Genomic DNA, 72,089 nt, shown 5'->3' on the forward strand with positions numbered 1-72,089 from the left:
GGAGAGGCTGTAGTTATAGACCATACTGAACTGAGGTCCTCTGGAGGTAATAAAACACTAAGAAGATGCTATCTCATGGATTTGGAGCATGTCATTCCCTTGAAAGTCAAGGAGACAGCTGATTTAAAGTTTCCAGCTAGGTCACAGAAAAGTCAGTCGCGGCTGCTTCCAGCTGAGTTCAGAGTTTGAATATTTATGGTGTCAATCTGAAATCCAGATAACCACAAATAATATAAATCCATTAACTCCCCTGCACAAGAAAAGCTTTTTGGCTGCTAATGCCTTGATTGCTAGGCTACCACAGGATTGGTGTGTAGATTTCTTGCTTTTGGGCTTTCTTTTTTTTTTCTGTCTGTCTCTCCTTCTGTCTCTCTCTGTATCTATCCGTCTGTTTGTTTGTCTATCTCCACATCAACCCCCGCCTTTACTGACTGTGTTAAGTTATACCAAGATACTTTAAACTGATTGAGACAACTTTCCAGGAAAAATAAGCAGGAACAGCAATGCTGGGATTGTCTGGCCTCCTCTGTGCATAGCATTTATTGTTGAAATGTTATAGTTTTGATCATCTGAGAACCACAGTGCTGGTTTATTTCTACTACTTACACCAAGTGAAGTGAAAGTCATGTCTGACTCTTTGTGACGCCTTGGACTATATAGTCCATGGAACTCTCCAGGCCAGAATACTGGAGTAGGTAGCCTTTCCCTTCTCTAGGAGATCTTCCCAATCCAGGGATCGAAACTATGTCTCCTGCAATGCAGGTGGGTTCTTTACCAGCTGAGCCACAAGGGAAGCCCAAGAAGACTAGAGTGGGTAGACTATCCCTTTTCCAGCGGATCTTCCTGACCCAGAAATTGAACTGGGGTCTCCTGCATTGCAGGAGGATTCTTTACCAACTGACTTATGAGGGAAGCCCATTTACATAGAAAGCGGATATTATTCACCAGATTATTGAACCTGAAGTCCTCTAGCATATTTGCTTCTCTGTAAGCAAAATTTTGCCCATGAAATAAAAACCATATCTTCTCTGTTCTCAACTACCCTAGAAGGCAGTAAGTGGGAGTGCCCAGATAAAGAATAGTAGCATGGACTTGTATTAAATGACACTTGCATATATGGTATTATTGGAGTTTTATAAGAGTCAGTGTGATACAGATTACTGTGCTCCTGTTTTGGATGAGGAAATTGAAGTTCAGCATCCAGCTGAAGATCATGCAGGCATATTAAAAAGCATCTGAAGCTCTTACCCTGAGAGGCTTTTGTCAGACTATTCACCAAATCTTTGACTGTGCTGGTTCACTTACAAAATGTTTCAGAGTGACCTGGTTTGGAGACCCCTTGACAGAGATAGCAAGACAATGAACAAAATCTCACAAAAAAGCCAAAACTGGGATGGCATGATTTGGGTCAACGGCAAGCCCTGTGTTGAATTCATCCAAACCGTAGCATACCTGAGTGGCCTTCTTTACTTTAAAAATACTGTTTAAAATTTTTTTTTGATGTGGATCATTTTTAAGTCATTATTGAATTTGTTACACTATCAATTCTGTTTTATGTTTTGGATTCTGTTTTTGGCCACAGGCATGTGAGATATTAGCTACCCAACCAGGGATCAAACTGGTATCCTATGCACTGCAAGGTAAGTCCTAACCATTAGATTGCCAGAGAAGCCCCTAAAAATACTATTGTGATCTTAAAGACAGTTGGTAAAATTCAACAATTATTCCTCCACTCCTGCCTCCCTCACCATCACCATATGTTGGTCCTGTGTTAGATACTTGAGTGTGAATGGCAACAGAGGGACACCCTAGCTTTGAGAAAATTACAGCCTTCAACAAAATAATATAGGCCTACTCACACCTTTGGAATAATGAATGAATCATGAAAATGTTATAAGATCAAACAATTAAACAAACACCATCTTGACATATGACGCGCAAAGCCCCTCTAAAGCACTGATTCTCAATCTCCAGCATAGAGAAGGTGTTCTCAATACTCTGCATTGGAATCACACACCAGAAATTTTTTTAAAGTACACATTTCAGGACTCCAACCTCAGACATCCTGATTTAACTTTCCTTGTGTAAAGCCTGGGCATGTGAATTTTTAAAGAGTATCCCAGGTGATTCTGATATACATTGGGGATTGAGAATCACTAGTTTAGAGATTCCCATTTAATGGTTTGAGAGCTCTTGCATGCCTGCTAAGTTGCTTCAGTTGTGTCCAACTCTTTGCAACCCCAAGGACTACAGCCCACCAGCCTCCTCTGTCCTAGAGATTCTCCAGGCTAGAATACTGGAGTGGGTTGCCATGTCCTCCTCAAGTGGATCTTCCCAACCCATGGATCGAACCTGTGTCTCCTTTGCCTCCTACAATGCAGGTGAAATCTTTACCACTGAGCCACCAGGGAAGTCCTTGAAAGCTCAGGCACTTCAAAAGATTTGTTGTATTTTTATATTGTACTATATTTTTATACTATATTAGTAAGTAATGCTTCCATGGCACGTATTGTCCAGGCACTGCTTGAAATACTTTATATATATTAACTCATTTTTTCCTTATAACAATCTTATGAGAAAAATACTTCTGTTATCCTCATTTTACAGACAAGGAAACTGAAACAGAAAAGCATTAAGTCACTTGCTTAATGCTCAAGAAGAGCTGAAGAAGAACAAAACTGGAACTTGAACTCCAGGTATCTGAGACTTGCTATAAATCACTGCATCATAATGCTTCATGAGGTCACTCATTTAGAAATTTTAGTTTAAGGACATGTTAAAGAGCGTGAGGGAATCTGGTCCTTAAATCTGTGTATTTCCATTCAGAGGGCATTTCTACTGACTTACAAGCAAAAAGGATCAGTGAAAATTATTTAGAAAACTCCCCTTAGTCTCTCTAAGTCTCAAGGAAGAGATTTGTAAAGTTTAGATCCACTTATACTCATTTGAAAAGACCCTGATGCTGGGAAAGATTGAGGGCAAGAGGAGAAGAGGACAACAGTGGATGAGATGGTTGGATGGCATCACTGACTCAATGGACATGAGTTTGGGTGGACTCCGGGAGTCGGTGATGGACAGGGAGGCCTGGCGTGCTGTGGTTCATGGGGTCCCAAAGAGTCGGACACGACTGAGCGACTGAACTGAACTGATACACCGCCAGTGCTTTTTTTGTTTGTTTGTTTTTACAAAAAGCAAACTTGTGGACTTAAAGCAGGTTTGTTTTCAGTGATAAGTCACTTCCTGTTCTTAAGGCCAGGAGACCTTCTAAAAGCTTATTTTAAATCTCAAGTTGCTTCTCAAGCGTCAGCATTGTTTTACAAAGCCACATTTAGATGAGTGCAGGCCAAATAAATCACTAAAGTGTCAACTGTGTAACCTTCCAAAGAATGCCCCCTTCCTTAAGCATGGGGAAAAAAAGCATAGTCTCTGGAATTTGCCTTGTTTTACAAGGCTTGCACGTCTAAAAAAACATCTAAAATATTTTTCAAACCCTATATGGTTTTGTATTCTTTCTTAACTAATGACAATAATGAATGATTATAAAAATCTAAGTCAGCTCTTCATTTTTTCCCACAAGAAAATGTCAAATAAGGAAATGTAAACCATTCCCACCTCTATATGTGAGAGTCAGAGCATGAAGAAACAGGTTTAAATAGAATCAAGGTTTTGGACAATTTCTAAAGATGTATTCAGTGGCTACAAGGTACCCAACCTGGGCCAAATACTGTGGGGTTACCCATAAGACATGGTTCCTACTGATATGACCTGCTGGAATAACTCACTTTCCACTTCTAGGGGGAGTTCTAATTTGGCCTCAGAAACAATTCCATTTCGAGGCAATTCAGTCAGTGAGACTTGTTACTTGCTAACTCAAATTCAATTCATTGAAAAAATTAGTGATATCTTCACTCCAGTCAGGAATCATGCGACTCTTCACTCCATCCTTCAGTCCTTCTAAGTCCTCACCTCCAAATAATGTGGTCAGCTTTTCCCACTTTGCCGTAGGACTGTCCAGGTTTTAGCACTGGGAATACTATGTCCCTTGGGACTGTCTAGATTTTAGTACTAAAAGCTGATGTCCTGAGAAACCCCTCAATTCTGGACAAACCAGAATGATTGGTCACACTACTTTTAATATAGCCCCAAGTCTCACTTTTGAACCTCACTTTATTCAGGGTGCCATACAAGTGAAGTATTATTGTAGCTCAGATGGTTTATAAGGATGCTCAGTCTCTAAGCCACCAATCAGGAACTGAGGGGAAAAGTGGGTATCTTGAAAGTAGAAGCCACTCAACATAGCATTACCTAGAGCTATTTTATCTAAATTATGGCACAGTTTCATGCCAGTCTCAATATCAGTTCTTTTTCAGATAAGATATTTACTTGCAGCACCTACTGATAAGCTAGGATAAATGAAAATGACTCAGCTGTTAGCTTAGACTAACACAGCACATGCAATCATTCCAATGGCCCATCTACTGGCCAGGCCTTCATACACACAAAATTGGCTAGAACAAGCACCTTTTCGTTTTTATGGTGGGGGAAGGAAGCTATGCTCTTCCTGGGCAGCATTATCTTGCAAAGAAAGCATGGGTTGGGGGTTATACAGGCAGTCTTTCCTTGTCAAAAGGAGTGGAAGGCCATTTATGCTTTTCTGTGTCTCATAAATCACTTGCTTCCATACTTGAAAACCTGAAGTCAAAATGCTCAGCCAGAACGGAGAGATGGTCACTTTGCCTTTGGCCGCGTGCTACCAGAGTCATTTACAGAGCAGGTACCAACAGCCCTGCTGACTGTGTGTCATGTCATCCATCATGCGAAACTAAACCAACAAGGCGTGAAGAGACGGTTGTGGGAACTCTTGTCAGAGAGGTCAGACCACTTCATCAAGGAGGCAGGGCAACGTTTAGGATAGCTGGCCAATGGGAAGGGTTGCGCAGGGCACATTTTTAACGAGGGGCTTTCCCATACTCTATAAAGAAAATCTCAGGAGGCAGAAGTTCACCTTTACTTTTGGGCACCAAACTGTATTTGAGAAAGGACTATCACTCCTAAAATATGCTACAGTCTCATTCCTCTTCCTTCCTGCTGGCCCTTTTCAATTTTTCTCTTGTTGTGAACAGCTGAAGTGACTGCCTTGTCAAGTTGAGAAATGGCACTACTTTTGAATATTATTCATATTTTACGAAAGATATACTTTGTGAAGTAGACTTGCCCACTGAGCCAGGTTCTGATACTGTAGCCCCACTGCCATAACTATCTGTGTCTTATCCTCAAGACAAGCACAAAAAAACATATGTTAAGAGACAAAGTTCCGAGCCTCACCCCACCCCACCCCGCCCTGCCGACTGGCCCAGCGAACCCACCGCAGACCTGCCGACAGCCCGCGGATCTGCCCTCCTTTGAGTGCGCCGTGTCTGGTTCATCCGTGCGACCCCATAGACGGCAGCCCACCAGGCTCCCCCGTCCTTGGGATTCTCCAGGCAAGAACACTGGAGTGGGTTGCCATTTCCTTCTCCAATGCGTGGAAGTGAAAAGTGAAAGTGAAGTCACTCAGTTGTGTCCGACTCTTCGCGACCCCATGGACTGCAGCCTACCAGGCTCCTCCACCCATGGGATTCTCCAGGCAAGAACACTGGAGTGGGTTGCCATTTCCTTCTCCAATGCATGAAAGTGAAAAGTGAAAGTGAAGTCGCTCAGTCGTGTCCGACTCTTAGCGACCTCATGGACTGCAGCCCACTAGGCTCCTCCATCCATGGGATTTTCCAGGCAAGAGTACTGCAGTGGGGTGCCATTGCCTTCTCCGTCCAGTGTTGCAGCTATGTAAAAAAGTGGTTCAACAGCTCTGGCTGGAGGCCGGGCTCAATCAGGTGACGGTTTCCCAGGCAGCTGCAGATATCAAACAGTTCTGTCTGCAGAATGCTCAACATGACCCTCTGATGACTGGAGTATCTTCAAGTACAAATCCCTTCAGGCCCCAAAAAGTCTGTTCCTTTTTGTAGTAAAACAAATCTTTACAAGGTTTTCCAAACCATTTTTTATAAACCAGTGATTATTCAAAGGAAAGCTAAATTTGAAGCCTGTACAAAAGCCTCTTTGTAAAGTGCCATACTGTACAAACTTCTACTTTTGTTAATCCTTAATGTCTACCTCTCTGAATATTCATAATTTTCTGTTTCACAAGGATAATTATTTTATATACACTGATGGCAGCATACAATAAAATATTTAGTCTAAAAAAAAAGAAACAAATACAGTCATTGCTCATATAACACTCAAATTTATGTAGAATCCTTTGCCTGGCACATATTTAGGCTCTCAAAAGTTATTTGTTAAATAAGACGATAAAGATGGATATTGGAAGAACATAAAACTACTGCAATTACCACATGTGAGGAAATTGAATGATAAAATAGTGAAGTAATATTCTTAAGCCATGCATTTAATGGGTATTTGGTCACAAGTACCCTAGGTTCAGAGCCTAAGAAATTAACCATTTAGCTAAATCACATCCACTATAAGGTATTCTTGCCTGTAATGCTAATATATTATTACCTTGCCCTCTTTTAACAGATACCCTGAGTCTTATACAAATCCAACCAAGAAAACAGTAGAAATGTAATACATAAAGCAAACTGTAACTCGCTAACAGCTTCTAACTCCTTTTTTATTTGTAACCTGTTTTAGATAAAGTTATCGTATCTCCAGATTGGTTAGCAGAGGGTCTGGAAAAAAAAGTTTTTAATAGACATTTAACCAGAGTTATCGCTGATACTGTGGGAGATAAAATGAGTTCTCATTCAGATGATTTAATATCCATAAAGAGTTAAAATGAAATAGTTAAAATGAAAAAGAATACTCAGTTTGGTGAAAATGACCCCGAAGAATTACATTCTCCAGTCTTAAACCTCAATCACCAAAAACTTATTGACCTCTATTTAGATCTACTTTGGTGATTTCTTTTACTACCTGAGGATTCCAAAAGAAAATGATCGATTCAATTATTCCAGTAGATGTAATTTACTGTAAATCAATGATCGTAGAGGGAGACTGATGAGATATGTAAGTATAAAGGTAATTGGAATTGAGTTTCTGAGTGAGAAAGGACTTCCAAATATTGGAAGGGAAAGAACTAGAATTAACGCCTTTGTTGAATTGGAATTGGAAGTTCCATGTGAATTCATGGTGTTTATAAACTTCCCTGGTGGCTCTGCTGGTAAAGAATCCACCTGCAATACAGGAGACATGGATTCGATACTTGAGTTGGGAAGATGCCCTGGAGAAGGAGACAGCTACCCACTCCAGTATTCTGGCTTGGAGAATTACATGGACTGTATAGTCTGTGGCGTCACAATGAGTCAGACATGACTGAGCAACTTTCCCTTTCACCTTCACCCTTCATAAATATATAAACATATATAAATATATATCTCACCATGTATACGTATATCACACTATATTAAATGCCATTATGTATCAATTATCTATTGGTACCTACACAAAATGCACATTTAAATATGCATAAAAATGTATACATAACATACATAATGTATTAGTTTCCTAGAGCTGCTAAGCAAATTAATGATTACTAGAAAGTTGGTGCCTTAAAGTAACAGAAACCTATTTTCTCATAGTTCTGGAGGCCAGAAGTTTAAAATTAAGTTATTGGCAGGGTTGGTTCCTTCTTCATTCTCTGAAAGAGATTCTATTCTGTCATCTTCTTCTACCTCCGGTTAGCTGTCCTTAGTCATTGTCTTCAGTCCATGACATTGACATTGGCTTGTAGCCATATCACTATAATCTGTCTCCATCCTCACATGACCTTCTTCTCTCTATGTGTCTGTGGCTCTGTACTTTCTTCTCCCTTGTCTTATAAAGACACCAGTGATTGCATGTAAGACCCACCCAATCCAATATGATCTCATTTTAACTTAACAAGTTCCATCTGTAAATATTCTGTCTAAAAAAGTCACAGTCTGAGGTTCTGGGTGGACATGAGTTTTGGGAGGAGACTAACAAATTATGCACATTCCCAGCATTGTCTGGTGAGAGAGCTTGGTAATAGTGACACATCGAAAGTAATGAGCACACCTAGTTTCCAGATCTTGGTTTCTAAATGCCCTTGTTAACTACAAAGAACCAGGGATAACTGTTGAATTAAGTGATGGATAATTCAAGGTCATTATACAATTCTTTCTATTCTGGAGTCAGAAGCCGTTGATCAATGAAGGGTCAGGAAAGAAGAGGTCAAGAGTTAGAGTGCAGAGCTCTCTACTGGAAGTGCTATACTTTGTCACTCTATCATTTTTTTTGTCAACCTATCATCAGTTATTTGTATGAATAGGGACAAAACACATAAGTGTGAAGGCTTTTATTTCTACAGTGAGATTAGAATTAGCTGTCTTCCAGAAGATCATAATCTCTTGAGTTCCCTTTCAGCTTTAGGAGATATGGATTATGAAACACCTCTGAAATGGAGGGGATACTGCTACCTGAAAACTGGGTTTGCTTCTTAGTGTGTCAAGCCAATAGATACAACCAAGTCAAAGATTAGGAGAAGGAAGTATTGAGTATTATTTGCAGCAAGTAAGGAGAATATCAGGGATCTTTCTCAAAGCAGTATCTCCTCAAATTGAAAAATTGGGAAAGCTTTAAGCTGCTGCTAAGTCACTTCAGTCATGTCCAACTCTGTGAGACCCCATAGACGGCAGCCCACCAGGCTCCCCCATCCCTGGGATTCTTCAGGCAAGAACACTGGAGTAGGTTGCCATTTCCTTCTCCAGTGCATGAAAGTGAAAGTGAAAGTGATGTCGCTCAGTCATGTCCGACTCTTAGCGACCCCATGGACTGCAACCCACCAGGCTCCTCCATCCATGGGATTTTCCAGGCAAGAGTACTGGAGTGGGGTGCCATTCCCTTCTCCGAAGCTTTAAGCTAAGGGTGCATATTTATGAAAGGATTTGAACAGAGGAGAATTCAGCATAGAATTGGGGCAAAGACTGACAGAGTCCAAACTTGGGCTAATTGAAGTCAGGAGGATCAATATCACCATCCCATTCTCCACCTTAGTGGGGACTTTAGTGTGTGGGGAACTCTCAGTAGAGCAGAATACTTCTGATAATAGTTATTTGGGTGGTCTTTGAGAAAGTCCCTTCACCTTTCTGTGTTTCAGCTTCTTATTTTTCATAGGAAAAAGGTATTGTAAATCAATGATTTTCTAGCCAAAAACTTTATCATAACAAAATCTTATACAAAGTTCAAATACTTAAAAATTTTAACTAGAGCTGGTGTAGGGAAAGTGGGGATTAAAAGCTTGAAGTTGAGGGTTGAGTCAACCCTCCTAGATGAAGCTGTTAATCCCAGGGAATGACTCAGATTAACCAGTTATATTATAATTCCACTACCATCAAATTGATTTGTATGCAGTTTGGAATCGCTATAATTTTTTTTATATAAAAATGAAACGCACCTGAATTAGCTCTGTATTTCAAGTCTCATAATTTTTTTCCCACAAATCAAAACATGGTACACTTCCAAAGTCAACTCTCAGAGGTTTCAAGAAAAAAAATTGCATGTTAAATTCCCAGGACACTTTTATCCTATACCTAGGGTGTGCCTTAAGGGCAGGCTGAGACCTCTCCATGACCCAGCTCTGTCTGTCTCAGGGAAGAGAGGTATCTCTCTCTACTAGATAAACTTTTCCTCACAGGATTTATGGCCACCCGCTTTCTGGCCTGCAGGTCAAGGCATAAATGAAAAAGAAGGTCCCATAGGGGAATTGCTAACAATTTAATGAGACAATCAGGGTTTTGGCCCTGAGGTCAAACACCTTTGAAGATTTCAGGTTATTTCTCAGGGAAAATGTTTCTGGCTGTGGCTCCTTCAGCCACCTACATTCTAATCTCATTGTCCCTAATGGATGACATAACCATTCTTGGCAAGTCTGTTTCCCCTTTCTGAAGCCTCACCTTTCTCACATTTGAAGGAGATTGGCTCCCAATAGACTGCACTGAGGGGCTCCAGTGATTAAGAAGATAAACTTAAGCAAAGTGCAAGCTCCTTAATGAAAGGGTGTTACTGGAATATCAAGTCCTATCATGACTCACAGAGGAATGTGCCCCCAAATACAGGTCTCTGGGGAGTCATTAAGGCTCAGTCGTGTGTACCAAAGGAGGAGTGAGTGCTGAGCCTTCTTTCTAATGTATATGGTTTCACTGTTATCAAGTCAACGTGGCACATAATGAAGGGGCAGGGTCACCTTCACTGAATTGATGACTAGCTGTTCATCTAATACTTACGTGGTGAGAGTGGAATGTTAAGTGCTTTTTAACAGTCGCTAAGTAAACATTAAAGCATTTACATCATGGTCGTTTGTTTCTTACCCAAGTTCCTAGTAAATAAGTATGGCATTGAAGTTTAAATGGAGAATAATACTAAATTCAAACTTCTCCACCTAGGAGTTCTAGGACTAAACTGCAAGAGAAGTGATCCTTTAAGGAAGAGCAATGAATTGGAAATAAACAGAGCCTAGTTCAACTGATCCTGTGCCTGGCTTTTTCAGAGACGCTTTGCTGGGACCAGATTCCGTAAAGTAAGTGGAATTCCACAGCACCTCTGAAGCAGTGCTGTCTGTAATAACTGATCATTGAGATGGCCACGACTAAAGCAGACTAATCACATGGTGGCTTTTGCTGGCGTGGGGGGTTGGGGGGAAGGAATTTGGCAAGAAAGAATCACACACTTGCTCACTAAGAATTACATATTTATGATAAATGATTCATATATCATGTAAATAAGCTTGCAGATAGGTTCAACTTGAGCCAGACCCCTGGAGATTTTACCAGCCTTTCACATTTTCCCCAGTCTTTTCACATCTTGTAGTGTGATAGAATCAATATATTTGATAGAGACACACTTCAGTTCCCTAAATGATATAATTGAGTAAACATTTAATTAGCCTGCATTTTATTGGCTTAAACTCCTTTAACCTACATTTCCACACACTGACAAAACAGTAATAACAGATGGCCATAGCTCTGCATATGATATACAGCAATATCTCAAAGAGTCTTCTATATTTTTAAAGAAAGATTATCGTGCTGAATTCATTTTTGTTTTGTTTTACTTGTGTTTTGTGGTCTATATAGGGTGAACAAACTATGGCCCCTTGGTCAAATCTGACCTGCTGTTTTTATTAAAAAAATTGTATTGGAGCACATCTATACCTACTTATTCATGTATTGTCTAGAGCTATTTTTGCACTACAATGGCAGAGCTGAGTGATTGTGACAGAAATCATGTGCAATGCAAAGCCTAAAATATTGACGATCTGGGCCTTTTCTGAAAAAGTTTGCCAATCCCTGGCCAATACTAATTTGAAAATTAGCGTTCTTGGCGTGACCCATGTAGTAAGCAATGGTGTGCCAGAGCCTGCTCACTTCATGAGAGCTGACTGTGTACACCTCTTCTCACCTATGTATTTCATGATGTCCTGTTGGCAGCAGGAAATTAGCCAGGAAATTAGGAATGGAGAATTTACACCAATATACATCACAAATCAGATTTTCTTTTTCCACAAAGAGTTGGTTGCTAAGTCTTTTCTAGCACATCACTGGTAGTAACCCTTTATTAGTCAGAACCCTTTCTTATGATGAGTAGTAGATTTGCAGCCATAGGACAGAGATCTTATTAGCAATGTGGAACCAATCAATGTTAAAAAACCTTATTGGATTTTGAAGTATCTAATTTTGCTAATTATAAAAATCCAGCTTAAGTCTTAGGAAACACAAAGAATAACATACTTGTAAATTCACCATTGTACATACTGTAATAGTATTACAATTTTATTCACTATGACACAAAGTTCATTGAGTACCTACTATGTGCCAGACACTCTTAAGAAACTAAAACATCATGTTTACTTTCACTGACAGTTAACTGACAGCTTAGTTAGAAAAATAAAATAATCATATATTACTTATAAATCCTCATTTCAATCAAATCCAGAGTAAAACAGCTTAAGCCAAAATGGTATATATTGTATTATGAGGATAAAAGTGTATATCTCAGGGAAAAACCAACTATAGAAATTTAACTAAGTATTAAAGAAGATAATTCAACCAGGAACTCCAGCTCTGCCAGCATACTCTCTTTCCCTTCTTCCTTTTCCCTTCTTTGAAGTGTTTACTTCAATCTTCCTTCATGAGCAAACTTCTGTTTCTCCTTACATTCATGGTAAACCCAACTTCTGATAGATATATTTACATTTTATATTTTAGCATCCAAGAAAGATTGTGACTTCCAAATATAGAAACCCCAGCTCCAATGATTGTGGCAATCGAGTGCCCATATACAGTGATGTGGAAGGGTGAGAAATTCACAGGAGTGCCAAGTAGGACATAGATAACTTGCTTTTCCCTCTCCATACCCTCTGGCACTCTGGATAACTTAGTTTGGCATTATTAGTACGTAGATTATTACCCCACTCCTACCTGACTGAGGGGAAATCTCCCTCTGTGGAATTCTAGCATGTACTCTTTCACTGCCACATACCTGTAGCAAAAGGACAGAAACAGTATGCAGACTGACAAAGCAGAAAGTTCTTATAGGTTGTAAGCTCAGAAGCTTTCAGTTCAAGTCCTTACTCCAAAACTTCTTAATCAGCAACTAGAGCAAGTTGTTTAACCTCTATAGCTATTTATTTTCTAACTTGTCAAAAAGAAGAGGGTAGGTTTTCAATACAACTAGGTATACTTCTATTCAACCCTAATTTCACATAGAAAACAACTCTAAAATATAAGAAATATATATATTATACATATTGTATATGAAACAATAATATGAAAATAGTGGGGAGGGAACAAAAGCAAACAGATTCTTAGGAGAAGCCATATTTTTTAAGAAGTGGCCTATTTGGGATAATTTTCCTGTTTTTACAGGCTACAGCCTGATAGCTGGCCAGAGTCTGCTATGCTGAGCAACTAGAACACTAACAGAAACCCAGCAGTCTTCTGAGCTGAAGAATTAGAGATCAGTTTAAGGTAACCACTAGAAAGTAAGAAAGAAATTCTGAGAGAAAGAGCCAGGGAGGGAAACTCCCAAATTCTGTGTACAGATTCTTCCCAAATCACCAGCTATACTCTGAACTATGTATGCGGGAAATGGATTCAAAACATCTTAGCCAAAGTCAATGTATCTGAACTCAGATTGGAATGGCTATCTATGTCATAAAATTTGAATCTGAGCCCAACCAATTTAATTGCCCACTACAATGAAAACATAGATGAGTTTTTAATGAATATAACAGAAACTAGAATCTACAACAGAAACCAGCATTTATACAGCATAATATTCACAATGATTTGGGATTCAATTCAAATCACTTGTCATACACAGACGTAGGAAAATGTGACTTAGTCTCAAGTAAAAACACAAAAACTTGAGCTCACTTATAAGATCACAACATATTTGAGTTAGGATGTAAGAATTTTTAAAGTAGCTACTGCAACTATGTTCCATACTTTAAATAAAAATATACATTAACAATAAATTATATGATAGGAAATTATAGGAAAGAAATAGAAACTATAAAAAAGGAACTGAATGGAAATTCCAGAATTAAAAAGTAGAATATCTAAAATGAAAAATAAATAAGTTCAGATGGATTTGGAAGAAAAGCAAGTGTCTAGTAGCTCTAAAGAAAGTAATAATTCAAAGATGTCCAAGAAAGAGTCATTTCAAAGATGCTTTTAATAAAGCTACTTTGGTGAAAATAAAAGCTGATGAGTACACTTGAAGAAAAAAATCACTGAATGGTGTTGTATGTATGATGGAGAGGAAAGAAAAATAAATTGGTTAAAATAAAGAGAGAACAATAGAAATTATTGAAATCTGAAAAAGAAAGTGGAGATTATTGTGGGGAATAGAAAGAAGAGTTTTAGAGACTTGTGGGACAATATTAAAAAGCGTACAATGTTTTTATCTCTCATTCCAGAAAGCAAGGAGGCAGAGAATATGGCAGAACATATTTTAGGAATTATATGTAGAAAATTTCTCATTTTAATGAAAGACATATTCACAGATTCAAGATACAACACCAAACAAAATATACATGAGAACTTTGCCTAGTAACATAAGAGTCAGACTGATCAAAGCATAGATTTAAAGAAAAACTGAAAAGCAGCCAAGGAAAAAGAGCACATTTCACATGGAAAGCACTATGAGTCACTTTTTGGTTGACTTCTCATTGGAAATTATGAAGGTCAGAAAACAATGGAAGATAGTGAACTAAAAACTTCAACATGGTGAAATTAGAAATGTAAAAAAAAAAGAAAACTGTTTACCCAAAGTTCTATACATGGCAAAAATACGGTTTAAGAAGGAAAAATTGTTGTGAGCATATCTACTTTACAAGGAAAGCAAAAGGGCATTCATCAAACTGAGGGAAACAATAAGAACAATAAAAAAAGAAATTTGTGTAAATGTAAAAGACTACTTTTCCTTAAACTTTTATTAAACTATTAAATATATTAATGTCTATGCTTTCTTACTAAATAAATTGCTTTATAGGATAAAGTGTAGATTTAATATGAAAGACAAGTAAAGAATTAGGGATTTGGTGCATAGTACACAGACCATATATGCAGAGTACATCATAAGAAACGCTGGGTTGGAAGAAGCACAAGCTGGAATCAATATTGCCAGGAGAAATATCAATAACCTCAGATATGCAGATGACACCACCCTTATGGCAGAAAGTGAAGAGGAACTAAAAAGCCTCTTGATGAAAGTGAAAGAGGAGAGTGAAAAAGTTGGCTTAAAGCTCAACATTCAGAAAATAAAGATCATGGCATCTGGTCCCATCACTTCATGGGAAATAGATGGGGAAACAGTGGAAACAGTGTCAGACTTTATTTTTTCGGGCTCCAAAATCACTGCAGATGGTGATTGCAGCCATGAAATTAAAGGACACTTACTCCTTGGAAGAAAAGCTATGACCAACCTTGATAGCATATTCAAAAGCAGAGACATTATTTTGCCAACAAAGATCCATCTAGTCAAGGCTATGGTTTTTCCAGTGGTCATGTATGGATGTGAGAGTTGGACTGAGTGCTGAAGAATTGATGCTTTTAAGCTGTGGAGTTGGAAAAGACTCTTGAGAGTCCCTTGGACTGCAAGGAGTTCCAATCTGTCCATCCTAAAGGAGATCAGTCCTGGGTGTTCATTGGAAGGACTGATGCTAAAGCTGAAACTCCAGTACTGAGGCCACCTCATGTGAAGAGTTGACTCATTGGAAAAGATTCTGATGCTGGGAAGGATTGGGTGCAGGAGGAAAAAGGGATGACAGAGGATGAGATGGCTGATGGCATCACTGACTCGATGAACAGGAGTTTGAGTGAACTCTGGGAGTTGGTGATATACAGGGAGGCCTGGCGTGCTGCAATTCATGGGGTCTCAAAGAGTCGGACATGACTGAATGACTGAACTGAACTGAACACAGTCCACTGTAGTTATAGGTTTCTACATTTTACAGGCAAGTATACAATATGAACTCTGATTAGGCTATGAGAAGTAAAATATGTTTGTTTTAGGCCAATATCAACCACTGAAATGAAATAACTAATCATTTAAAGAGGGGCTTCCCTGGTAGTCCAGTGTCGAAGATTCAGCATTTCCTCTTCTGTGGTCATGGGTTCAATCCCTGGTGGAGAAACCAAGATCACACATGCCATGTGGCATGGCTTAAAAAAAAAAAAAAAAAGAGAGATAATTTAAAGAAAATACTTGTGTTTTCAGTAATGAATAAGATCATGATAGACCAATTTGTTTTCAGATAAGAGCCTCTTCATGAAGGTGAAAGAGGAGAGTGAAACAGCTGGCTTAAAACTCAACATTCAAAATACTCAGATCATGGCATCTGGTTCCATCACTTCACAGCAAATAGATGAGGAAAAAGTGGGAAATGGACAGATTTCATTTTCTTGGTCTCCAAAATCACTGCAGATGTTTACTGCAGCCACAAAATTAAAAGATGTTTGCTCCTTGGAAGAAAAGCTGTGAAAAACCTAGACAGCATATTAAAAAGCAGAGATATCACTTCGCCACCAAAGGTCTGTATAGATAAAGCTATGTTTTCTTCAGCAGTCATGTACGGATAGGAGAGCTGGACCATAAAGAAGACTGAACACTGAAGAATTAATGCCTTCAAACTGTAAGTGCTGTATAAGACTCTTGAGAGTCCCTTGGACTGTGAGGAGATCAAACTAGTCAATCCTAAAGGAAATCAGTCCTGAGAATTCAGTGGAAGGACTGATACTGAAGCTGAAGCTCCAATATTGGCCACCTGAAGCAAAGAGCCAACTCATTGGAAATGACCCTGATGCTGGGAAAGACTGAGGGCAGAAAGAGAAGGGAATGACAGAGGATGAGATGGCTGAATGGCATCACTGACTCAATGGACATGAATTTGAGCTAACTCTAGGAAATAGTGAAGGACAAGGAAGCCTGGTGTGCTGCAGTTCATGGGATCACAGAGTCAAACACAACAGTGACTGAATAGCAACAAGAGAACTATAAACTTCGGACAAATAAGAAAAGAAATTGTCTGAAAGCACCAGAAAGTGAGCAGAAACAAGAAGCTTCTTTTGGGGTGCCTACAGTTAAAGGAGGTAGCTGTTTAGAGTTACTCACTTTTACTGTATTTAGAGTGTGGGCAGACACGGTCAAAATGAGACAGGTACTGGGAGTACCAGTGGAAAATAATGGCAGACATTCTTGCTTGGGTAATCAGAGTGCTAAACCTGGGCAACCGTGGAAACTGAAGTTGGGTTGGGGGAGTCCTTCAAAGGAAAAATCAGAGATGTATTTCTGTCTAGATAATCTTTAGCTGGCTTCTGAACAATACATTCATGGAGCATATGCAAAGAAACTCCGCTAAAGACAGTATATTTCAATTGAGATTGAAAAAATATCATCTAAGGAAGAACAGTTTATGTCCAACCAAGTTAGTGTTTATTAAAACGAATCAACACTCATTAGAGAAAAAGATTAGAATCCCGAGTACCAACACCTTAAAATTCATGATGCTCAGGATATAATTCAAATCACATATGAAACTAGAAGCTAGTCCCAAGAGACTAAGACCAATTAAGACCAACTCTAAAGCTATCTAGCTATTGAAATATGTATGGCAAAACCAATACAATATTGTAAAGTTAAAAAATAAAATTAAATTAAAAAAAAAGAAATTAGCAGACAAGGATTTTCAAGTAATTAATAAGATACTTTTCAATGAAGTAAAGGAAAATAGACTTATAATACATGAAAAAGAAGGAAATGTCAGCAGATACACAGAACAACAAAATAAAACCAAGTAGAAATTCTAGAAATGCAATATTGCATTTAAAAAAAAAAAAAACACTGAATGGAGATGATAGAGTAAAACTTCAGTTAATGTTAGCTAGATCAATAGAAATCATGCATATAAAGAATATTGAGAATCAGTTCAGTTCAGTTCAGTCGCTCAGTCATGTCCGACTCTGCGACCCCATGAATCGCAGCATGCCAGGCCTCCCTGTCCATCACCAACTCCCGGAGTTACTCAAACTTATGTCCATTGAGCCGGTGATGCCATCCAGCTACCTCATCCTTTGTCGTTCCCTTCTCCTCCTGCCCCCAATCCCTCCCAGCATTAGGGTCTTTTCCAATGAGTCAACTCTTCGCATGAGGTGGCTAAAGTATTGGAGTTTCCACAAATACATAGAAAAAATAGAACTTCAAGGAACTGTTGTATGACATCAAATTTTCTCATATGTATAATTAGAGTCCTAGAAGAGGAGGAGTGATAGAACAGGGCAAGAAAATATTTTAGAAAATAATGACTAAGTATTTCCAAAATTTGATTCAAGACTTAAATTTATTATTGCAAGATACACAATGACAACCAAGCAAAATTCACACAAGAAAGTCATAACTAGTTATATCATAGACCACCACTAAAAAACAAAAATGAAGAGTAAATCTTGAAATTTGTAAAAGAGCAATTAAATATTACATGAAGAAGAGCAACAAATAAATTACGGGTCAGTTTCTAATCAGAACCTGTGGAAGTCAGAAGACAATAAAGTAATGTTTTTAAAATGCTGAAAGAAAAACTATCAACCTCAAATTTTACATGCAGCAAAAAGATTTCTTAAAAATTAAGAAAAGAATATTTTGGATAAATGAAAGCTAAAATCTACACTATAAGAAATATTAAAAATATTCTTCAGGCTGGGGAGATAAAATAATAATCCAAATAAACAATATCAGTTGTCTTGTTGGCAATAATAGAAGTTTATACCTCTATATCTGTATAATATACTTTCTTTTCAAGTGTACATGGTATATTCACAAAGATATACTTCATACTGGACAATAAAACAAATGTATTTAACTTTTAAAAATTTGAAATAATAATATAGAGAATATTTTCTGACCACATGGAATTAAGCTGGGAATCAATAAAGAAAACTATCTTTGAAATCCTGAGCATTTGGATATTAAACAATACACTTCTAAATAACTTACGGACCAAAGAACTAAACAATATAAAAATTCTCAATTGAATAAAAATTAAAATGTCATATATCAAAGTAAAGAAGCAAATGAACTGCTTTCAAGAAAATTTTTGAAAGTGAACAAGACTGGATAATAAACATTTCCTGATTTCAAGATTTAAACAAGCCAAATAATAATGATACTGTGATAATGGCATAAAATTTGAAAAGTAAATTAATGAAATAAACTAACCCAGAAATGCACTTACAGTTATATGGCATTTGATTTTTGATAATGCACCAGAGAAATGTAGGAAGAAAAGATTTTTCAACTGGTGCTAGTATAACAAATTCTATATGGAGACGAAATGAACCTCACAACTTATACAAAAGTTAATTTGAAATAGATTTGAATATAAATGCTAAAGCCTTAAGACATTTACAGGTAAAACTTGGGTTAGACAAAGGTTTATTAGTTCACAAATTCCAATGATAAATTAGAATTCATAATTAAATTGTTTTCTCATCCAAAGATATCATTATAAACAAAACAAAGCAGACTTTCCTAGTGATTCAGTGGTAAAGAATCTACCTGCCAATGCAGGAGATGCCGGTTCAGTCCCTGAGAGAAGGAAATGGCAACTCACTCCAGTATTCTTGCCTGGAAAACCTTCACCAGAGAAGCCTGGTGGGCTACAGTTCATAGGGTCCCAGAGTTGGACCCTACTGAGCAATTGAGCATTCATGCAAAACCCTTTCACATTTCAGATTGCTTCTATCTCTTCTGTCTTTCTCTCTCTTTCATTTTTAAGGGCCCATGTGATTTTTAATACCTTGGTTTCATCAGGATAATCCAGCATAATCGTCCTATCAGCATAAACTACATACATTAAAGTCTTTAATTCTGTTTATAAAGTTTTCTTTCTGTATAACAGCATATTCACACATCCTGGAGTTTAGAACATGAACATTTTTGGTTTGCCATTATTTTGCCTTTCATACCAGTGCTCATTATAATATTCTTTTCAATCCTTTTCTGTAATATGCTGTGGGAAAGGGACGTGTGCAGTAATATCTACCATATTTAATAAGAGGCCTATGGTGAAGTTCAAATTAAATATGTAAACAATATAAAGTGGTATTTAAGTAAAATTCATCATCCTAATGCTTCAACTTAGCAGCCAATTTTTTTGAACATGAGGTATTTGTTGAATTAAAAAAGATTCATTGAATGGATAAAATCTGCATCTATGATTTGAATTTTGACTTCTCTAATTTTATCCTTTCAAACTGTCTTTAATAAATCTATGTTTCAACCATGATACTCCTTTAGTCCCTGGAAATTCCAAATCTCTCAATTATTAGGCAATGCTATTTATGATATCTGTAACACACTTATTTCACTTCCTTGGCTTTTCAAATCCTACTCCTTTCCCTCTGCCATCCTATTCTTGCTAGTCAGAAATTCCCATTTATCTTTACAATTATTAAACTTCACTTTTGGTTACACCAAACCCCTACATTAAATCAGGTCCCCTTGCTGTGGACTTCATATTTATTGAATAGATCAATGAGTTATTTATTTTCTATATTCTCATACTTCATTCTAAATATATATTTTAATCCTATCTTTTTCACTCTTAATTCTAGACTCTATGAAGGAAGGAACATTGTCTGTCTTATTCACTACTATATGCTTAACACTTATCACAAGGCCTAGCAAACAATGGATGTTTAATAAATATTTATAAAATGAATCAGTCAATGAATAGAATTAATGGATAAGGAAACTCAGCATTTTCCTAGGATCAGTATTCAACTTAGTGGCCTTAAATACCTGGTGTGATTCTCCAACATTTTCTGATATTCTGTATCAGTTTTTCGTATGAGGTACCTAGTTCACATTTTCTGCCTTACTGAATTTCTCAAATATTCCCTCTGGATGAGAAATCCTGTGCTTCCCGCCTGATCCATTCAGCCTGTCTCATCTCAACTTCTTGCTTGACAAATAGAAGATACCTGTCAAAACTGTCTTGCACAGCAAGAGTTCTGGTTCTAGACCTTTCTAATTAGTAATGCTGAATTGTCCCACACTTCACTCAGTCCTCACAGGATAATCTTAAAAATAACAACAAGCTAAAGCAAAATTTACACATTGCCATCCAGTGATAGATATCTTTATTAGAGTTCTTATTTTTAACCTTTTCCCTTTAGGCATTTCAACTCCTTTACACTACATCCTATTATATCCTGTGGTTGCAATTGCCCACTGAATAAATAAAGAAAATCACAGGATTGTCCTTAATATAAACACAATGAATATGTGTTGGAGACAGATGTAATCTCTAGCCGTGCAGCTGAAACTTACACTGCTCAACATGGGGTGAAAAGATGCCAGAAAGATCCAGTTTCAGGGAATGACTGACAAAATCACAAATAATCATTGCAGGGTAATCATAGCTTAGGAGCTGCTCCACACAGTTGTTGGCATGACTGCCTGTGAAGATGTGATTACAGGATAGAAAAGTCCATGCAGCTGGACTCACGATAGAGTGGAATTCTTTGCAGAAAATTGGTGAACCACTGCAAGCTCTTAGGTTGAAGGTAAATGATAACAGGAAGAATAGATTTTCCTTTTAGACTCTCATATAAGCAAACTATGTTTCTATTGTTGATGGAGTTAGATAGTTTGATAAAAGTTCAGATTTCTGGTTTCCATGTGTCTTTTTGCTCAAATACATCTGGTGTGAAAATGAGGTGTCCCCTACTTGGAAGTCATGAGTAAAATAATCCCTGAGTATCAATGTATCTGATTCTCAAACCTCACCAGCTCTAGTTTGAGTTAGCATTACTTTGAAATCTAACTCTAGTCTTAAGACCCTGGGGTTATTTACAAAAGGAAGGGGAGAATTGACACAGAAAAAGTACCTACATTATACTCTCCTACAACACTTTAGGATTTAGACAGTGGTTCCTTTATTTTGGGGTCTGCAAATTTTAAGAATATTCTTCTTCAAAGTATAGTGGATGGTTCAATTACATCAGAATTAACAATTATTTCTTTAGAGCATTTGACTACAGAATTATCAATTATAGATTCAGGTTGTTCCTAGACCCAGTGAACACTTGTTTCAGGATACAGGGCATGTGATTCTGCATTTAACCAAACGCTTAAAAGTATTTCAAAGACACACTAAGTTTGAGGAGCCTTACTGAATGAGTATCATGGATGGGTTTCAAGGGACCTTGAAAATCTGAAAGTTTCAGCTAAAATTTTATTCAATTGCCTAACAAAAGGACTATAGCTTCCTGAGAACTTCAAAGCATATGTGACTTCAAATATTTTAAATCATCAGAATACACTATCTTCTGAAGAGTGTTCTGGCTTTTGTTGACTCATACTGATGCTAACTTGGAGAAGGCAATGGCACCCCACTCCAGTACTCTTGCCTGGAAAATCCCATGGACGGAGGAGCCTGGTAGGCTGCAGTCCATGGGGTCGCTAAGAGTCAGACACGACTGAGCAACTTCACTTTCACCTTTCACTTTCATGCATTGGAGAAGGAAATGGCAACCCACTCCAGTGTTCTTGCCTGGAGAATCCCAGGGATGGCTGAGCCTGGCGGGCTGCCGTCTATGGGGTCGCACAGAGTCGGACACGACTGAAGCGACTTAGCAGCAGCAGCAGCAATTGATGCTAACTATAGCCTTTCCCTAAAACATTAAAAAGACCTATGAAACAATTTTAAGACAGTTCAGTTCAGTTCAGTTCAGTCAATCAGTTGTGTCTGACTCTTTGCGACCCCGTGAACAGCAGCATGCCAGGCCTCCCTGTCCATCACCAACTCCCAGACTCCACCCAAACCCATTTCCATTGAATCGATGATGCCATCCAACCATCTCATCCTCTGTCGTCCCCTTCTCCTCCTGCCCTCAATCTTTCCCAGCATCAGGGTCTTTTCAAATGCGTCAGTTCTTTGCATCAGGTGGCCAAAATATTTGAGTTTCAGCTTCAACATCAGTCCTACCAATAAATACCCGGGACTGATCTCCTTTAGCATGGACTGGTTGGGCCTCCTTGCAGTCCAAGGAACTCTCAAGAGTCTTCTGCAACACCACAGTTTAAAAGCATGAATTCTTACATGACCATTGGAAAAATCATAGCTTTGACTAGACAGAAAGTTGTTGGCAAAGTAATATCTCTGCTTTTTAATATGCTATCTAGGTTGGTCATAACTTTCCTTCCAAGGAGCAAGCATCTTTTAATTCCATGGCTGCAATCACCATCTGCAGTGATTTTGGAGCCCGAAAAAATAAAGTCAGCCACTGTTTCCACTCTTTCCCCATCTATTCCCCATGAAGTGATGGGACCAGATGCCATGATCTTCATTTTCTGAATGTTGAGCTTTAAGCCAACTTTTTCACTCTCCACTTTCACTTTCATCAAGAGGCTTTTGAGTTCCTCTTCACTTTCTGCCATAAGGGTGGTGTCATCTGCATATCTGAGGTCATTGATATTTCTCCTGGCAATCTTGATTCCAGCTTGTGCTTCTTCCAGCCCAGCATTTCTTATGATGTACTCTGCATATAAGTTAAATAAGCAGGGTGACAATATACAGCCTTGACGTACTCCTTTTCCTATCTGGAACTCGTCTGTTGTTCCATGTCCAGTTCTAACTGTTGTTTCCTGAACAGCATACAGGTTTCTCAAATGCAGGTCAGGTGGTCTTTTATTCTCATCTCTTTCAGAATTTTCCAGTTTCTTGTGATCCACACAGTCAAAGGCTTTGGCATAGTCAATAAAGCAGAAATAGATGTTTCTCTGGAACTCTCTTGCTTTTTTGATGATCTACCGGATGTTGGCAATCTGATCTCTGGTTCCTCCGCCTTTTCTAAAACCAGCTGGAACATCTGGAAGTTCACAGTTCATGTATTGCTGAAGCCTGGATTGGACAATTTTGAGCATTACTTTACTAGCGTGTGAGATGAGTGCAATTGTGCATTCATTGAGCATTCTTTGGCATTGTCTTTCTTTGGGATTTGAATGAATACTGAACTTTTCCAGTCTTGGGGCCACTGCTGAGTTTTCCAAATTTGCTGGCATATTGAGTGCAGCACTTTCACAGCATCATCTTTCAGGATTTGAAATAGCTTAGCTGGAATTTCATCACCTCCACTAGCTTTGTTCATAGTGATGCTTCCTAAGGCCCACTTGACTTCACATTCCAGGATGTCTGGCTCTAGGTGAGTGATTACACCATTGTAATTATCTGTGTTGTGAAAATCTTTTTTTTTTATAGTTCTGTGTATTCTTGCCACCTCTTCTTAATTTCTTCTGCTTCTGTTAGGTCCATACCATTTCTGTCCTTTATCGAGCCCATCTTTGCATGAAATGTTCCCTTGGTATCTCTAATTCTCTGGAAGAGATCTCTAATCTTTCCCATTCTATTGTTTTCCTCTATTTCTTTTCATTGATCACTGAGGAAGACTTTCTTATCTCTCCTTGCTATTCTTTGGAACTCTGCATTCAAATGGGTATATCTTTCCTTTTCTCCTTTGCTTTTTGCTTCCCTTCTTTTTACAGCTATTTGTAAGTCCTCCTCAGACAGCCACTTTGCCTTTTTGCATTTCTTTTTCGTGGGGATGGTCTTAATTCCTGTCTCCTGTACAATGTCATGAACCTCCATCCATAGTTCATCAGGCACTCTGTCTATTAGATCTAGCCCCTTAAATCCATTTCTCACTTCCACTGTGTAATCATAAGGGATTTGATTTGGATCAAACCTGAATAGTCTAGAGGTTTCCCCTACTTTCTTCAATTTCAGTCTGAATTTGGCAATAAGGAGCTCATGATCTGAGCCACAGTCAGCTCCTGGTCCTGTTTTGCTGACTGTATAGAGCTTCTCCATCTTTGGTTGCAAAGAATATAATCAATCTGATTTTGGTGTTGAGCATCTGGTGATGTCCATGTGTAGAGTCTTTTCTTGTGTTGTTGGAAGAACGTGTTTGCTATGACCAGTGCATTCTTTCAGCTAAATTCTGTTACCCTTTGCCCTGCTTCATTCTGTACTCCAAGGCTAAATTTTGCTGTTACTCCAAGTGTTTCTTGACTTCCTACTTTTAAGACAAGTTAGATCTAAAATTGTTAGTAGATATGAGAACTACAGTTAGAATTGGACCTGGAACAACAGACTGGTTCCAAATAGGAAAAGGAGTACATCAAGACTGTATATTGTTACCCTGTTTATTTAACTTATATGCAGAGTACACCATGAGAAATGCTGGGCTGGAAGAAGCACAAGCTGGAATCAAGATTGCTGGGAGAAATATCAATAACCTCAGATATGCAGATGACACCACCCTTATTGCAGAAAGTGAAGGAGAACTCAAAAGCCTCTTGATGAAAGTGAAAGTGGAGAGTGGAAAAGTTGGCTTAAAGTTCAACATTCAGAAAACGAAGATCATGGCATTCGGTCCCATCACTTAATGGGAAATAGATGGAGAAACAGTGGAAACAGTGTCAGACTCTATTTTTTGGGGCTCCAAAATCACTGAAGATGGTGATTGCAGCCATGAAATTAAAAGACACTTACTCCTTGGAAGGAAAGTTATGACCAACCTAGATAGCATATTCAAAAGCAGAGACATTACTTTGCCAACATAGGTCCGTCTAGTCAAGGTTATGGTTTTTCCAGTGGTCACGTATGGATGAGAGAGTTGGACTGTGAAGAAAGCTGAGTGTCAAAGAATTGATGCTTTTGAACTGTGGTGTTAGAGAAGACTCTTGAGAGTCCCTTGGACTGCAAGAAGGCCCAACCAGTCCATCCTAAAGGAGATCAGTCCTGGGTGTTCATTGGAAGGACTGATGCTGAAGCTGAAACTCCAGTACTTTGGCCATCTCATGTAAAGAGTTGACTCATTGGAAAAGACTCTGATGCTGGGAGGGATTGGGGCAGGAGGAGAATGGGACAACAGAGGATGAGATGGCTGAATGGCATCACCGACTCGATGGACATGAGTTTGAGTGAACTCTGGGAGTTGGTGATAGACAGGGAGGCCTGGCATGCTGCGATTCATGGGGTTGCAAAGAGTCGGATATGGCTGAGCGACTGAACTGAACTGAACTGAATGAGAGCTACCGGGGCAAATCCTTTAGTATTTATTTCCTTCCCTATTTTTGCCTTCTTTCAGGCAGATAGGTAGGTGTTCCCTATCTCAAGTCCATTCTAACTCTAAACCACTTTGACAAAATCAGGGAATACAAGAAGCTCCAGAATCTCATTTGGAAGTATCTGGAATAATTTTCTGTTGTTCAGTAGCTCAGTCATGTCGGACTCTGCAACCCCATGCAGATGCCAAGCTCCCCTGTTCTTCACTATCTCCCGAAGTTTGGTCAAATTCATGTCCATTGAGTCAGTGATGCCACCCAATCATCTCATACTCTGCCATCCCCTTCTCCTTTTGTCTTAAATCTTTCCCAGTATCAGGATCATTTCCAGTGAGTTGGCTCATCACATCATGTAGCCGAAGTTTGGAGCTTCAGCTTCAGCATCAGTCATTCCAATGAATATTCAGGGTTGATTTCCTTTAAGACTGACTGGTTTGATCTTGCAGTCCAAGAGACTCTCAAGAGTCTTCTTTAGCACCAGAATTTGAAGGCATCAGTTCTTCATCACTCAGCCTTCTTTATGGTCCAACTCACACATCCATACATGACTACAGGAAAAAACATAGCTTTGACTAGATGAAACTTTTTTGACAAAGTGATGTCTCTGCTTTTGAATACGCTGTCTAGGTTTGTCATAGCTTTCCTTCCAAGGAGATTGTGTCTTTTAACTTCATGGTTGCAGTCACTGTCACAGTGATTTTGGAGCCCAAGAAAAGAAAATTTCACTGCTTCCACTTTTTCCCTTTCTATTTGTCATGAAGTGATGGGGCCAGATGCCATGATCTTAATTTTTTAATGTTGAATTTTAAGCCAGCATTTTAATTTTCCTCTTTCACCATCATTGAGGGGCTCTTTAGTTCCTCTCCATTTTCTCCCATTAGAGTGCTATCAACTGCATAGCTGAAGTTGCAGATATTTCTCCCAGCATTCTTGATTCCAGCTTGTGATTCATCTAGCCCATTATTTTACATGATGCCCTCTGCATATAAGTTAAATAAGCAAGGTGACAATATACAGCCTTGTCATTCTCCTTCCAAATTTTGAACCAGTATATTGTTCCACATCCAGTTCTAACTACTGCTTCTTAACCCACATACAGGTTTCTCAGGAGACAGGTAAGGTGGTCTGGTATTCCTATCTCTTGAAGTATTTTCCATAATTTGTTTTGATCTAAACTGTGAAAGTCTTTAACATAGTCAACGAAGAAGTAGATGTTTTTCTGGAATTCCCTTGCTTTCTCCATGATCCAATAAATATTGGCAATTAGATTTCTGGTCCCCTGTCTCTTCAAAACCCAGCTTGTAACTTGTTGGTTCATGTACTGTTGAAGCCTAGGTTGAAGGACTTTGAAAGTGAAAGTGTTAGTCATTCAGTCATGTCCAACTCTTTGTGACTCCATGGACTATAGCTCCCCAGCTCTTCTGCCCTGGGATTATCCAGGAATGAATACTGGAGTGAGTTGCCATACCCTCCTCCAGGGCATCTTTCCAGTCCAGGAATCAAACCCTCATCTCTTATGTCTCCTGCGTTGGCAAGGTTGTTCTTGACCACTACCACCACCTGGAAAGCCCATATGAGCTTCTTACTATATAACAAATATCACTCTTACACCATACCATCAGCAAGTAATAAATGTTCCCTCATTTCATTCTCCTTAAATTAAATCTGGGCTCCAGGCTCCCAGCCCTCAGACAAAAGGAAATCAAACTTTAGCCATTATACACTCCCTCAAATATCCAAGACTATGCAGAGATCTTGGAATGTGTACCCAGAAGAGCATATTAGGCAAAGGCCCTCCAGTTGTTAGGCCAAACTGATTAGCACTGAGATATCCACTTTCCCACCCTGCATTGTCTGAATGACCATGAGTTCAGTACTTTTACCTCTTCCCTGTCTTGTTTGGGAACAGGAAATTTTAAGGTTCTCACAATTTTTATATTTCTAGACCTCTGTCTACTCTTTAGTTCTGAAAATTTTCTTTTTTTCTTACTTCTTTCCATTATATCTTGCTTTGATCTGAATGTTTGTGTCTCCTCAAAATTCATGTGGTAAACTCTTAACACCCACGGTAATGGAATTAAGAAGCAGGCACCTTGGGAAATGATTAGGTGAGGAGGGTGCCCTCCTGAACAGGATTAGTGCCTTTAGAAAAGAGACCAAGATAACTCACTTATCCCTTTTTACCATGTCAAAACATTGTTATATATGAAATGGGAATGGGTCATTATAAGATACTGAATCTGCTGGAACTTTCATTTTGGACCTTCCTAGACAAACTCCAGTATTTTTGCCACCTCATGCAAAGAGTTGACTCATTAGAAAAGACTCTGAAGCTGGGAGGGATTGGGGGCAGGAGGAGAAGGGGACGACAGAGGATGAGATGGCTGGGTGGCATCACTGACTTGATGGATGTGAGTCTCAGTGAATTCTGGGAGTTGGTGATGGACAGGGAGGCCTGGCGTGCTGCGATTCATGGGGTTGCAAAGAGTCGGACATGACTGAGCGACTGAACTGAACTGAACTGAACTGAGACTCCAGCAATGAAAAATAAATTTCTGTTGTTTCTAAGCCACAAATCATGATATCGTGTTGTATTATCCCAAATGAATTAATCTCAGAATTTCTTTCCTGTTTCAAATCCCCTCTGCATGTGCAGGTGACACTGACCTTACTGCATTACCTTATGGGATTTGGACATCATGAAATTCAGCACAAATTCTGGCACTCTGACTACTATTATTGCTGTGAATATTAAAGTCTGACCAAGGAGTCTCATGTCTTCTACAGCAATCCTTGAAATTATAAACTAATTTGTTAGCAATGGTATATAATCTCAGCATCTGTACAGTTCTTGGCACTCTTGTATCCTGCCTGCTAGGTGGAACTCCATCATTCAATCCAATAGCAACATTTACCCCATGCAAGTCTGTTTTTGCCAAATTCCTTACACACTCAATATGGGATCTGCCAACACGATCAAGGTCAGGCTCCCACAGAACTTTATCTCAGGTCTTGATGCAAGCTATTCCCAATTTCTTATCTTCTTGAAAACTTTATGATAAGTTTTCAGAATACAATATGCTTCAGTAAGTCTATGTTTTGAAAAAAGTTCCTGTCAACATTCAGTGTATAAAAAGTGTTAGTTGCTCAGCCATGTCTGACTCTTTGGGGTCCCATGGACTGTAGCTCACCAGGCTCCTTTGCCCATGGAATTCTCCAGGCAAGAATACTGGAGTGGATAGTCTTTCCCTTCTCCAGAGGATCTTCCTGATCTAGGGATCGAACCCAGGTCCCTTGCAATGCAAGTGGATTCCTCACTGTCTGAGCCACTAGGGATGTCCTCAATATATAAACAGTAATTCATAAATTATATATTTTTCAGTATATCTACTAGCACCATAGATATTCAACATTTATTATAAATGTGTGGATCACAATAAACTGTGGAAAATTCTGAAAGAGATGGGAATACCAGACCACCTGACCTGCCTCTTGAGAAACGTATATGCAGGTCAGGAAGCAGCAGTTAGAACTGGACATGGAACAACAGAATGGTTTCAAATAGAAAAAGGAGTACATCAAGGCTGTATATTGTCACCCTGCTTATTTAACTTATACGCAGAGTACATCATGAGAAATGCTGGGCTGGAAGAAGCACAAGCCGGAATCAAGATTGCCAGGAGAAATATCAATAACGTCAGATATGCAGATGACACCACCCTTACAGCAGAAAGTGAAGAGGAACTAAAAAGCCTCTTGATGAAAGTGAAAGAGGAGAGTGAAAAAGTTGGCTTAAAGCTCAACATTCAGAAAACGAAGATCATGGCATCTGGTCCCATCACTTCATGGGAAATAGATGGGGAAACAGTGGAAACAGTGTAGGACTTTAGTTTTTGGGCCTCCAAAATCACTGCAGATGGTGATTACAGCCATGAAATTGAAACTTTCCTTGGAAGGAAAGTTATGACCAACCTAGATAGCATATTCAAAAGCAGAGATATTACTTTGCCAACAAAGGTCCGTCTAGTCAAGGCTATGGTTTTTCCAGTGGTCATGTATGGATGTGAGAGTTGGACTGTAGAAGCTGTGAGAGTTGGACTGAAGAAGATGAGTGCTGAAGAATTGATGCTTTTGAACTGTGGTATTGGAGAAGACTCTTGAGAGTCCCTTGGGTTGGAAGGAGATCCAACCCAGTCCATTCTAAAGGAGATCAGTTAACAAATTGAAAAATAAAAACCATATGATTATCTCAATAGATGCAGAGAAAGCCTTTGACAAAATTCAACATCCATTTATGATAAAAACTCTCCAGAAAGCAGGAATAGAAGGAACATACCTCAACATAATAAAAGCTATATATGACAAACCCACAGCAAACATTATCCTCAATGGTGAAAAATTGAAAGCATTTCCTCTAAAGTCAGGAACAAGACAAGGGTGCCCACTTTCACCATTACTATTCAACATAGTTTTGGAAGTTTTGGCCACAGCAATCAGAGCAGAAAAAGAAATAAAAGGAATCCAAATTGGAAAAGAAGAAGTAAAACTCTCACTATTTGCAGATGACATGATCCTCTACATAGAAAACCCTAAAGAGTCCACCAGAAAATTACTAGAAATAATCAATGACTACAGTAAAGTTGCAGGATATAAAATCAACACACAGAAATCCCTTGCATTCCTATACACTAATAATGAGAAAACAGAAAGAGAAATTAAGGAAACAATTCCATTCACCATTGCAACGGAAAGAATAAAATACTTAGGAATATATCTACCTAAAGAAACTAAAGACCTATATATAGAAAACTATAAAACACTGGTGAAAGAAATCAAAGAGGACACTAATAGATGGAGAAATATACCATGTTCATGGATTGGAAGAATCAATATAGTGAAAATGAGTATACTACCCAAAGCAATTTATAGATTCAACGCAATCCCTATCAAGCTACCAACAGTATTCTTCACAGAGCTAGAACAAATAATTTCACAATTTGTATGGAAATACAAAAAACCTCGAATAGCCAAAGCGATCTTGAGAAAGAAGAATGGAACTGGAGGAATCAACTTACCTGACTTCAGGCTCTACTACAAAGCCACAGTTATCAAGACAGTATGGTACTGGCACAAAGACAGAAATATTGATCAATGGAATAAAATAGAAAGCCCAGAGATAAATCCACGCACATATGGACACCTTATCTTTGACAAAGGAGGCAAGAATATACAATGGATTAAAGACAATCTCTTTAACAAGTGGTGCTGGGAAATCTGGTCAACCACTTGTAAAAGAATGAAACTGGACCACTTTCTAACACCATACACAAAAATAAACTCAAAATGGATTAAAGATCTAAACGTAAGACCAGAAACTATAAAACTCCTAGAGGAGAACATAGGCAAAACACTCTCCGACATACATCACAGCAGGATCCTCTATGACCCACCTCCCAGAATATTGGAAATAAAAGCAAAAATAAACAAATGGGACCTAATTAACCTTAAAAGCTTCTGCACATCAAAGGAAACTATTAGCAGGGTGAAAAGACAGCCTTCAGAATGGGAGAAAATAATAGCAAATGAAGCAACCGACAAACAACTAATCTCAAAAATATACAAGCAACTCCTACAGCTCAACTCCAGAAAAATAAACGACCCAATCAAAAAATGGGCCAAAGAACTAAATAGACATTTCTCCAAAAAAGACATACAGATGGCTAACAAACACATGAAAAGATGCTCAACATCACTCATTATCAGAGAAATGCAAATCAAAACCACTATGAGGTACCATTTCACACCAGTCAGAATGGCTGCGATCCAAAAGTCTACAAATAATAAATGCTGGAGAGGGTGTGGAGAAAAGGGAACCCTCTTACACTGTTGGTGGGAATGCAAACTAGTACAGCCACTATGGAGAACAGTGTGGAGACTCCTTAAAAAACTGGAAATAGAACTGCCTTATGATCCAGCAACCCCACTGCTGGGCATACACACTGAGGAAACCAGAAGGGAAAGAGACACGTGTACCCCAATGTTCATCGCAGCACTGTTTATAATAGCCAAGACGTGGAAGCAACCTAGATGTCCATCAGCAGATGAATGGATAAGAAAGCAGTGGTACATATACACAATGGAGTATTACTCAGCCATTAAAAAGAATACATTTGAATCAGTTCTAATGAGGTGGATGAAACTGGAGCCTATTATACAGAGTGAAGTAAGCCAGAAGGAAAAACATAAATACAGTATACTAACGCATATATATGGAATTTAGAAAGATGGTAACAATAACCCGGTGTACGAGACAGCAAAAGAGACACTGATGTATAGAACAGTCTTATGGACTCTGTGGGAGAGGGAGAGGGTGGGAAGATGTGGGAGAATGGCAATGAAACATGTAAAATATCATGTAGGAAATGAATTGCCAGTCCAGGTTCGATGCATGATGCTGGATGCTTGGGGCTGGTGCACTGGGACGGCCCAGAGGGATGGTATGGGGAGGGAGGAGGGAGGAGGGTTCTGGATGGGGAACACATGTATACCTGTGGTGGATTCATTTTGATATTTGGCAAAACTAATACAATTATGTAAAGTTTAAAAATAAAATAAAATTGGAAGAATAAAAAAAAAAATAAATAAATAAAGGAGATCAGTCCTGGATGTTCTTTGGAAGGAATGACGCTAAAGCTGAAACTCTAATACTTTGGCCACCTCATGCGAAGAATTGACTCATTGGAAAATACTCTGATGCTGGGAGGGATTGGGGACAGGAGGAAAAGGGTATGACAGAGGATGAGATGGCATCACTGACTCGATGGACGTAAGTTTGAGTGAACTCTGGGAGTTGGTGATGTTCAAGGAGGCCTGGCGTGCTGCGATTCATGGGGTCGCAAAGAATCGGACACGACTGAGCGACTGAACTGAAATGAAGCGTCTATTTTGTTCATCTTTCCAAGCGAGAGACATGGATTCTATCCATGGGTTTGGATGATCCCCTGGAGAAGGATATGGTAACCCACTCTGGTATTCTTGCCTGGGAACTCCCATGGACAGAGGAGCCTGGGAGGCTACAGTGCATGGAGTTGCAGAAGAATCAGACACAACTTCGTGACTAAGCAATAGCAAGAACAAGGTTTGTTATGATAAGAGGGTTAGAGGGGCATTTATCTTTACAAAATATTTTCTAAATTCTAGTTCTACTTTCTATTTTTTTTTCTTTTTGCTTTCAGATTTTCTTCCTCCTCTCTTCAGGTTTTATGAGCTTAATGAATCGTTGATCATAACAGCTCTCTTCCTGCTCATGCACAAAACCCTACTGCCCTATGAAAGAAGCCATAACTATATTCTATGGCTCAGGGGATTTCCTAGCCTGCAGTGTCTTTTCTCCTTTCCTAGTTGAAGCACTTTAAGTGTAGTTCATATGCTTTCAGTCCTCAGACTCTTGGCTACACAAATACAGTGTGTATATACAAATATGTGTGCATATTTTTACATACAAAATAGCACATTAATATGCATATATAGTTTAGATAATATTAATAAAATTTATGTAACCAAAACCCAGCTTAAAGTCAATGTACTAAAAGTTATCAGGGTGACTCTCTTCAATCTACTCTATCATCCCCATAGCAATAGTTAATTGCTATTTGGAATTATTGCCTTGTTGTTGCTGTTGTTTTACTTCATCTTTATATATATTATTAAACAGTATGTTTTAGTTTTCATGGTGTAAGCTTTATATGAACAAAATCACATGTACCATTGTATAACTATTTTTCTGCAATTTTTATGAAAATAACTTTTACTGCTGCTGCATATGTAGCTATATTTCATTCATCTTCATTTGAATGGTAGATTCCTGCTCTCTCTCCAGCACTTTGGACCACTGACTCCCTGTTTTTTGTTCCCTGACTTTGATCCAGACAGTGATTCACACGTCACTCTCAGCATTATGCTCTATAATCTGGGTTTGTCCTGTCCTTTTCCTCCCATGCAATCCAGATCCCCAGGATGTCCTGTACTCAAACTCATATTTTATTATGAGGTTCACCAGGGATCTTAGGTATCTACCTGCTCAGCGAGATCATGACTGCTTTCTGGAGGACCCATATATGGTGAGAGTTCAAAAGTCATTATTATTTCTCCAACTCTTTCCCATCTCCTCCAGAGCAGGATGAATAAGTCACAAATGGTCTAGCTGCACAGTACAGCAAAGCCATCCATCAAGGTCACTCCAGAACCCTAGTCCAAGGAAGGCAAAAATAATAATAATAATAATAATAATAATAATAATAAAAGGTAACAGAGTTTACATCTGAAGTGGAAAACAGACTCAATAAGAATTAAAAAAAAAAAAAAAACTAGCCTATGAAACAGTTCAAGGATCTAAAGTGCATCCTAATATTGCATTTGTTTTTGAAGGAGATTGAATTAGGAATGAAGAGACCACATTCTCTCATAGGAAAAGATACTTCACTTCTCTAAATCCTCCATGGCTCCTCCTAATCTCTTACTTCCTCTTTCTGTTCTTCAGATCACATACCATGCATGTAGAGAACACGCTTATTAGGCATGAGCCGATTAGATTCCATAGATCTAAACTATATTAAGTACTCTCAGCACATCCCTTCTCTACTTTTTCTGTTGAGTTTTATAGGATTTGGCCTGAGACAGATTGCAGCTTGGCTTTTCATGCAGGCAAATGTTGGTCCATTTAGGTTAGGAAGCTGATGGGACAACAATGTCAAAAGGGAGGGACTGGCATTGCTGAATTGGATAAGAACAATGCCAACGGAATTTTGGCAGTTTTGCTGGTTTTCAAAAACATATGCAAAACTAGGTTGAAATACTCTTCAAACTAGCAAAATCTAGGGCCAGCTTGTGTCTGCTTCAATGTTCAGGCTGGTTGGCACATCTGACTCTGAATTTCTATTTAAGTGTCAAGTCTGACCTTTATTCAGTTTAATTCAATTCAATTTAACTCTGCAAAATTTATTGAAGAAAATTTTTGCCACTCTACTGCACAGGAAGATCCCAAAGAACATATCATTTAATATTAAGATTATCTTTGAACACAAAGAAAAAAATTCCAAAGTAAGAAAAAAATGGTTCTCAAGGCTTCCTCCTAGTATGTGCTGTATGGTTTGATTTTTGTATTCATTGTTGTTTGTTGTTTAGTCACCAAGTCATGTTCAACTCTTTAGCAATCCCATGGACTGTAGCCCGTCAGACCCCTCTGCCCATGGATTTCCCAGGCAAGAACACTGGAGTGGGTTGCCCTTTCGTTTCTTACTCCATGGCATATTCCCAACCCAGGGATAGAAATCTGCATCTCCTATATTGACAGGCAGGTTCTTTTCCACTGAGCAACCAGGGAAGCCCTTTTGTATTCATGACTAGCAATAATAACAGCGTCAGAGAAAAGGGGTAAAGGAAGAAAGACAGAAGGAAGAGGTTTAAGAAAAGAACAAGAACAAGAAAAAGATGATGGAAAGATAAGGATAAGAGTCACAAGGTGCAAGAACAACATTGATGAGTATTCTGAGCCCCATTTTTCTCATTTTATAATGGGAACCAGCATGATTCAATCTAACATCTGAGTGGCAGTTGAAAGATCCTTTTTGATTTTGGTGAACAATTTCACCTCTCTGAATTTCAGTTTTCACTGTAGTAAAATGACATGATATGACCATATACTTCAAAAATTGTTTTGTGGGCCAAATTAATGAGAATTTTTAAAAGTACTTTATTTTTCAAAAACTGTACATTTGAAACTATTTTAGAGTCATGTCTATACACTTTTTAAGTTTTTTTTTTTTGCTCATCAAGTTCTCTTTTTTAAAACCTTTATTTATTATTTAATTGAAGATAATTGTTTTACAGAATTTTGTTGTTTTCTGTCAAACCTCAGCATGAATCAGCCATCAGTTCAGTTTAGTTCAGTTCAGTTGCTCAGTCATGCCCGACTCTTTGTGACCCCATGGACTGCAGCAAGCCAGGTCTCCCTGTCCATCACCAACTCCTGGAGTTTACTCACACTCATGTCCATTGAGTTGGTGATGCCATCCAACCATCTCATCCTCTGTCATCCCCTTCTCTTCTCACCTTCAATCTTTCCCAGCATCAGGATCTTTTCCAATGAGTCAGCTCTTTGCCTCATGTGACCAAAGTACTGGAATTTCAGCTTCAGCATCAGTCCTTCCAATGAACAGTCAGGACTGATCTTTAGGATGGACTGGTTGGATCTCCTTGCAGTCCAAGACGCTCTCAAGAGTCTTCTCCAACACCACAGTCCAAAAGCGTCAATTCTTTGGTGCTCAGCTTTCTTTATAGTCCAACTCTCACATCCATACATGACCACTGGAAAAACCATAGCCTTGACTAGACGGATGAATCAGCCATAGGTATACATATATCCCCTCCTTCTTGAACCTCCCTCCATCTCCCTCACCATCCCACCCCTCTAGGTTGGTACAGAGCTCCTGTTTGAGTTCCCTGAGACATATAGCAAATTCCCATTGGCTATCTATTTTATATATGGTAATGTTAGTTTTCATGTTACTCTCTCTATCCGTCTCACCATAATGAGGTGGATGAACCTAGAACCTATTATACAGAGTGAAGTAAGTCATAAAGAGAAAGATAAATATCATACATTAATGCATATATATATATATATATATATATATATATATATATGGAATCTAGAAAGATGGCCTGGAGAATTTATTTGCAGGGCAGCAATGGGGAAACACACTTTTTAAGTTTTAATGATCCTTTTCCCCACCAGTTTTTCCTGAGACTTGGAGAGATCCTTTTTACAATGAGAATCTTGTAAAATGGACCAAGAGAAGAGATAAAATCATATGTTGTAACTTCAGAGTCCATATAATCTGAATTCATGGTGGCACTGACTTGGTTTGGTGAACTATGCAAGATGAGAAAGATCCAGATCAGGAGAAAACAAGGTAAAGATCATGATCATATAAAATATGCTTGCAAAATTGCTTTTATGTGAAACAGATGTACCTTTCTATCTACTGGTATGATTGTCCCAGTATTAGTTTAGTACCTATAGGTTGGGGAGTTATGTCTATCCTAACTCAATTATTCACATATCATGTCAGAAGCATTGTGATATATATTCCCTTACCATCCCTGTGCTATACAAAAGTGCCAGACAAGCTGGTGTTAGCTCTATCTGAAGATTTGGTCTGTTCCTAATCAATAAGAAATCTTGACAATCAAAGCTATTTTGGAGACTAAAGACTACATATTTTTGTTTCATTAAGCCTTCTACTTCAGATAGCATCTTGATGAAAGTGAAAGAGGAGAGTGAAAAAGTTGGCTTAAAACTCAATATTCAAAAAACTAAGATCATGGCATCTGGTCCCATCATTTCATGACAAATAGATGGGGAAATAATGGAAACAGTGAGAGACTTTATTTTCTTGGGCTCCAAAATCACTGCAGATGGTGACTGCAGTCATGAAATTAAAAGATGTTTGATCCTTGGAAGAAAAGTTATGACCAACCTCAGTCCAGTTCAGTCACTCAGTCGTGTCCGACTCTTTGTGACCCCATGAATCACAGCATGCCAGGCCTCCCTGTCCATCACCAACTGCCAGAGTTCACTGAGACTTATGTCCATCAAGTCAGTGATGCCATCCAGCCATCTCATCCTCTGTTGTCCCCTTCTCCTCCTGCCCCCAATCCCTCCCAGCATCAGAGTCTTTTCCAATGAGTCAACTCTTTGCATGAGGTGGCCAAAGTACTGGAGTTTCAGCTTTAGCATCATTACTTCCAAAGAAATCTCAGGGCTGATCTCCTTCAGAATGGACTGGTTGGATCTCCTTGCAGTCCAAGGGACTCTCAAGAGTCTTCTCTAACACCACAGTTCAAAAGCATCAATTCTTTGGCGCTCAGCTTTCTTCACAGTCCAACTTTCACATCCATACATGACCACTGGAAAAACCATAGCCTTGACTAGACAGACCTTTGTTGACAAAATAATGTCTCTGCTTTTCAATATACTATCTAGGTTGGTCATAACTTTCCTTCCAAGGAGTAAGCATCTTTTAATTTCATGGCTGCAGTCACCATCTGCAGTGATTTTGGAGCCCAGAAAAATAAAGTCTGACACTGCTTCCACTGCTTTCCCATCTATTTCCCATGAAGTGATGGGACCAGATGCCATGATCTTTGTTTTCTGAATGTTGAGTTTTTTTTTTTTTTTGTCTTTTGAAATATATATATTTTTTTATTGTTCCAATTTTATTTTATTTTTAAACTTTACATAATTGTATTAGTTTTGCCAAATATCAAAATGAATCCGCCACAGGTATACATGTGTTCCCCATCCCGAACCCTCCTCCCTCCTCCCTCCCCATACCATCCCTCTGGGCCGTCCCAGTGCACCAGCCCCAAGCATCCAGCATCATGCATCGAACCTGGACTGGCAACTCGTTTCCTACATGATATTTTACATGTTTCATTGCCATTCTCCCACATCTTCCCACCCTCTCCCTTTTCACTCTCCTCTTTAACCTTCATCAAGAGGCTTTTTAGTTTCTCTTCACTTTCTACCGTAAGGGTGGTGTCATCTGCATATCTGAGGTTATTGATATTTCTCCCGACAATCTTGATTCCAGTTTGTGCTTCTTCCAGCCCAGCATTTCTCATGACCAGCATATTAAAAAGCAGAGACATTACTCTGCTAACAAAGGTCCCTCTAGTCAAAGCTATAGTCTTCCCAGTAGTCATTTATGGATGTGAGAATAGGTCCATAAAGAAAGCTGAGAACTGAAGAATTAGTGCTTTTGAACTGTGGTGTTTGAGAAGACTCTTGAGGGTCTCTTGGACTGCAAGGAGGCCAAAGCAGTTAATCCTAAGGGAAATCAGTCCTTAATATTCATTGGAAGGACTGATGCTGAAGCTCTAATACTTAGGCCACCTGTGTGAAGCACTGATTCATTTGAAAAGCCCCTGATGCTGGGAAACGTTGAAGACAGGAGAGGGAATGACAGAAAATGAGATGGTTGAATGGCATCACTGACTCTATGGACATGGGACTGAGCAAGCTCCATGAGTTGGTGATGGACAGCAAAGCCTGGCATGCTGCAGTCCATGGGGTCACAAAGAGCTGGACACGACTGAGTGTCTCAACCAACTGAACTGACTTCAGATAGAGGAGCTCCCTATAGGCAGCACCAGGTAGAAGTAAAGAGATTTGACTGGTATCCTCTCACCATCTCAGAGTCTTCAAAGGCTGTATATCGTATATTGGGTTGGCCAAAAAGTTTGTCCAGGTATTCTGTAAAAACTTATGGAAACACCCAAATGGACTTTTTGACCAACCCAAGATCTTCTTTTTTTTTACCATTCTTTTCTCCCAACCAGCTGATATAATCTGGTTTAAAATGGTAATTGATAAAGGTTTAAGAAATTATATTTCCAAGGGATACTGCTCTATTTTAAAGAATGATAACTTTTATACATCAGTGTCTCTTTTGCTGTGGGAGAATGGCATTGAAACATGTATAATATCATATATGAAATGAATCACCAGTCCAGGTTCGATGCACAATACTGGATGCTTGGGGCTGGTGCACTGGGACGACCCAGAGGGATGGTACAGGGAGGGAGGAGGGAGGAGGGTTCAGGATGGGGAACACGTGTATACCTGTGGCAGATTCATGTTGATATATGGCAAAACCAATACAATATTGCAAAGTTAAAAAATAAAATTAAATTAAAAAAAACTATATTGTAAAAAAAAAAAAAAGAATGATAAGTTTTCAAATTCCCAAAAGACGACACTTAAAACATGGAATAGTAACCATTCTAAAAATTTTCATTTCTTTTCATCTTTTTGTTGCCTTAAGAGTGAAAGGAGGGTTGGGTAGTTCTATGGCATCTCTACGATAAAAATCTGCTTATATGACTTTCGGGCTTCCCTTGTGGCTCAGCTGGTAAAGAATCCACCTGCAATGTGGGAGAACTGGGTTTGATCCCTGGGTTGGGAAGATCCCCTGGAGAAGGGAAAGAGTACTCACTCCAGTATTCTGGGCTGGAGAATTCCATGGACTACAGTCCATGAGACTGCATAGAGTCAGACACGACTGAATGACCTTCACTTTCACTATATTACTTTTTCTTTAAAATTCCTCGAAATAGAGCTATATTCCTGTTCTATTCTGTTATAGGGTGATAAGTTTCTTACCTAAAATAGAACAGTGATAGGTTTCAGTTTGCAGTGCCACTATTTAACATGAATTAGTATGTCTCTGGATTTAAAGCTGTGCTCTAGCCCTGCCTCTCTTACTTACTAGCTGTATCATTTTGTGGGCGTTCTCTAAGTACTTACATCTTTGAGAGGAAGTATTGTACAATAATTAAAAGCATGGATCTAAAATTAGAAATGTTGAAGTCAATCACACTTGTATTCCATCTCTTTGTAGCCCTCTGGTAGCCCCTTAACCACCCAAGGACTCAGTTTCCTTATGTATAACATAATTACTTATGACTTTGGGTCAGTGTGTGGTTTTAATGAATATAAAGTGCTGTTCCATATAATATGCTCTCCATCATATTAACTATTATTTTATTAACTATTATTCTTCTTCATCTGAAAGAAATGAGAGATGAAAAAATTAGAATATTGTGAGAACCTATGATTATATAGGTACTAAGGTTGTTTTTGTTATATTCACCACATCATAATATCTCAGTAGATGGTTATCAAGTTGACAAACACTTCTGAATGTCATATTTGGAACTTTGTCCCATATTGGTTCTCTTGGTCTCTGTCTCTCCTTTAATATTATTTTTACTTCCTCCTAGTCTCTCTTCTCTTTTTTCAATAAGAATCATATTTTCTTGTGACACCATGGTCTTAATTTTCCTCACTCTTACTTTTCAAACACATTTGTAGCTGTTTTCATCTGTAAGATTGCTTCCTGACTACAGTTAAATCCTATCCTTCTTACTCTATACTCCTTTTTTTAGGCAGTATTTATCTCTCTTAGGTTTTCCTGGAAAGCTAACTAATTGTATTTACTGTTAGATTCATTATATTTGCTTATCTGAGACAGAGGGAGATTCAGAAACTACAGCAGTGGACAAGTAGCTGCAAGACTTTGAACAATGGCAGTCCTTAATGAGGTGACTAGTTTCTACACACAGAGGAATGAATCAAAAGCCAGGATAGTTGTTTCCATTAAAATGTTTTCAGTAGAGAATCCTCAGCTATCCATTAAAACTAAACTTTTCTCTGGGTATTTTCAAGATGGGTAATTTCAAGGTAATAACCAAAAAAAAAGTTGTTTGAAGTTGAAATGACTTTTGTTGGAGAAAGATGTAAAAATTATTTCAAAGACTTGTGTATACAACTCTCCAGTGTCCAAGCTATTTGCCTGTGTACAAAGTTCTTACTCAGACAATGTCTAAACTTGCTAGCTAAGCATTTTATAAATTCACTAGGAGCCGCTGTATGCCAGGTTTTTTTTTTTTTTTTTAAGATATGTGATTCAGGTTTGACTTAATCAATTGCTCCAGTAATCTAGTTCCCCCTCACCTGCCAACTGAATATACAGATTGTTGTAGAAATGTCACTGGTGAAATCTAACACATAAAAATGGAATTTCCAGGCCAATTGTTCAGTAACTAAAAAGGTCCAAATCATGATGAGGTGGAAACACAGGGGAGATCCAGGATCCTGCTGAAAGTGTAAAGTATAAAGAAAATGAAAAAAACATGCTTCAATTATTAACTAAATTGAAAAAGGTCAAGTTCCAGTGTCAGATGTTGGATGTGAATTGAAAACTCTTAGTTTGGAAAGTACCAACGCTATTCCTCACCTAATGACACATAACTCATTCCCATAGAACAAGAAACAAAGACTTAGGAATAAGATATTACCATTCCCAGTTGCCTTCAATAACCTAGTAGGCACTGAAATAATTTATTGATTGGAAGAATTTATTAGCTGCTCCAGTCAGTATTAAATTGACTGAGATTTTTATATATGAGAGACTTAAAAGTGAGGGAGAGTTCTTACTGAGATAGAGTATATTTTCTTTTTTTAATTAATTTTTATTGGAGTGTGATTGCTTTACAGTGTTGTATTGGTTTCTGCTGTATGGCATGGTGAATCAGCTATATGTATACATACATCCCCTTTTTGTAGATTTTCTTGAATAAATGTTTTTCCACTCTGTGTATGCTTTCAACAAACCTTAAATGTTTGTTTTCTTTTTTAATCATTTTCATCAGTTAAACTGGTGTTTGCTGATGAAAGTACCAAAGTCCTTATTCTGCCAATCTGTCCCTGCACTCTTTGTATAAACTTTAAAAAATCTACTTGATAATTATAACATCATTTTGATCTGTAGAGCAGCAGATATTGTTTCCATTTTTAAATTAAGGTGAAATAATTTAAACGTAGAAATGAAAACCATGCACAGGAAAATAAAACATGTCTCCTCTCTTCAGCCAAAAAAAAGTGAAGGAGAAAGACGTGGCTATTAAAAAGTATAAAATAACATTTATAAACATTATATGACTGCAAAAGTATCATTACTTCATAGTTTTTAAATAGAGTGGGGTTGAGGAAGATTGGGTTCCCAGGTGGTGCTAGTGGTAAAGAACCTGCCTGCCAATGCAAGGGATATAAGAGACAGCGGGTTTCATCCCTCGGTAGGGAGGATCCCCCGGAGGAGGGCATGGCAACCCACTCCAGCATTCTTGCCTGGAGAATCCCATGGAGAGTGAAGCCTGGAGGGTTACAGTCCATAGAATCACAAAGAATCGGTGATGACAAAGTAAGTTAGCACACATGCACAAGGAAGAATATGAGAAATCAATACACCTCCTAAGATTTCTCTCTTTGATGTTACTTCTGGCCAATTTATGTTGACTTCTAGCTCACAATTACCGTCAGTGTGATCCTCCGCTGTGAAGCTCAACTAGAAAGATTCCTCCCACTAGAACTTATATTCCATCCAAAAAGGAAACTTTTTTTTTTAATTTAGTGTTTTTGCAATGTATTTAATATGCAAACATCAGTTTATTTCAACAATATTTACCAAGCGTCTACTTGTGTCAGGTACATTCCAGAAGGCAGTGTTATAAAGATAAAACAAATATAGCTTCTTTCCTTAAGCAACTTGTAGTTTAGTGAGACAGCCATGTAAGTAAATATTCCCCTATAATTGAATAAGGATATTGAGAGTTACCCACATTGCCACTAAGAAACACGGAAAATTGGGTACCAATTGAAAGCAAAAGTAAATAAAAACCTAATTTAAGAAGAATATATGTGTAAATACCTTTTAATATAAAAAGCAACTTTTCCCCCAAATTAAGATGATGCTTCCAGGAAACCATGTCAGTATTCTTGCTTTGGGAACCCCATGAACAGTATGAAAAGGCAAAAAATTAGGACATTGAAAGATGAACTTCCCAGGTCGGTAAGTGCCAATATGCTACTGGAGATCAGTGGAGAAATAACTCCAGAAAGAATGAAGAGATGGAGCCAAAGCAGAAACAACACCCAGTTGTGGATGGGACTGGTGATGGAAGTAAAATCTGATGCTGTAAAGAGCAATATTGCATAGGAACCTGGAATGTTAGGTCTATGAATCAAGGCAAATTGGAAGTGGTCAAACAGGAGATGGCAAGAGTCAACATCAACATTTTAGGAATCAGTGAATTACATGGACTCAAATGGGTGAATTTAACTCAGATGACCATTATATCTACTACTGTGGGCAAGAATCCTTAGAAGAAATGGAGTAGCAATCATAATCAACAAAAGATTCGGAAATGCAGTACTTGGGTGCAATCTCAAAAACAACAGAATGATCTCTGTTCATTTCCAAGGCAAACCATTCAACATCACAGTAATCCAAGTCTATGCCCCAACCAGTAATGCTGAAGAAGCTGAGGTTGAATGGTTCTATGAAGACCTACATGACATTCCAGAACTAACACCCAAAAAAAGATGTCCTTTTCATTATAGGGAAATGGAATGCAAAAGTAGGGAATCAAGAAATACCTGGAGTAACAGGCAAATTTGGCCTTGGAATACAGAATGAAGCAGGGCAAAGGCTAATAGAGTTCTGCCAAGAGAATGCACTGGTCATAGTAAACACCCTCTTCCAACAACACAACAGAAGACTCTACATGTGGACATCACCAGATGGATTACATTATTTGCAGGCAAAGATGGAAAAGCTCTATATAGTCAGCAAACACAAGACTGGGGCTGACTGCGGCTCAGATCATGAACTCTTTATTGTCAAATTCAGACTTAAATTGAAGAAAGTAGGGAAAACCACCAGACCATTCAGGTATGATCTAAATCAAATCCCTTATGATTATACAGTGGGAGTGACAAATAGATTCAAGGGATTAGATCTGATAGACAGAGTACCTGAAGAACTATGGATGGAGGTTCATGACACTGTACAGGAGGCAGGGATCAAGACCATCCCCAAGGAAAAGAAATGCAAAAAGGCAAAATGGTTGTTTGAGGAGGCCTTTCGAATAACTGAATAGAAGAAAAGCAAAATGAAAAGAAGAAAAGGAGAGATATACCCATTTGAAAGCAGAGTTCCAAAGAATCCCAAGGAGAGATAAGAGAGCCTTCCTCAGCAAACAATGCAAAGAAATAGAGGAAAACAACAGAATGGGAAAGACTAGAGATCTCTTCAAGAAAATCAGAGATACCAAAGGAACATTTCATGCAAAGATGGGCTCGATAAAGGACAGAAATGTTATGGACCTAACAGAAGCAGAAGATATTAAGAAGAGGTGGCAAGAATACACAGAAGAACTGTACAAAAAAGATCTTCACGACCCAGATAATCACAATGAAGTGTTTACCAACCTAGAGCCAAATATCCTGGAATGTGAAGTCACGTGGGCCTTAGGAAGCATCACTACAAACACAGCTAGTGGAAGTGATGGAATTCCAGTTAAGCTATTTCAAATCCTGAAAGATGATGCTGTGAAAGTGCTGCACTCAATATGCCAGCAAATTTGGAAAACTCAACAGTGGCCAGAACAATGGAAAAGATCAGTTTTCATTCCAATCCCAAAGAAAGCCAATGTCAAAGAATGCTCAAACTACCGCACAATGGCACTTATCTCACAAGCTAATAAAGAAATGCTCAAAATTCTCCAAGCTAGGGTTCAACAGTACATGAACTGTGAACTTCCAGATTTTCAAGCTGGATTTAGAAAAGGTAGAGGAACCAGAGATCATTTGAATCAGTTCTAATGAGTTGGATGAAACTGGAGCCTATTATACAGAGTGAAGTAAGCCAGAAAGAAAAACACCAATACAGTATACTAATGCATATATATGGAATTTAGAAAAATGGTAACACTAACCCTGTATATGAGAAGCAAAAGAGACACTGATATATAGAACAGTATTTTGGACTCTGTGGGAGAGGGAGAGGGTGGGATGATTTGGGAGAATGGCATTGAAACATGTATAATACCATATATGAAATGAGTCGCCAGTCCAGGTTCGATGCACGATACTGGATGCCTGGGGCTGGTGCACTGGGATGACCCAGAGGCATGGTACGGGGAGGGAGGAGGGTGGAGTGTTCAGGATGGGGAACATGTGTATACCTGTGGTGGATTCATGTTGATATATGGCAAAACCAATACAATATTGCAAAGTTGAAAAATAAAATAAAATTAAAAGGAAAACAAGAGTGTTCTAGAAAAATATATACTTCTGCTTTATTGACTATGCCAAAGCCTTTGATTGTGTGGACCACAACAAACTCTGGAAAATTCTTAAAGAGCTGGGAATACTGGACCACCTGACCTGCCTCTTGAAAAATCTGTATGCAGTTCAGGAATCATAGAACTTCACACTGGACATGGAACAACAGACTGGTTCCAATTAGTGAAAGGAGTACTGCTTGTTTGACTTATATGCAGAGTACATCATGAGAAACGCTGGGTTGGATGAAGCATAAGCTGGAATCAAGATTGCTGGGAGAAATATCAATAACCTCAGATATGCAGATGACACTACCCTTATGGCAGAAAGTGAAGAGGAACTAAAGAGCCTCTTGATGAAAGTGAAAGAGGAGAGTGAAAAAGTTGGCTTAAAGCTCAACATTCAGAAAACGAAGATCATGGCATCTGGTCCCATCACTTCATGGGAAATACATGAGGAAACAATGGAAACAGTAACAGACTTTATTTTTTTGGCTCCAAAATCACTGCAGATGGTGATTGCAGCCATGGAATTAAAAGATGCTTGCTCCTTGGAAGAAAAGTTATGACCAACCTAGATAGCATATTCAAAAGCAAAGACATTACTTTGCCAACAAAGTTCTGTCTAATCAAAGCTATGATTTTCCAGTGGTCATATATGGATGTGAGAGTTAGACTATAAAGTAAACTGAGTGCCAAAGAATTGTTCCTTTTGAACTGTGGTGTTGAAGAAGACTCTTGAGAGTCCCTTGGACTGCAAGGAGATCCAACCAGTCCATTCTGAAGGAGATCAGCCCTGGGATTTGTTTGGAAGGAATGATGCTGAAGCAGAAACTCCAGTATTTTGGCCACCTCATGTGAAGAGTTGACTCATTGGAAAAGACTCTGATGCTGGGAAAGATTGAAGGCAAGGGGAGAAGGGGACAACAGAGGATGAGATGGTTGGATGGCATCACTGACTCAATGGACATGAGTCTGAGTAAACTCCAGGAGTGGTGTTGAACATGAAGGACTTGCATGCTGCACTCAGGGGGGTCGCAAATAGTCGGACACAACTGAGCAACCGAACTGAACAGAACTAACCATATAGCAGTAATTTTCTATTAAAAATGTTACAGATGTGTTGAACTTATCCAGAAAAAAATGCCTTCAGATTTGAGATAAGAGAAATGAGTTCTCACCCTTGTCATTTATATATCTTTTCTGTCATTTACTATTTAACATCCGTTATGTGTCAAGTGCAAGACTTGGTCTCTTAACTGTCATATAACTGATGCTAGAAAAGTAATTTGAAGACTATCTGAACCTTCAAAACTGCAAATTGAGCATTATATAAATATAAATATTTTTTCCTTTTAGGTTAGTGCAAAAATTAAGGGTCATAGAGTATATGTAGAAAAATCTATACATTGTATTATGGTAACTTGGGAAATTATACAAAAACAAAATACAGAAATATACAAAAACAAAATATCAGTGTCCCATAATTTTCTTAAATTCCTGAGCCTTTTATCTATTTATTGTTGCTTTAAAACTTCCTGATACCTACTGATTTTTAATTATTTATTCCAGGCTTGAGATAAAACCACATAAGGAGCTTCCAGTTTCCATCTGGAATGTAGAAAAATGTAACCAACATCTTAATAACAAGAAAAAGCCAGATAATCTATAAAGGCTTAGCTTTTCTTGAATGCATGAGAGATCCAAAGTCACAGGACAATCATTTGCTTGAAACTGAAGGAAAGACAGACGCCTCCAGGGAAAGATAGGACCCAGGCACTGAGAAAGCACAGGTGAGAGAGACCTAAGACACCACTTGAGCTGCTAAGAAGGATTCAGTCTACTTGTGTGTGTGTGTTTTGTTTTGTTTTGCTCACAGTCTTGTGTGGGGTGTAGTGACAATATAAAACTCCTGGCTGCCACAGCACTAGAGTTTCCATCACTTACAGGATCTTCTCCTGGACCTCACTTGATGCTCACAAGGAAGACTGGGGCAAGGTGAAAATCCTGAGAAATCTTCCTGGTGGTACAGTTGGAAGGTGGGACATAGCAACAGCCACAGGAAAGGATTACTACCTAGATTCTTCCCTCTGTATTTCCAAATCAGGAAAGGAATATGTCAAGGTTGCATACTGTCCCCCTGCTTATTTAACTTATATGCAGAGTACATCATGAGAAACGCTGGGTTGGATGAAGCACAAGCTGGAATCAAGATTGCTGGGAGAAATATCAATAACCTCAGATAGGCATATGACACCACCCTTATGGCAGAAAGCAAAGAAGAACTAAAGAGCCTCTTGATGGAAGTGAAAGAGGAGAGTGAAAAAAGTTGGCTTAAAGCTCAACATTCTGAAAACTAAGCTTATGGGATCTGGTTCCGTCACTTCATGGCAAATAGATGGGAAGCAATGAAAACAGTGACAGACTATATTCTTGGGCTCCAAAATCACTGCAGATGGTGACTGCAGCCATGGAATTAAAAGATGCTTGTTCCTTGGAAGAAAAGTTTTGATCAACTTAGACAGCACATTAAAAAGTAGAGATATTACTTTGCCAAAGCTAGTGAAAACTATGGTTTTTCCAGCAGTCATGTATGGATGTGAAAGTTGGACTATAAAGACAGAGGAGCACCAAAGAATTGATGCTTTTGAACTGTGGTGTTGGAGAAGACTCTTGAGAGCGTCTTGGACTGCAAGGAGATCCAACCAGTCCATCCTAAAGGAAATCAGTCCTGAATATTCATTGGAAGGACTGATGCTGAAGCTCCAATATATTGGCCACTTGATGCGAAGAACTAACTTATTTGAAAAGACCCTGATGCTGGGAAAGATTGAAAGTGGGAGAAGGGGATGACAGAGGATGAGATGGTTAGATGGTATCACTGACTTGATGAACATGAGTTTGAGCAAGCTCTGGGAGTTGGTGATGCACAGGAAAGCCTGGCATGCTACAGTCCATGGAGTCACAAAGAGTCTGACACAACTGGGTGACTGAACTGAACTGATTCTCTTTTGAACAAAAGACTTAAGCATCTCTGTTGAAGGCAAACCAGCCTGTCATCCTCAGTTCACAAGTGAAGATAATGCCTTTTGTGGGAAGGAAACAAAGCAAAACCTTTCTACTTCTGGAGGAAAGACAGGAAATTATCATGGGCACAGACCTTTGGAGACACCCTATTGCTAGGGAAAGGGAGGATCACTGAGAAAGACAAGGAAGATGAGGAAGAAAAAGACACCTAGAAGAGGAAGATGGTGCCTACCTGAGATTGAGGCTGAATCAGGTGAAAATGGAATAATTCAATCCCCTACATTAAATGTCTGACAGAAAGAGATGTGTGCTTATTTCCAGAAATAAATATGAATACTATTTAACTCAGTTTATGAAGAAATGTTTGGCTTTCAATCAAAAATTATGAGTGAGAAAAATAATCAAGATAAACACACACACACAAAAACATATTTTTAAAAGTTATAGCACTCAATAGAAAAATATATAGCTATGACCAAGATGTTGAAACTATAAGTCAGGAAATTTAAAATAATTATGTTTAATATATTAAAGGATCTAGTGGAAAGGTGTACAGCATACATAAATAGACATTTAGTAGAGAATTAATAAGACAAAACCCAAGTGACAATATAACAAATGAGAAAAATATGGTAACGTACATAAAAAATGACTTTAGCAAGGTCAAAAGTGAACTTGAATTTCAATAGATGAAACATAAAAAATAAAATCATGAAAACATGATTTGAAAAGTAAAATACTGAAGTAAAAATTTAAAATAGGAGATGAAAATGTAATAGAACATTTAAGACCTATGTTGCTGTTGCTGCTGCTGCTAAGTCACTTCAGTCTTGTCCAACTCTGTGTGACCCCACAGACGGCAACCTACCAGGCTCCCCCGTCCCTGGGATTCCCCAGGCAAAGAACATTGAAGTGGGTTGCCATTTCCTTCTCCAAAGCATGAAAGTGAAAAGTGAAAGTAAAGTCGCTCAGTCGTGTCGGACTCTTCACGACCCCATGGACTGCAGCCTACCAGGCTCCTCTGCTTATGGGATTTTCCAGGCAAGAGTACTGGAGTGGATTGCCATTGCCTTCTCCTTAAGACCTATGGGGTAATATCAAACAGTTTGTAATGAAAATCCTAGAAGAAGAAGAAATTTAAAATGAGCCAAAATTTTTTTCAAAGGATAAAGGCCAAGAAATTTCCAAAACTGATGAAAAACATCAAAACATCAAAACAAATATCCAAGAAACTCAGGAATGCTAACAAGATAAACACATATACAGGTCAACATATTATACTCAAAATTATAAAAAAAAAATTCAAATTAAAAATTTAAAGATAGCCAGATGACCCCTCCTGCCCCCACCAAAAAAAGAAAACATTATATACAGGGAACAAAGAAAAGAATTGCAGGAAATGTCTCTTCAGAAACTATGCAGTCTGGAGAAGAACATAATGACATTTTTAAAGGGCTGAAAGAGAAACATTGTCAACTAAAACTTCTATTCTCAGTGTAAACATCTTCCAAAAGTAAAGAAGAAATAAGAACATTTTTTGTAAAAACAAAAGCTTAGAAAATCTATTACTAGCAGGTCTACACTATAAGAAATCTTGACGTTTTTCAAGAAAAGGAGTATACTACAAGAGGAACTTGAAAATCTACAAAGAAATAAAGAATGCTAGAAATAGTCTGAATGAAGGTTAATAAAATATTCATTAGTAAAACTAATGAACTGGTCTTTAAAATAATTAGTAAAATTTATAAACCTTTAACCAGGAAAACTGAAAATGGAGATGTTCAGTTCAGTTCAGTCGCTCAGTCGTGTCCGACTCTTTGCGACCTCATGAATTGCAGCACGCCTGGCCACCCTGTCCATCACCAACCCCCGGAGTTCACTCAAACTCATGTTCATTGAGTCGGTGATGCCATCCAGCCATCTCATCCTCTGTCATCCCCTTCTCTTCCTGCCCCCAATCCCTCCCAGCATCAGAGTCTTTTCCAATGAGTCAACTCTTCACATGAGGTGGCCAAAGTATTGGAGTTTTAGCTTTAGCATCATTCCTTCCAAAGAAATCCCAGGACTGGTCTCCTTTAGGATGGACTGGTTGGATCTCCTTGCAGTCCAAGGGACTCTCAAGAGTCTTCTCCAACACCACAGTTCAAAAGCATTAATTCTTCGGTGCTCAGCTTTCTTCACAGTCCAACTCTCACATCCATACATGACCACTGGAAAAACCATAGCCTTGACCAGACGGACCTTTGTTGGCAAAGTAATGTCCCTGCTTTTGAATATGCCATCTAGGTTGGTCATAACTTTCCTTCCAAGGAGTAAGCGTCTTTTAATTTCATGGCTGCAATCACCATCTGCAGTGATTTTGGAGCCCAAACATATAAAGTCTGACACTGTTTCCACTGTTTCCCCATCTATTTCCCATGAAGTGATGGGACCAGATGCCATGATCTTAGTCTTCTGAATGTTGAGCTTTAAGCCAACTTTTTCACTTTCCTCTTGGAGATGAAACATATACAATTGTCCAGATAGGAAAGCTACACCACGACTTAAAATTGTCAAGACAGAAATCAAACCATCTCTAACTTTTCCAAGTATAATCTGAAATCTGTGTTTTAGCATAGTTCATAGATAGATGTGATGCACATCGAGTTGGGAACTACTTTCATCTAACAAATGAGGCAACTGAGAAAGAGGGAGACAAGGAAATGATTTGCTAAGGTCACATGGATAGTTAATAGCAATACAGGAATGTGAACCTAGGAAATCCAATATCTATTTCAATGTGTTTCCACATAAGTTTATTATATTTTCTTTTAAAACAAAACAGTTCACCTCTTGGATGATATATTTGAATATGCCCCTATTAATTAAGAAGACAATTGAAAACAGTGAAATATATTGCATAGTATAAATCACCCATAAAATGCCAACTGATTTAAATTTGATTCAACATCCATTTATTGAGTACCTGCTATGACGCAATTCTTCAAAGTATTAAAGTATGATATATGATCACTTCTTAGCTGGTGGAATCTTTTTTACCTTTCATACATATAAAATTTAATCTTTTCTCTCTTTATTTACTCCTATATTATTACTATTATTTTAACAATTAACACTTATGAAATTCTAATAAGTGCAAATCCTTACTGTGTAATTGGATATGCTAGCTATTTTTAAAAAAGTTATTTTTCTTTGATCCTCCCTCACAGCAGTCCTATGAAGCACTATTTTTATTGTGTCCATTTTGTAAATGAGGAAAAATATTTTTAAAAGTTAAGTAAATTGCTCAAGATCACACAGCTATTAAGTGGTAGAACAAAGGTATAAATCCCACTCTGATTCCAGAGGGCTTTAGTCTAAATAACTATGCTATAATATCAAAATTTACCCTGCTATTAGTCTGCAAATGCCTTAAATGTGAAAATCTTATCTAATTATTTTATGTCTTCTGTAGCTTTTCAGGACTTCCCTGGTGGCTCAGACAGTAAAGAATCTGCCTGCAATCCAGGAGACCTGGGTTTGATCCCTAGATTGGAGAGATCCTCTGGAGAAGGAACAGCTCCAGTATTCTGGCCTGGAGAATTCAATAGACTGAGAAGCCTATCAGGCTACAGTCCATGGGGTCGCAAAGAGTCTGACCCAACTGAGAGATTTTCACTTTTACTTTCATAGCTTTTCAGAGTCTCTTACCAATAGTAAGTGCCTAATATTTATTACAGAGAAGGCAATGGCACCCCACTCCAATACTCTTGCCTGGAAAATCCCATGGATGGAGGAGCCTGGTAGGCTGCAGTCCATGGGGTCGCTAAGAGTCAGAAGACTGAGCAACTTCCCTTTCACTTTTCACTTTCATGCATTGGAAAAGGAAATGGCAACCCACTCCAGTGTTCTTGCCTAGAGAATCCCAGGGATGGGGGTGCCTGGTGGGCTGCCGTCTCTGGGGTCGCAGAGTCAGACACGACTGAAGTGACTTAGCAGCAGCAGCAGTATTTATTATGGATAATAATGGGTAATAATGGAACAATGGACTGATTCAAAATTGGGAAAGTGATACATCAAGGCTGTATATTGTCATCCTACTTATTTAACTTATATGCGGAGTACATCATGTGAAATGCTGGGCTGGATGAAGCTAAAACTTTAGAATCAAGATTGCCAGGTGAAATATCAATAACCTCAGGTATGGAGATGACACCACCCTTATGGCAGAAAGGGAAGAAGAAATAAAGAGTCTCTTGATGAAGGTGAAAGAGAAGAGTAAAAAACTGGCTTAAAACTCAACATTCAAAGAACTAAGATCCAATCCCATCACTTCATGCCGTATAGGTGGGGAAACAATGATAATAGTGAAATATTTTATTTTCTTGGGCTCCAAAATCATGCAGATGGTGACCGAAGCCATGAAATTAAAAGATGCTTGCTCCTTGGAAGAAAAGTTATGACAAACCTAGTGAAAGTGAAAGTTGCTCAGTCGTATCCAACTCTTTGCAACCCCATAGACTATACAGTCCACGGAATTCTCCATGCCAGAATACTGAAGTGGGTAGCCTTTCCCTTCTCCAGGGGCTCTTCCCAACCCAGAGATCAAACCCAGGTCTCCCACACTGCAGGCAGATTCTTTACTAGCTGAGCCAAGAAGGAAGATCAAGAATACTAGAGTGGGTAACCTATCCCTTTTCCAGCGGATCTTCCCTACCCAGGAATTGAACTGGTGTCTCCTGCATTGCAGGAGAATTCTTTACCAACTGAACTATCAGGGACAAACCTACACAGTGTATTAAAAAGCAGAGACATCACTTTGCCTAAAAAGGTCCATATAGTCATGTAGGGATGTGAGAGTTGGACCATAAAGAAAGCTGAGCATGAAGAATTGATGGTTTCAAACTGTGGTGTTGGAGAAGACTCTTGAGAGTCCCTTGGACTGCAATGAGATAAAACCGGTCAATCCTAAAGAAAATCAACCCTGAATATTCATTGGAAGGGCTGATGCTGAATAATGCTCCAATAATTTGGCCACCTGATGCGAAAAGCCAACTTATTGCAAAAGATCCTGATGTTGGGAAAGATAGAAGGCGGGAGGAGAAGGGGATGACAGAGGATGAGATGGCTGGATGGCATCACCAACTCAATAGACATGAGTTTGAGCAAGCTCTGGGAGCTGGTGAAGGACAAGGAAGCCTGGTGTGCTGCACTCCATGGGGTCAAAAAGAGTCAGATACAACTGAGCAACTGAAAAACAAAATGGATAATGTGTTGTTTCATTAGGTATAATTTTATGAGAAAGTTTACAGCTTATCAGAAGTTTATGGGTTTTTTTTTAAATTTTATTTTATTTTTAAACTTTACATAATTGTATTAGTTTTGCCAAATATCAAAATGAATCCGCCACAGGTATATATGTGTTCCCCATCCTGAACCCTCCTCCCTCCTCCCTCCCCATACCATCCCTCTGGGTCGTCCCAGTGCACTAGCCCCAAGCATCCAGTATCGTGTATCGAACCTGGACTGGCAACTCGTTTCTTACATGATATTTTACAATGTGTATAATTGGAAAGGATTCAGGAAAGCCTAAAGAGAAAAGAGTTGGGAAATAAGATTTTCAAAATGGTGGTGTGGCTCAGGGAAACCTCTCCCTGAAGAGGAAGCTATTAAACTGGTCAAATTAGCAAAGACAATCAATCAAAGTGGAATGGTTTTGGGATTGATCAGAGTTTTCAACAAATTGAGAATCATTTATTAAAAAAAAAAAGTATGGACATTTTTAAGAGCAGTTCCCCAGGTTGAGAAAGTTAATCTGGGTGCTTTAGGCTGCCAGTGAACGTCAGTAGATTCCATTGTCTATAGCTGTATGCTGTAGAAGACTTGCCAGGAAACCAAAGAGCAAACAATTTGCACTCATTTCCAGACCTCAAAATCATATTACATAGGGAGGATGTGGGCATGGCAGGTGGGAAGAAAACAGTTACCCCTTTCCTGCCTACTCTGTGTTGTCAAAAAGCTGGTCTATTTCTCAGCAGCTGATTGGCAATTCCCATCTCCCTGATCATTCTAGGGTAGAAGATCTATTGTAGTTAGATGTGGCAGCTACAAAATCACCAAACTCTATCTTCTCTGGCTCTTCACTGTGGAAAACCTATACTAGGAACTGTTTGCAGCGTAGTGGCAGTACCACTAAGCCCATACACATACACACAGCTCCTGCTATAGGGAGGATCCAAGTGAGGCCTTTGGTAGAGTTCCCCAGCAACTCCCCTGATCACCTTCTCCCTAGTGCAGAGATTTTGCCCATGGGAACATCAGAGCAAGTCTCAACGTCTACCCCTGACATGGGACTGGATTTCAATTGGAACTGATTACAGAAAAAGTTTTTTGCTCCAGCACATTTTTGAGAACAACAGAACTATCAGTTTGGAGTCAATGGACGCTAACAGCTGAGGGTGCATGCAGTAAAAGAACAACCACATTTTAACAATGATATCAGAGAAAGAGAAAATCAAGGAAGGCCCAGCTAAAGCCACAGTTATTGCTGCTGGCCAGGAACATTTAATGTATGTCCAAGGCTGCCAACTCTGAAGACAAGCATTAGAGGTTGCAAACTGCAATGGAATTAGGTGACACTGAACTAGTCTGGCTGAATCGCAGAAATTATTAATTAATTTAAAAGAAAGTAAATAAAACCACAATCCCCATAGAAAGAAGAAATAGTGTCCAGAGTTGCTACAATATATGTAAAATATCTACTTTTAAGCAACAACAAAAAAGAAACATTAAAAAAAAATCACGACCGTATGAGCTATCCATAGGAAAAAATAAAATAAAAACATGCAATAAAAACTGTCCCCAAAGGGATGAGAATTTGGACACAGCAGACAAAACTTCAAAAGAGTTAAATATTATAAATATGTGCAAAGAGCTAAAAGAAACCATATTTTAAAAATTAAAGAAATGGGTGGTGGCAATAACTCACAGAAATATGAATAAAGAAATGGAAATTAATTATTAAAGGACTCAATAGTAGATTTGAGATGGCAGAGAAAAAGTTGGTGAGCTTGGAAATAGAAATTATAAGTCCACAGAAGAAAGGAAAATGGAATAGAGAAAACGAAGAAAACTGAGAGAAATGTAAGTACATAAGCATAACGGGAGAATCAGAAAAAAGAAATAAACATGTGGAAAAAATATTTGAATAAATAATGACGAGAATGTCCCATTTGAAAAAAAACTCTAAAAAAATAAAAATAGTCCCAGTGATGAAAACGTTAGTCTAAATATCCAAGAAGGACAATAAACTCCAATTAAGCTGGCCATAAAAGGGTCCATACCTAGACACATTATATTCTCCACAAAGACAAAAAAAAAAAAAGGCAGAGAAAAATAACCCATTAGATACAAGGAATTCTAATAAGATTAACCAATGATTTTTATCAGAAAGAATGGAGATCAGAAGGCAATAAGAGACATATTTAAAGTGATAAATTAAAGAATGGCAACCAGGGAAATTATATTCAATAAAAACATTTTTGAAAAATAAAGGGGAAATTTCCCAGATAAAAACATGTTTATGTTGCTAGTAGAGTTGCATCCTGATGAATGCTAAAAGAACTTATTCAGGCTGAAATCAAGTACTATCAGAAAACAGTTTTAACGTACACATAAAAACCAAGAACATTGGAAGAAGTAACCATGTATCTAATTATGAATGACAATATAACAAAAATAATTCTCCCCTTTAGGGGCTAAACAAATAAAACAATATGCACACAGTTGTAGTTGAGGCCTGTAACATATAGAAATGCCACTTATTTTGGAAAACTGTGCAAAGGAGATGCTGCTGATTGGTCGCGGAGTCTTGTCTGACTCTGATTCCAAGGACTATAGCCTGCCAGGCTCCTCTGTCCGTGGGGTTTCCCGGGAAAGATAACTGAAGTAGATTGCCAATTCCTCCTTCAAACAAAAGAGATAGGTGGGAACAAAATTGAATTGTAGTGGTAAAATGATAATAGATGGTAACTCAAATCCAAAATAAGAAATGAAGAAAACAAGAAGTATTAAATATAAAGGTTAATTACTACCTCTGTAAAAATATACTTTCCTGCCTTTCTACTCTCAGATTCTTTAAAAGAAAAAATATAGTGATAATCATTACAACATACGTTTGGGTTAGTAACATATAGAGACATTACATGTGTAACAATAATAGCACAGAAAAAGAGAAATAAGAGCTATATAAGTATATAAGAGTATATGAGTATATAAGTATATAAGAGTATAAGAGTATATAAGTATATAAGAAAGAGAGAAAATGGAGCTATATAAGAGTAAAGTTTCTATATTACACTGAAATTAAGTTAATATAAATCTGAAGTAGATTTTGATAACTTAAAACATACATTGTAAGCTCTAGAGCAACCACTTAAAAATGTTGAAAAGCTTTACAATTGTTAACTGAATTAAGACGCTACATTAGAAAATATGTAATTAATGCCAAAAGAAGCAGTAAGAAGAAGAGAAATAAAAAAATATATGAGATATATTCAAAGTGGCAGATGTAAAATCAGCTGTATCAAAACTAAACTTTTAACAATCCAATCATTAAGCAGATTGTCAGATTTGATAAAGAAGACAGAATTCAACATTATGCTATTTACAGGAGTCACATTTCAAACTTGAAGTACAATTTGTTTGAAAGTAAAAGGATGGAAAGGATACACCACGTATACAGTATCCTTAAAAGACCTGAGCTGGCTATACTAATATTACACAAAATAGACTTTAAAACAAAAATATTGCTAGAAATAAAGAAGAACATTTTATAATGATAAAAGATTTAGTTCATAGAGGAATTTTAACAATTATAAATATATATGTACCTAACAACATAAATTCAGAATAACTGAAAGGCAAAAAAGAAGGACACTTCAACCTATTTCTGGAGACATCAATATCCAACTTTCAGTAGTGGAAAGAATAGCATGCACAAAATAAATGAGAAAGTACAAGACGTGAACTACACTATAAACTGATTAGACTTAACAAGTATCTGTAGTACACTCCAGTCAATAACAGTGGAATGTACATTCTTCCAAAATGCACGTTGAATAATCTTATACCATATGTTCAGCCATAAACCATTCACAATAAATTTTAAAAACTTGAAATCATACAAGGCATGTTCTCTGATTACAACAGAAAAATATTAGAAAATAATGACAGGTGAAATTTAAGAAATTCACAAACAGTATATTCTAAAAAACTAAAGGATCAGCAGAAAAATCACAAGGGGAATCAGAAAATACTTTGAGACAAATGAACATGAAGATACAACACACTAAAGTGTCTGAGAAACAGTTAAAGCAGCACTTAGAGGGAAATTTATAGTAATAGTATCTAATTAAACAAGAAGAAATATCTTTAGTTATTAACCTAGTCTTCTACCTTGAGAAAGGTGGGGAACAATTTTAAATCAACACTTTCAGAAGAAAGAAAACAATAGAAAACAGGGGAAATAAGTAAGGGGATAAAAACAGTGAATAAAATGAACAAAAGCAACAGGTAGTCTTTGAAAAGACATACACCCAAAACAAGAATAAATCTTCTGTTAGGCTTCCCTCGTAGCTCAAATGGTAAAGACTCTACCTGCAATGCAGGGGACTCTGGTTCAATCTCTGGGTGGGGAATTTCCCCTGGAGAAAGAAATAGCAACCCCCTCCACTATTCTTGCTGGAGAAGCCCACTGATAGAGGGTGGCAAAGAGTCAGACATGACTGAGCGACTAACACTTGTTAGATTGCCCAAGAAAAAGAAGGGATTCAAATTACTAACATTGGCAATGAAAGAAGGGACATTACTATCAAAATCAACACTATGACAATAAATTAATGAACTATATGAAATCAGCAAATTCTTAGAAAGAAAAAAAAATGCCAAAGCTGATCAAGAAGTAGAAAGTCTGAATACATGTATAGTAAATAAAGAGATCGAATTAGTAATTTTAAAAAATCCTCATGAAGAAAAGCTCAGCACCAGATACTTCATTTAAAGAAGTATTACAAATTCTCCACAAACTCCACCAAAAAATATAAGAAGAGGTAGCACTTTCTAATATATTCAGTAAAGTCAGTACTTTCCTGATACCAAAACTAACAAAAACAACACAAGAAAACTACAGCTCGAGAATCTGTTATGAATATAGATGTAAAAATCTTTAATAATATCATAGCAAACTGAATCCAGCTACTTATTTAAAAAAGATTATACATCACAACCAAAAATGATTTATCTTAGAAACATAGTCTTGGCTTAAATCTGAAAAGTAATTAATGTAATGCACCACATAAATAGACTAGAAAACAAAATCCACATGATCACTTTGAAACATGCAGGAAAAAAAGTAGCAAAATGCAATACTTTTCATGATTGAAAAAAACTCAAAACCCCCTACTATTAGAAGAGAACTTACTGAACCAGAACATTTACAAAAACCACACAGCCTAGCATAGTACTTATTAGTAAGACACTGGGTGATCTTTTTGCCCAAGAACATAACAAGGATATTCACTTTTTTCATTTCTATTCAACACAATACTGGGTTCCAACTAGGGAAATTAGGCAAAAAAAGAAATTAAAAAAGCCATTAGTGATTCACATATACACACTACTATATATAAATATACACACTACTATATCTAAAATAGGTAACAAATAAGAACTTGCTATATTGCACAGGGAACTCTACTCAGTAATCTGTAGTGGCCTATGTGGGAAAAGAATCTAAGAAAATAGAACGGACATATGCATATGTGTAACTGATTCACATTGCTGTACACATGAAACTATTATAACACCTTGTACACAAACTATACTTCAATAACAATTCTTAAAAAAATAAAAAATAAAACAAATGAATAAATAAGCTACAACGATATATTGTATAGTACAAAGAATATAGCCAAGATTTTTTAGTAGCTTTAAATGCAATCTATAAGCATTGATTTGAATTGCAAAAAGGCAAAATGGTTGAGGAGGAATTAAGAATCGATGAGAAAAGAAGAGAAGCAAAAAGCAAAGCAAAGGAAAAAGGAAAGATATACCCATCTGAATGTAGAGAACACATGTATACCTGTGGCGGTAATACAATTATGTAAAAGTTGAAAATAAAATAAAATTTAAAAAAAAAGAAATAATAGCAAGGAGAGATTTTAAAAAAGCCTTCCTAAGTGATGAATGCTAAGAAATAGAGAAAAACAATAGAATGGGAAAGATTAGAGATCTCTACAAGAAAACTAGGGACACCAAGGAAACATTTCATGCAAAGATGGGCTCAAAAAAGGACAGAAATGGTATGGGCCTAACAGAAGCAGAAGATACTAAGAAGAGGTGGAAAGATCACAGAAGAACTATACAATAAGGATCTTAATGACCTGAATAACCATGATGATATGATCACTCACCTAGAGTCAGACATACTGGAATGCAAAATCAAGTGGGCCTTAGGAATCATCACTATGAACAAAACTAATGAAGGTGATGGAATTCCAGCTGAGATATTTCAAATCATAAAATATGATGCTGTTAAAATGCTATACTCAATATGCCAGCAAATTTGAAAAACTCAGCAGTAGCCACAGGACTGGAAAAGACCAGTTTTCATTCCAGTACCAAAGAAGACCAATGCCAAAGAATGTTGAAATTACCACACAATTGCACTCTTTCACATACTAGCAAGGTCATGCTAAAAATCCTCCAAGCTAGGCTTCAAGAGTATGTGAACTGAGAACTTCCAGATGTACAAGTTGGATTTACAAAAAGCAGAAGAACCAGAAATAAAATTGCAAACATCCACTGATCATAGTAAAAGCAAGAGAATTTCAGAAAAACATCTACTTCTGTTTCATTGGCTACGCTAACACCTTTGACTGTGTGGATTACAACAAATTATGGAAAATTCTTAAAGAGATGGGAATACTAGATGATTTTTCCTGCCTCCTGAGAAACCTGTAGGCAGGTCAAGAAGAAACAATTAGAATCGGACATGAAACAACAGACTGGTTCAAAGTTGGAAAAGGAGTATGTCAAGTTTGTATATTGTCACCCTACTTATTTAACTTATATGCAGAGTACATCATGTGAAATGCCAGGCTGGACAAAGCAAAAGCTGGAATCAAGATTGCCCAGAAAAATATCAATAACCTCAGAAATGCAGATAACACCTCTTTTATGGCAGAAAGTGAAGAGAAATTAAAGACCTTCTTGATGCAGGTGAAAGAGGAGAGTGAAATAGCTCACATAAAACTCAGCATTCAAAAAACTAAAATCATGGCATCCGGTCCCATCACTTCATGGCAAATAGATGGGGAAACAATGGAAACAGTGGCAGACTTTATTTTCTTGGGTTCCCAAATCCTGGCAGATGCTGACTGCAGCCATGAAATTAAAAGATGCTTGCTCCTTGGAAGAAAAGCTATGATAAACCTAGACAGTGTATTCAAAAGGAGAGACATCATTTTGCTGAGAAAGTTCCATACAGTCAAAGCTATGGTTTTTTCAGTAGTCATATATGGATATGAGAGTTGGACCATAATGTAGACTGAGAATGAAGAATTGATGCTTTTGAATTGTGATGCTGGAGAAGACTCTTGAGAGTCCCTTGCACAGCAAGATCAAACCAGTCCAAAGGAAATCAACACTGAATATTCATTGGAAGGACTGATGCTGAAGCTGAAGCTCCAATACTTTGGTCACCTGATGCGAAGAGTTGACTCATTGGAAAAGACTCTGATGCTGGGAAAGATTGAAGGCAGGAGGAGATGACAGAGGATGAGATGATTGGATAGCCCATCCACTCAATGGTCATGAGGTTTAGTAAACTCTGGGCAATAGTGAAGGACAGAAAAGCCTGGCATTTCTACAGTCTATGGGGTCACCAAGAGTTTGTACGACTGAACAACAAAACATAACATGGAGATTCAAATGTTTATGTTGTTGTTGTTGCTGTTCAGTTGCTCATTTATGTCTGACTCTTTGTAATCCCTTGGATTGCAGCATGCCAGGCTTCCCTGTCCTTCACCATCTCCTGGAGTTTGCTCAAACTCATATCCATTGAGTTGGTGATGCCATCTAACAATCTCATCCTGTTTCCCACTTCTCCTCCTGCCCTCATTTTCCCCCAACATCAGTCTTTTCCAATGAGTTGCCTCTTTGGCATCAGGTGGCCAAAGTATTGGAGTTTCAGCTTTAGCATCAGTCCTTCCAATGAACATTCAGGGTTTATTTTTTTTAGGATTGACTGGTTTGATCTCCTTGCAGTCCAAGGGACTCAAGAGTCTTCTCCAGCATCACAGTTCAAAAGCATCAACTCTTCAGTGTTTAGCCTTTTTATGGTCCAACTCTCACATCCATATATGACTACTGGGAAAATCATAACTTTGACTATATGGGCTTTGTCAGCAAAGTAATGTCTCTGCTTTTGAATATGCTGTCTAGGTTCATTATAGTTTTTCTTCCAAGGAGCAAGCATGTTTTAATGTCATGACTGCAGTCCCCATTCAAAGTGATTTTTCGGCCCAAGAAAAAAAATCTTGTCACTGTTCCCCCATCTATTTGTTTCCCCATCTATTTGCCATGAAGTGATGGGACCAGATGCTATGATCTTAGTTTTTTGAATGTTGAGTTTTAAACCAGCTGTTTCCACTCTATTTTCTCACCTTCATCAAGAAACACTTTAGTTCCTCTCAGCTTTCTGCCAATAGGGTAGTATATCTTGATATCTGAGGTTATGGTATTTTTCCTGGCACTCTTGATTCCAGCTTGTGCTTCATCCAACCTGACATTTTGCATGATGTACTCTGCGTATAAGTTAAGTAAGCAGGGTGACAATATACAGCCTTGACGTACCCCTTTCCCAATTTGGAACAAGTCCATTGTTCCATGTCTGGTCCTAACTGTTGCTTCTTGACCTATGTACAGGTTTCTAAGGAAGCAGGAAAAGTGGTCTGGTATTCCCATCTCTTGAAGAATTTTCCACAGTTTGTTTTGATCCACACAGTCAAAGGCTTTAGCATAGTCAATGAAGCAGAAGCAGATGTTTTTCTGGTATTCCCTGATTATATATACCTGAAACTAATATAACATTGTAGGTCAACTATAGCTCAATTAACAATAAAGAATAAATATGAAATAAAGGTTTTTCTTCTAAAAACAAGGATATTCTCCTATATAAACTATTTCCTACAATATCAACAACAACAACAACAACAAAACTCATTCAGGTTGAAAAAGAAAAGGTAAAGCTATCTCAGTTTGCATATGACATGATCTAGTATATAGGAAATTCTGAGGAATCATTAAAATTATTAGAAATAATAAATTAGTTAGCATGGCTTCCCTGGTGGCTCAGATGTAAAGAATCCACCTGCAATTCGGGAGACTCTGGTTTGATTCCTGAGTTGGGAAGATCCCCTGGAGAAGGGAATGACAACCACTCCAGTAATCCTGCACAGAGAATCCCATAGACAGAGGAGCCTGGTGGTCTACAGTCCATGGGTTCACAAAGAGCTGAACATGACTGAGCGACTGTCCATCATGTTGGACACACTAATATGGCTTCAGGATTCAAGATCAATGCTTAAAAATTTATTATTTATTTCTATTCATTAGCAATGAATGGACAGCAAAATCCCACCATTCTCCATTAGCCATGTCACGTACGTAAAGAGGAATAATGTCAATAAAAGCACTTTGACTAAAGAAAGAATTGTAATCAACTTAGATAGAATGAAACAGTTTTAAAAGCTAAAGCTCCAGCTCTGACCATTCCCCTGATTCTCAAAGATAGGTAGTTATATTCAGTAGGGTCATTTTTATTAAGCTAAAGAAAATAAAGATTTGGATTATTAGGGTAATCTTCTGGGCAGTTTTTAACCAAGAAATATTTCTTTTTCCCATATGAAGACAAGGAATTCTAAAAAGTCCCTGCCATTGCACTAACATTCTCACAGCCCAAAGAAAGCTGTGGAGAACTGAGCAACAGTAATTTGGAACAGAAATAGAGAGTGTGTGATCCATGGAAATTCTGTTGATGAATTCCATGTAGTCAGGGCAGATGGTCTATAAGGATAGAATTTGGAGCAATTGTTGACAGACAAGACAAACTACATAGCTATCATTCTTAGCATCTCTGAAGTAGAAAGTGATCTGCCCAATATTGATGACTCCAGGGTGACTAAAGAAGATACGCGCAGAATCTGTGCAGAGGCATGACATTAAACACGATGACCAAAACCTAGTGTGAAGATCTTAACACTGTCTTTAACACTAAGTATTTAACACTAGAACCTCATAATATTTGTCTATGTGTATTATTCTTAACTGTCTACATGTTATTTCATATTGTTGCTTCCAATTTTTTTTTTTTACTTTACAATATTGTGTTGGTTTTGCATACAATTTTTATAGTATATGTACATTAAAGTTACCATTAAAATGTTATAAGTTAGACATAAAAGAGAAAAAGTCAAATTAATCAGAGTTGATCATGATGACCATTGAAGGGCTAATTGAGAAGATTAGATAAGGCTGCCCTTTACATGATGCTATTCAAACAGGGAATAATCCTCACAAAAAGATTAACCTATGGCAGCAAGAGTTCTCTGTATTAGCAAAATGGGATCAATAAATTAGCAAAGGTGGGATTTTTCAAAATATAAAGAATTTTCTGTTTAATTTATATCACAGTGGGAGAACCTGCCTTATAAAATAACATGCTCTTCATCATGTGAAGTGAAAGTTGCTCAGTCGTGTCTGACTCTTTGTGACCCATGAACTATATAATGGAATTCTCTAGGCCAGAATACTGGAGTGGGTACCCTTTCCCTTCTCCAGGGGATCTTCCCAACCCAGGGATTGAACCCAGGTCTCCCACATTGCAGGCGGATTCTTTACCGACTGAGCTATCAGCAAAGCCCAGCTTCATCATGTGGAAGTGCTTAAATAGGAGCAGGATGGTAGTTTATCAAAGATGATGCTGAAGGGGTCATGCATAGGGGAGAATATTACTTCAGTCTTTGAGAGATATTTATTGAGTGCTATGAGAATAGTAAACAGACTTTTTGTTGCATGCCAACTCCAATCAATTTGAAGAAACTTCCTAGGGCAATATTGAGAGGTGACAACTCTGTAGAAAAACTGCCATAATAGATGAGTAATGCCTGTCATAGAATCAAGAGTGAGAAATAGATTAAATTTTAGCTTGCCGTATTCCTGACCTATCTGTTTGCAAGCACTGTTGGATACTGAGACCACAATGGTAAATGGCAGAGGGATAGTGCCTGCTTTCATGAAACACATAGGAAGGTAAAAAGTCCTCTATGAATTTCTACCAACTGGGTTTCTAGGATTACACTGGAAAGCTTTTGTCCTAATAACCTCCCACTAAATTTACTCTTGGGGCTAATTTGAAAAAAAAAAAAAAAAAACCTTTTGAGAAGGAAATAAATGAACAAGAATATTTGCTATAAATAAAGAACTGTTCTGTGGGGTTATTTGGAACTTTGCAGTGTCAATTACTTCCTGAATGTCAATGAAGTAAAGCGCAACAACCAAGGAACACCCAATGAGGGAGCCCCTAAGTTCTGGAGTATCTTTTATCTGTTCCATACCCAGTGGGTCAGGGACATCCATCTCAGGGAAGTTTTCTGTTTTGTTTTGTTTTTTTCCTGGAGGGAAACATTACAAGTCACAATTGGGGGATAAGATATTACAATATGAAATATCTGAGAGAAAAGATTAGTTATTAATTTAAGTACTAATGAGAAAAGGGGATAATGAGAAAATGCCAGTTAACGACAGAAGTCTTGATTAGGGAGCTGGAGATACCTGGCATGAACATGACTGAGGGAGACCAGCGAAGAAGTAACTGCCTTGGGAAGAAGCACAGTCAAGCCTCCTCATGGATGGATATCCGAAAGGAAAGTTATTAAGCCAACAGATGTCAGACGGTAATAGATCAAGTAAACCCTTGAGAGAGTCAGAAATGAAGATGCTGGAAATGCTGACAAATCCCCTAGATTGTCAGTGAGAGGTTAGAAGGACTTCCCGGCCTTTCTTACCTGACTTTAGAGGAAAATGGAAAAACTGGTAGATAAGTCATTTCATATCAAGTGAAAGTCAACCATGAGTGGCTCTCCAGGTGAAGGTTAAGAAACACTCTCAAACTACCCCTAAAAATATACTAAAATGCCTGAAAACTCCTAAAAAGTGTGCTCTATTGTGACTCATTATTCCACATGGGTTTATTGAGTACTAGATAAACAAAACCGGGTCAGACATTGGAGATGATTCCCAAAATATTTGAAAATATTATCTGTCTTCTATGAGATTTAAATCCAGTTGAAAAGAGAAAATAATCACTCAGTAGTATAAGAAGAGTAAAAGATTTTGATAAAGGCCAAATGAGCAAGAAAAAAGATTAAAATGGACCCTAAAGGTGACAAGTGAGTTATTTAAGTAGAGAAGGGAAGAGAACATCTTTCTTGAGTATTATAAAAAGACAGAAATCAAGAATCAAAACAAATCTCCCAACATCCTCATAGCAATCCTACCCAATAATCTTATAGTTCTCTAACTATAAAGGTGAATTTCATATATGACATGGTATCTCCTTTAAATTTAATATCTTCACAGTCTCACTTTCTGGTATATCTCCAAGTCTCCCACACTATAGCTCCCTCAGTCCATTCACAGAGTACAATATAACATTCACTCAATTCCATTATTTCTTACCTCTTATCTGTCTGGAATGTCCTACTCTCTCCCCCACATCCACCTCCACCAAAACCTTTCTTCTTCATGAATCTTCTCTAACTCATCTAATAGGAATTAACTGCTTTTTTACATGTTCCTTGTAGTTTTTGCTATATTCTACTTTATATCATATTAAAATTAATTGACTGCAAGGAAATTTCCTCCATTAGACTGTAAACTTCTTAAATAGAGTCATATCACTGTTTACTTGCTTTTGAAATTTCCTAGTTCCTAGTACAGTTTGCAGATAGAAGGCACTTAATTTGTGCTTACTGAATAGGAAACAAAGTAAACCACCAAACACCAAGCCACCTTCACTAATTTCCGTAGAAGCATTATAAGTATTTGCAAGGTTCTGCGTTATTATCTTTTGTGTGAACTGTAATACTATTTTACAGTGTAGTTCTGAAGCCCAGAATGCCAGGGTTCAGATCTTGGCTCAGTCACTTAAAAGAGTTGTATAACCTTAGGTAAATGAATTAATGTCTCTATGTCTCAGTTCCTTCATCTGTAAAGTGAGAATAATAACAGCACTTACATCATAGTAAAGAATCTGCCTGCAATGCAGGAGACCTGGTTTGATTCCTGGGTCCAGAATATCCCCTGGAGAAGGAAATGGCAACCCACTCCAGTATTAAAAATCCCATGGACAGAGGCGCCTGATGGGCTACCGTCCATGAGGAGGCAAGAGTCGGACATGACTTAGTGCCTAAACCACCACCACCATAGTAGTTGTGAGGCTTAACAATTTAATACATATAAGCCTCTGTCACCCATCAGTTGTCAATCAGTGACTCAGTCATGCCCGACTCTGTAACCTCATGGGCTGCATTGCCACACAATAAACAGTAAATTTTAGCTACTTTCTCACAACCCTAATTACCTAATCCTAACTCTACCTTGACTGGTAAAATCATTATATTTGCCTGTGCATCCTTGTAGCAGACACCACTGTTGGCCCAATAAATCTTCTATCCCTCTTTCTTGTTACTTGTTTATGCACCTCTGTGGAGACATATGTTTAGACAAAGTAAACTCATCAGTTCAATGATAAATCCTAAATAATCTAAGCCAAACATGGTAATTTCATTCTCTGTAGTTTAAAGGTAGGCGTGTGATGAGACAACTGGAGAGATATGGTGGAGAATATCTATATTCCTTTCTCCCTCCACCCCCAGTTCCCTCTTCTCCCTCCTCATCTTCCTTATTCTTTTATTTTCTCTTCCTTCTTTTCCCCCTCCCTCCTCCCTTCCTTTCTTTCTCTTCAACTAAAGCAACATACCAGAAAAATCAGTTCCTCTTCTACTGTTAACTGTGACATCTATCACTATAGTTGCCATTTTGTAACTAACAGTGTCAAAGCCACACTGATTATGCAGAGCAGATAGAAAGAACTTGGATCCAAACTGATACTGTTGACTCCATTTGTTTGCTAAACTTTTGTAAATATAAGAAACACCCCATGATACCATTTTTAAAATCACAAATTCTCAGGTCCTATGCTAAGCCCCAGAATAAGAACATCCAAGAAAAAGGGCTTAAAACTGATTTTTAAGAATGGAGTCTTAACATCAGAGAAATTTGGAAACACTAATTGATCTTTAGTTTGGTTCCCTACTATTTCGTCTAATGTTATTTCTATTATTTTATTCTATACTGTACCTGATATATCAGTTTACTCAACTGCATGCTTTAGGGAACCAATATTGGACTACTATAAAATTTCAGTGAGAATAGATCCTTGTAGTTATAAATAGGTTAAATAATCCAGCACATTCCAACTATAGGGACTATGCTTAAGGGATTTCTCCCTCAATTCCTGCAATTCATGGTTGTGTTTAGTGGGCAGAGGCATCAGGGAATGCTTAAAGAATCCTTAAAAGGTAAAATCAATCATATACTCTGTTGTAGTAATAGACACTCATTTAGTAGCATGCAAGCCAATTATAAAGTAAATTAGCTTAACCAAGCCACACCTTTACTAGGTTCATAAAAGCACCCAACTAGCTAAGCTTTCTAGATCTGATTTGCTTTCACTTTAGAATTTAGGATTTCTAACTCTGCTAAACTCACCTTTGGTACCGGTTAAGAGTTGATTTGTCTCTCTAAAATTTGTATGTTGACATCCTAACCCTCAGTACCACAGAATGTGACTTAATTTGTTTTAGAGTCTGTAAAGAGGTAATCACATTAACATGAGGGGCATCAATGGGCCCTAATCCAATATGATGAGTTCCTCTGTAAGAAGAGTAAATTAGGACACAGACACACACAGAGGGAAGACATGGAGAAGACAGCCACCTTTAAAACCAAGGAGAGAGGTTTTCTGAAGAAACCAACCCTGCCAATACCTTGATCTAGGACTTCTCCAAAACTGTGAGAAAATAAATGTCTTTTGTTGTAGCTGTCCAATCAGTGGCACTTTATATGGCAGTCTTAGTAAACTAATACAGTGTCTTTTATGCATGAATGTTTGGAACCACCAGTTCAGATGTCTGTTGAGTCATGGGCAGAGTCTTAACCTTAGTTGTCAGTCTTGCCAAAAACCAAGCCTACTTTAGGACTATATTTCTGCCAAAACCAGCCCTTCTTGGGACTAATGTTGGAGTCAGGAGAAAAAAAAAAAAAGACTGCACTATTCTCTCGTATCTTCTTTCTGTTCAACTTTGAACTATTTGGGAATAGAGATAGTCCTGCTTGTGCATCAAAATCCATTTATGATTGTCTGTTTTTCTATCCACTTAGTGTATTGTGAGGATAAAACTGTCTTGCTCGGCTTTATTTTTCCACCACCTATCACAGTGACTTGTACACAATAGATTTGCCAAAAATGCATGTTAAAGAATGAATAGTGAATAAATGAATGGATGAATCACAAGTAACATGAAGTCCAGAGAACACTATTATGCACCAACCAGGCATTTGATAAATATGCCAAGTAGCTGACTAGCGAACAGAGCAACTCTGTAAAGATAACAAATTGCATCACTTTCCCCAGCTAGATTGATTACACATATTACCTCGGCTATTTCTTCCCTGCAATATTTTTCATTATAGGGAATATTAATGAGTTAACAAGGACTCTATCTCTGTTTATCTTCTTTCCCATTTTAACAAGTAATTCTGGTGCTAATTGACAAATCTCTAGATTTATAATAATCTGACCACTGTGAAAATAGCAATGGCATGCAACTTTTAAAAAATTCTTTGTGCAAAAATATTTATTGAAATTCCTTGATTAAAATTTGAAAGCATGTCAATAACAAATACTACCCATTTCTAGGTAAGAAGGTTTTCCAAGGTTTTCTGGTCACAATTTTTAATCAGCCAATTGATATACACATTTATTTATCCTCTAAAATGTTCAATATACTATGCTAAGCATCAGTGGGAACAGAAAAAAATATATAAAATTTCTTTCTTATCTCAACCTATTTACACACTGACTGTGTTGAAACAACATATACAGGTGAAAAGCTTTTATGTCAGAATAACACTACAGGTATTGTCATTGTAAAATAATATATGTATAATTTAATATGTAATAAACTTGATAAAAATAATTTATATTATGTTCAATTTCCTTCAATAAGCTTAATTTTGGAGACTATATATGACATGTATATACATGTGTATATAAAAAATACTGCAGGGAATAAAGAATACCAGTATAGGAAGATAAATGCCATAATGAAAAGTGGTTACATTCAGTAAGGTTCTGAATGGTTTTATAAGTCTGCTTACTATATCATGTGAATTTTTTCATTGTGCATACAACAGCTTTGTATAATTAAAAATATGAGGCTGTGAATTGCAGCTTTCAAATGAGAGTATATAAAGGACAAAAGCAAAGACTTATAAAGAAGAGATGATAACGAGGACTGGAATATTCAGGAAAACTCTTGTGGAGGGGGTTGGAAGTGAGCTAGGTTTTGAAGGATGGATAGAACTGAGATGGTGGAAGACGTTGGAGGCCACTCATAGCTGCACATAAACAGTACCTATATATCAACACCAAGTAACCTCCCACACTGGCCACCACAAAAATGAGTCATACACCTCTCAAAACCTGTTGACACATATCCCAGAACATCCCTTTTATCCCTTGCTTTTAACTTTTTTTTATATTACCATCTGGCCTCAGAATCTAGATGTTGTCTCATATTTATAATTCTAGAACTGGTCTTTGGAGTCATCCTTGAAAGTGGATGGTCATCTTTGGCTTCTGCCTTTTCTCAAGGACCCTGACCCAAATGTCCCTCTCTCAACCCATATTAAGTATATTCCTCACCATAACTAGCCCCAGAATCCATCCCTCTCCTGGCAGTAGCTAGCCCCTCAGTGGAGTCTGTCTAGTCCCCATCAATCTTAGAAGAGAACATGTTTGACTCCAGACCCAGAAAAATGGAGTGACAAATTGTGTAATGTACAAAGCGTGTTTAGAGACCAGTATTCAGAGTTCAGAGGGAGGGTTGATCTAGGGTAACTAAGGACAAAGCAGGATAACATTGTGAAAGAGCTTGAAGGTAAGTGTATCAGTTTCTTTTTCTTGCTGTAACAAGCTATTACAACATCTTAATACAACAAAAAGACACAAATTTATTATGTTACTGTTCTGTACATTAGAAGTCTGATACTGATGGGCTAAAATCAAGGTATTGGCAAGGTTGTATTTCTTCTGAAAGTTGTAAAGAAGAATCCATTTCCTTGCCTTCAGCTTCTGGAGGCTGCCACATTCTTTGACTCATAGTCCCCTCCACCTTCAAAGCCCACAATGGTCAGCTGAGTCTCACATTACCTCACTCTAAGTTTTCCTCTGCCTCTGTTTCCACTTTTAAGGACATTTGTGATTACATTGGGCCCACCCAGATAATTCAAAGGAGCCCTTTCTATCATAAAGTCATCTTGTTTTAACAAACTTAATTCTACCTGCTACCTAATTGCTCTTTTCCATGTAGTGTAGCATATTTACAGGTTTTGGGGATTAGGATGTGGACCTCTTTGAGCGGGCATTATCCTGCCTGTTATAGATTAAAGATCTGAATGTTTTCCTCTATATAATGGGGAAATTTTGAGAGTTTTTAATACATTACAATGTAAAAGGAAGATTAAAATGTATAAAATTGTTTGGCTCATTTATCACCAGAAAATTGTTTCCCTCTTTAATGATTAAATTCTAGATCATATCATCAGGAGATCCATGTCTACTTTTTGCAACTCCATTTTTACAAAGGGGGATAGGATCATAGAGATCTAAAAGTGGCAGTTTGTATACTAGGTTGATCAAAAATTAAACATGCAGAGTTATCTGATGAGGCTAGTTCTTCCCAGGCTCAGACATCATGTGTCTGTGCTGAATGTTGCTTTCTTTGCAGTAGATGGCAATAGATTTGACTCAACCAATCTCAATTCTCCCTCATATGATTTCTCTCCTTCTTCCTACAACTTGCTGCCACTCCCCAAAATTAATTTCAGACAGGCATTTGTGCTTTGGCTGACATTCAAAACTGTCACCTCCATGCACACATTAACTCCAAAGCCTCTGTCATTCCTCACATTAAAATTCTATCACTAGGAGTCAGCACAGCTTGATTCAGCAAGCTAAGGGGCTGGTTCTGAGCAAGATGCAGTGACAGCAGGCTTCACCTGTGACAACTTCGGTCAGTTTGACAGCAATAAGACACCCTCCTTAGAACCAGTTGCAGCTCTTGTTGACCCAAGTGGGAAGGTCATCCTTCTGAACAATTTTATCTTCTTCCTAGGAGAAAGAAAGGCCAAGGGTTACAAGACTTAGGCTGTGAATATTTTAT

This window comes from Bos javanicus, chromosome 3 (assembly GCF_032452875.1).
Source record: "Bos javanicus breed banteng chromosome 3, ARS-OSU_banteng_1.0, whole genome shotgun sequence".
Classification (NCBI taxonomy): Eukaryota; Metazoa; Chordata; class Mammalia; order Artiodactyla; family Bovidae; genus Bos; species Bos javanicus.